Source organism: Ovis aries, chromosome 1 (genome assembly GCF_016772045.2).
Source record: "Ovis aries strain OAR_USU_Benz2616 breed Rambouillet chromosome 1, ARS-UI_Ramb_v3.0, whole genome shotgun sequence".
NCBI classification, from domain to species: domain Eukaryota; kingdom Metazoa; phylum Chordata; class Mammalia; order Artiodactyla; family Bovidae; genus Ovis; species Ovis aries.
In genome coordinates this window covers 208,539,779-208,610,540 of record NC_056054.1, presented here as the reverse complement: position 1 = coordinate 208,610,540, position 70,762 = coordinate 208,539,779, and the positions used below count along the sequence as shown (strand labels likewise).

The window sequence follows — 70,762 nt, the reverse complement described above, 5'->3', positions numbered from 1 at the left end:
GCCACAGCTACTGCAGCCCGCATGCCTGGAGCCCGTGCTCTGCAACAAGAGGAGCCGCGCCAATGAGAAGCCCGTTCACCACAACTAGAGAGTGGCCCCTACTCACTGCAACTAGAGAAAAGCCTGCACAGCAACAAAGACCCAGCACAGTTGAAAATAAATAAATAAAAAAGGAAAAGAAATCATTTGCAGCCATTTGCTTAATTCCTGTCTTCCTTACTGGCCTGTAAGCCCCAAGCATGGGACAATATGTATTGTTCCCTTCTTTCCCTGCAGCTGTCACAAGATGGTGCACAGCACTTGAGAAAAACAGGTACCAACTGAACAGTGTTAATGCTGTCCTTCAAAATCAGTGTTCCTCAAATTAATCAGGAAACCCTTTTACCATGCAAGAACAATTATCATCACACAGAACAAGTATTCCCTCAAATATGTTTTGAAAAATGCTGGTCTACAGGTTAAAACTCAAGTGCCTTATGGGATCGAGAGGTGGCTCTGGTCTGGTCTCATGCCACTTCCGGTCCATGCTTTCCTGTCTTTTGTTCTTGCTGTTCCTCCCTGTTCCCCATCCTTTATCTGACCTGTTTGTATTCATCCTCCAAGACTTCACGCTACCAAGGCCCTCACCAAAACAGACTGAAAGCATCTTCCCTCGTGTCTTGCATCACCCTTTTGACTATCAGCTCCTCAAAGACAAGGCCACATCATACTCATCCTTTTCCTCAAGTCCTAGCACAATGCCTGCAATGTACTACGCAACTTATAAATTGTTGGTGAATAAAGAACTGATTTTCTTTCACAATGAAAACTTTTATCTTGGGATGACATACATAAAATTACAAAATGAATTTGGTTTTGAGTTTAAATCTGTGATAACATAGTGGGCCAAGGGATGTACAAAATAAACTCATCAATGAGTTGAAAGTGGAAAGAAGGAGCCTGAGCTAACCCTCATGCTGTACATCATGGGTAGGATGACATAGGCGCCCTCTCCAGTACAGATGCTTTTTTGATTAACGCTGCTGGACTCACAAGAGCTACTGACTATAACTCAGGTTAGATGAAAATAGAGTTGGTCAAGAACTGAGAATGTCACAACCAGGACACAACTCTGAATTTCTATCCTAGGCTAATGAATAGGAGCATGTGATTGGAGGATGGTCCAAAAAGACTTAATTTGACACAGTAATGATGAAACGAGCTCTTTTGCACATGACTGGCCAAAGTTTCAAAGGCTTCTTCAGTGACATGGTTTTGGGATAAACGGCCCTGTATTAGTTGATTTCATTATTGCATCACTAATCCTGACTTATCTCTTGCTTATCAGATTTGTACACCCAGTTTATTAACACACTCACCAACTTGTATAATCCCACACAGAATTCTTGCTGTCCAAGAGCTCACAGTCTAATTGGGAAGTAAGACAGGTCAGCGAACAAGTATATGACGCTGTGCAACCAGTGCATTATTAAAGGTCGGGAAGAGGTGTTCCAAGAGCAAGGGAGAAGGGGTACAGCTCTGGGGGTCAGGGCAAGGTAAGGTAATTGAGAGGGCGATTCCAAGCTGAATCTAGGGGTCTGCTTGACAGATCAGGTGGACAGTTCCAGCAAAGGGAGTTGGATGGCTCCAAATGGACAGCCTCCAATTCAGCCTGCACACAAATCCATTGCATCTTCTCCCCCTGGCATAGACCAGGCATAATGGGGGCTCAGCAATCAAGAATCATTCATAAGTAGCTCAGTGAGCTCCTGCTGTGTTGAAGGACCTGTCCCATGCCTTCCAATAAAACAGTGAGCTTAAGAGCGGAGGTCCCTGCCTTCCAGGAGCTTTCATTCTAATAAGGAAACAGATAAGGAGCAATGACCCAACTAAAAGAATTCCAAATCTATAGTGTGACAAGGAACAAGAAATGGTGTGAGAATCTAGAAAGACACGGGAAGAGGTCAGGCAACACTGAACAGAAATGTGACATTTAAGCTCAATCTGAATGGCAAGGAAATGCTGACTGGGCGGGCAAAGGCTCAGGTGGGAAGAGTCTGATCAGCAAAGAAAACAAGAATCAACCCAATAACTATGGCAGGAACACGAATGTGGGGAAGCGCCAGCTAAGACTCTAGGAAGAGGTAAGCCCCCCAGGCAAGTAGATATTCAGGCAGAGGAATGCCCTGGACATTCAGGCTGTGGCTGATATTCAGGAGCCAGCTGACAGAGCATCACTGAGGGCTCTTTGTCCATGTGAGGTATGGCCTTAATCAACACACCAGCAAGTCAGACAGAAAGAGAAGGCCTAGCCACTGGGAAGGTCCTCAAGCAGTCTAGAGTGTTAAGGCTAAGGAGGGGAAACTGAGGCAGCTTATTATGTGCTAGAACTCAGGCCAAGCATGCATCAGGATTCACTCTCAGGATCCCTAAGGCTTTGGTCCAAATTGGCAGCAAAGGAGCCTGAGTCCTGGAGAACTCTGAGAAGGCATAAAGGCCAGACCCCTAGACCACCGTAAAAGGTAGATCCAGCCAGACCACTGGATCCAAGGCCAATGGGAGCCCCACCAGACAGGGGAGGGCACAGGGGAAAGAGAGTGGTCATTACTTGGGTGTTATCAGGAATGGCTCAAGGACTGAAGTGGGAAGGTTGGGGGTACCAGAGGAGCTGGGAATCACCGTGGCCTATGAGCTCTACAGAGATTACTGGCACAGCATGGACCCCACCTGTCACTGGAGCTGGATGCTGAGTCACTGCCTCTCCTCACCTCCACCCAACCTCAGTGAGCCACTGCAATCTGTTCCTGACAATTCATCAGAACTCGCTCTTGAATCTGTGCCCTGCTCCTATTCACACTGGAATTCTTCCACTCAGCCATCTTTCTCTACAAGGCAGAGTGAAAAATGCAAGGGCTGTAGGGTCAGCCCTGGTTACTAACAGTGTTGTGTGGGGCTACGGGATTCCAGTTGAGCTGTTTCAAATCCTAATAAGATTATGCTGTGGAAGTGCTGTACTCAATATGCTAGCAAATTGGGAAAACTCAGCAGTGGCCACAAGACTGGAAAAGGTCAGTTTTCATTCCAATCCCAAAGAAAGGCAATGCCAAAGAATGCTCAAACTACTGCACAATTGCTCTCATCTCACATGCTAGCAAAGTAATACTCAAAATTCTCCAAGCCCGGCTTCAGCAATGAACAGTGAACTTCAAGTTCAACAGTGAACTTCCAGACGTTCAAGCTGGATTTAGAAAAGGCAGAGGAACCAGAGATCAAATTGCCAACACTCACTGGATGCAAAAAGCAAGATAACTCCAGAAAAACATCTATTTCTGCTTTATTAACTATGCCAAAGCCGTTCACTATGTGGATCACAACAAACTGTGGAAAATTCTGAAAGAGATGGAAATACCAGACCACCTGACCTGCTTCTTGAGAAACTTGTATGCAGGTCAGGAAGCAACAGTTAGAACTAGACATGGAACAATAGACTGGTTCCAAATAGGAAAAGGAGTATGTCAAGGCTGTATATTGTCACCCTGCTTATTTAACTTATATGCAGAGAACATCATGAGAAACCCTGGACTGGAAGAAGCACAAGCTGGAATCAAGAGTGCCAGGAGAAATATCAATACCTCAGATATGCAGATGACATCACCCTTATGGCAGAAAGTGAAGAAGAACTAAAGAGCCTCTTGAAGAAAGTGAAAGAGGAGAGTGAAAAAGTTGGCTTAAAGCTCAACATTCAGAAAACGAAGATCATGGCATCCGACCCATCACTTCATGACAAATAGATATGAAAACAGTGGCTGACTTTATTTGGGGGGGGCTCCAAAATCACTGCAGATGGTGACTGCAGCCATGAAATTAAAAGATGCTTGCTCCTTGGAAGAAAAGTAATGACCAATCTAGACAGCATATTAAAAAGCAGAGATATTACTTTGCCAACAAAGGTCTGTCTAGTCAAGGCTATGGTTTTTCCAGTGGTCATGTATGGATGTGAGAGTTGGACTATAAAGAAAGCTGAGTGCTGAAAAATTGATGCTTTTGAACTGTGGTGTTGGAGAAGACTCTTCAGAGTCCCTTGGACTGCAAGGAGATCCAACCAGTCCACCCTAAAGGAGATCAGTCCTGGGTGTTCATTGAAAGGACAGATGTTGAGGCTGAAACTCCAGTACTTTGGCCACCTGATGCGAAGAGCTGACTCATTTGAAAAGAACCTGATGCTGGGAAAGATTGAGGGCAGGAGGAGAAGGGGACGAACAGAGGATGAGATGGTTGGATGGCATCACTGACTCAATGGATGTGAGTTTGGGTAGGCTCCGGGAGTTGGTGATGAACAGGGAGGCCTGGCGTGCTGCAGTTCATGGGGTCGCAAAGAGTCAGACATGACTGAGCGACTGAATTGAACTGGACTGAACTGTGTGGGGCTAGTTAACTTCTCTGTGCCTTAGATTTCTCACCCATAGAATGGAATAGTTACATACTCCCTGGGGTTGTTGTCATATACTGATGTGAGAGCTGGACCACAAGAAAGGCTGAGCACCAAAAAATTGATGCTTTCAAACTGTGGTGCTGGAGAATACTCTTGAGAATCCCTTGGACAGCAAGGAAATCAAACCAGTCAACCCTAAAGGAAATCAACCCTGAATATTCATTGGAAGGACTGATGATGAAGCTGAAACTCCAATACTTTGGCCACCTGATGCAAAGAACTGACTGATTGGAAAAGACTCCAATGCTGCGAGACTGAAGGCAAGAGGAGAAGGGGATGACAGAGGATGAGATGGTTGGATGGCATCACCGACCCAATAGACATGAGCAAACTCTGGGAGATAGTGAAAAACAGGAAAGCTTGGTGTGCTGCAGTCCATAAGGTTGCAAAGTCGGACACAACTGAGTGACTGAACAACAAATGGGGCTTTATAAGGACTGGAGGAAGAACCCTGTAAAAGCAAACATATTCTATAAATCAAAGGATTTATAAACATGTTTCCTTAGGTTTCAATATCAGTTCAGTTCAGTTCAGTCACTCAGTCGTGTCCGACTCTTTGAGACCCCATGAACTGCAACATGCCAGGCATCCCTGTACATCACCAACTCCCGGAGTCCACCCAAACCCATGTCCATTGAGTCAGTGATGTCATCCAACCGTATCATCCTCTGTCGTCCCCTTCTCCTCCTGCCCTCAATCTTTCCCAGCATCAGGGTCTTTTCAAATGAGTCAGTTCTTTGCATCAGGTGGTCAAAGTATTGGAGTTTCAGCTTCAGCATCAGTCCTTCCAATGAACACTCAGGACTGACCTCCTGGGTCAGTGCATAGGATGGACTGGTTGGATCTCCTTGAAGTCCAAGGGACCCTCAAGAGTCTTCTTCAACACCACAGTTCAAAAGCATCAATTATTCAGCGCTCAGCTTTCTTCACAGTCCAACTCTCACATCCATACATGACCACTGGAAAAACCATAGCCTTGACTAGACGGACCTTTGTTGACAAAGTAATGTCTCTGCTTTTTAATATGCTATCTAGGCTGGTCATAACTTTCCTTCCAAGAAGTAAGCATCTTTTAATTTCATGGCTGCAATCACTATCTGCAGTGATTTTTGAGCCCAGAAAAGTAAAGTCAGCCACTGTTTCCACTGTTTCCCCATCTATTTGCCATGAAGTGATGGGACCGGATGCCCTAATATTAGTTTTCTGAATGTTGAGCCATAAGCCAACTTTTTGACTCTCGTTTTTCATTTTCATCAAGAGGCTCTTTAGTTCTTCTTCACTTTCTGCCATAAAGGTGGTGTTATCTGCATATCTGAGGTTATTGATATTTCTCCCGGCAATCTTGATTCCAGCTTGTGCTTAAAGGGTAATAATGTCTGATCTTTGAGGAATGAATTGCAATGAAATTAATGTAGCTTAAAAGCATAACAGAATGAGATTTTATTATCAATATATAAATTTTGTTTCTTCATTCTAGAATTCAAAAGTTATTGCTCCCTCCCCTAGCATCAGTATAGCGTTACATAAAAAACATCCAACATTCAACAGTTAAACAGTAAGTACAAGCTTTTATTGACGTGTCATCACAGTTTTTAGTTAACTAGCCCACTCCTGCTCTCCCTCTCCAGTGCCCCGATTACCTTAGGGCACAGCCTCTCTTTGCTCTCAGTTCTTATCCTAACTGTCTCCAGAGGTGACCCAGGTGACTCAGGCCTGGCCAGTCAGAGCAGTCCATCTCCTTGGTCAGCTGTGTGACTCAGGCCTGGCCAAGCGACTGAACATCAGCCAATCAGACGTGAAGCAACTTTTTCTGGAGTTAGTACCTGTCATTTCCACCACAAGGAAGCTTAGGTCCATGGTCCAGTTCACATGTACCATTTCCTTCGGTCACAAGGACTAGTTTAAAGATGAACTCATGGTCCAGGCAGAGCAAATGAGCACCTTCTCTGAGGACAATGTCAGAGCAATGGAAGAGAAAGCCTCTATTTTCACTCAGGGTTGCCAAGCTGGAGAGTATGTACCTAGAGCTACTGTCACCTGTCTTACATATCAGACAAAGGGAACCTGCCTACAGAGCAGAAAAGAACAGGCAAAGAGATGGAGAGAGAAAAGTGCCCTGGATGATAATGTTTGAACCCCCCAGATCCAGCTGTGCCTGAAACTAATCCACTCCTGGCTGCACTTCCCTGTTATATCAGTCAATAAATTCACTTTTTTGCTCAAGGTGGATGGAGTTGAGTGTCTGTCATTTGTCTCTGAAAACAGAGTCAATTTCTAAGCGATTCAGTAAAAGGAAACAGTTTCACCAACATATTAAAGTATTCCTATTTTCTGATTTCCTGGACAGAAAACCTGACCCAAACATGGAAAGATAATGAAGAGAGCAGTATACATCAATTCACCCATTTTAAATGCCTAAGGATCTATGAAGAGACAAATAGACTAGAAAATCAAATTTTCTCTTTGTGTCAATTATTAATCATAAATTGAAGCCAATAACAATCTACTACACTGGCAGAGTGAAATGATAAGACATCTGTCATTTTGGCAGCAAGGAAACCGGCCTCTCATTTAAAAGGATGTGTTACACCAAAGCACATTATTTACTAGGCACTTGGCTTTGCAGCCACATGGGCAAAAGCGATGAGCAGCTCCATGGATCACCCCATCTGGTTCCTCCAAGCTGAAATTTCTAGGCCACATTTCCCTGCCAACTTAACAAGAGAAAAGAAAGGAAGGAAAGAAGAAACCTGAAAAGGAAACCACACATCACAATCCTGGACTGACTCCTGAGCACCAAAAGCAAAGATATGCCTCCCCTTTTCCAAACTAGGTTTTGTAGCATGGCCTGTCAAGTCTTACAAGGCCTTTATTAATAAGCTCAATCTATTTCCATTTGCTCCTCAGGAAGAGAATTATAGACACTTGATTTCACAAACCTTGTATGCGCCCTGCAAGGCTTCCACTGTCAGGGAGGTAACTAAGAGGGTAGAGGGAGGGGTCAAGTGTGAGACGGCAGCACAGACTCCCTGGGAAGTGGGAGAGAAAACCATATCCTCATGTCCCAACACTTGATACCACATCTCTTTCCCCAGGAAATATTTTCTGTCCTCTGGGAAGCTGAGGATTTGTGGATCCTCTTGCCTCAATACAAATGCTGTTTTATGGGAAACATTTTTAAAATATATTAATGGATTTTCCTCTTTTGCATCTCCGTGTGAGTGACCTTCTCACTAGTCGGACAGACATACAACTCTCTGAGGTCCCTGGGCCTCAGAAGGGGATAGGATTTTCCTAGTAGGAATGTCAATAGAGGAGCCTCCATAGTCAGTCTCTGACACCCAAATATGTGATTTTGGGTTCTGCAACAAGAGCACAATAGATTTTGAAAGGCAGTCTTTGTCAGAAAAAAAGGATTTTCCACATGCCTTTATGTTCCTTTCTAACAACTGAGAAGCAGATCAGGTGAACTCAGGTCTGGGCAGCTCAGTTTCTCCAAAGCAATAAGGACAACATGTTTTTTTCTCCCCAGGACATGAGGCTGGCAGTGCACAAAGAAAGGACCCAGAGGAAGTGACCGTCCTGGCCACCCCAGGTCTGACACACAATGAGTGCCCATAACTGTTTATCCACTGAACTTGAGAGGCTTTCCCTGTCTGATACCATTAGCATTCTGGGCTAAATTTCTCCTCACTGAAGTATGAATTCAAGCAGTCAGAAAATCCAAGACAGATAATCTACCCACAATCTCCCTCCCCAGATCCATATTCCAAATTAGAAAAATGGACTGAATTCATCCACACTTTGCTTACATATTGTGTGTCTGTTTCGGGTTGATTTTGTTGCAGCTGTGACCCAAACTCAATGCTATTACATTCTGCAAATACAAACTCGGTTTCTTTTCCAGAGCCACATCTGTGACACTGAAAATGAAGCCAGAAGGTCACTCAGTTGTTCCTCAGCCTTCAAAGTATGTGCAGCATGGACCAAATGGACCTGCAGGCCCGGTTACCCCCACAGGTGAGACCCCAGAGGCATTGAGCAGCCTGGACATGCCCAGCTCCTCCTCCTGTGAGCGCACCTCATTAGAAGCTTTGCTGGATGCACAAGAAACATCAATAACATCAATCTTTTAAAACCGAAGGACTTTCCTGGATGAAGGGAGCAGGGATCTCATACTAATAGGAAAATGGTCTAGATGGAAAGATCCACATATCAGGAAAAAGGGTCAAATCAACTTAAAATAAATGGTAAGGCCAGTCTCATTCATTCAAAAAATGCTTGTTGAGCACCTAACCATGCACCAGATGCCAGGAGAAAAAAAAAAAAAATACACAGGGGCAGTGTATTAACCACCCACTCCACCCCATCCCCAAGCGGAGCTGCTACAGAGGGGTTACTCAGGCTGGGCAGGGTACACCTCCAGGCGGTGCCATTCACGCCAGCTACCACGTGGGCTTCCCAGGTGGCGCAAGCAGTAAAGAACCTGCCAGCCAAGGCAGGCAACATAAGCGACCGGAGGTTCAATCCCTGGGTGAGGAAGATCTCGAGAAGGAAATGGCAACCCGCTCCAGTATTCTTGCCTGGAGAATCCCATGGACAGAGGAGCCTGGAGGGCTACAGTCCATGGGGTCACACAGAGTTGGACATGACTGAAGTGACTTAGCACACACAGACACACACACACACCATGTAAATGGGGCCCCTGCGAGCTTAGCACTCTGCCAGAGGCCTTCATATCCCCAGTGGTGACAGAGCTACCAAGGAATGACGTGTGATGGGTGTAGGAATAAAGGTAAGGGTGAGGAGTCATGGGAACTTGGTCAAGAAATGAGGTGGCTCCATCCATCCTGCTTGATACCCCCAGCTTCCCCCAGGTTAAGGGAGCAGCAGGTCCAGGGTGTGACTGCCTCTGGCATTCCTGCATCCCGCATTCCTATGTATCTGGAAGCACTTTGGGAAAACAATTAATGTGAGATCAAAGGAAGACTTTTTAGCTTCCAGGTCTCCTCCCAAAGCACAGATCCTGGACTGTCAAGGTGTGGGGCAGACCTGAGATGCCCCACAGCCCGTGGTACAGGGGACTCAAGCATCCCCAGGGCCTGATTATCCCTTTTGCCTTTTCTTCCCAGGAAAATGCAGCTGATTGGCTGGTGGAAAAAATAAAGCCGACAGGTAGTTACATTTTTTAAAATCCCTTTGGTGATTTCTCTCCATTTTCTAGAGAGGAAACAGTGCCAGGTTCATCAGAGCCTTTTAAGATATCTACTTCTGTGACTTCCCAGGTGGTCCAATGGTTAAGACTCCACACTTCCATTGCAGGAGGCACAGGTTCGATCCCTGGTGAAGAAACTAAGACCCCACATGCCAGTTAGGTAAAAACAAAACAAAACACTACTTTTGCCGAGGGGACTGAGGACAACAAATGAATTCTGCTACCTTGGTTGACTCTTGCAGACACACAGAAGAAACCCACTTGTACCACCCATGGGGACAATGTAACTGAAATTTCTACCCTCTGAGCTAAGACCATATTGAGAATTACAAGTCACAGATGAGAACAATTTCTTCCCTGACTTATAATTCTTCGCTTTAAGCATCAAAGTAAACCAAATACACACATAACCCTAACAGAAATAAGGTAAGAGATGAAGAGCTGCTACACAAAAGATCAGTCGTCTGTGTTTATACAATAGTTCAGTTCATTCAGTCCCTCAGTCATATCCAACCTTTTGCAACCCCATGGAGCATGCCAGGCTTCTGTGTCCATCATCAGCTCCAGGAGCTTGCTCAAACTCATATCCATCGAGTCGGTGATGCCGTCCAATCATCTCATCCTCTGTAGTCAACTTCTCCTACCGTCAATCTTTCCCAGCATCAGGGTCTTTTCCAGTGAGTCAGTTCTTTGTATCAGGTAGCCAAAGTATTGGAGTTTCAGCTTCAACATCAGTCCTTCCAATGAACATCCAGGACTGATCTCCTTTAGGATGGACTGGTTGGATCTCCTTGCAGTCCAAGGGACTCTCAAGAGTCTTCTCCAACACCACAGTTCAAAAGCATCAGTTCTTCGGCACTCAGCTTTCTTTATAGTCCAACTCTCACATCCATACGTGACTACAGAAAAAACCATAGCTTTGACTAGATGGACCTTTGTTGGCAAAATAATGTCTCTGCTTTTTAATATGCTGTCTAGGTTGGTCATAGCTTTTCTTCCAAGGATTAACCATCTTTTAATTTCATGGCTGCAGTCACCACCTGCAGTGATTTTGGAGCCCAAGAAAGTAAAGTTTGTCATTGTTTCCATTGTTTCCCCATCTATTTCCCATGAAGTGATGGGACCTGATGCCATGATCTCAGTTTTTTGAATGTTGAGTTTTAAGCCAGTTTTCTCCTTTCATCAAGAGGCTCTTTAGTTTCTCACTTTCTGCCATAAGGGTGGTATCATCTGCATATCTGCGGTTATTGATATTTCTCCCGGCAATCTTGATTCCAGCTTGTGCTTCATCCAGTCCACGATTTCACATGAAGTATTCTGCATATAAGTTAAATAAGCAGGGTGACAATACTTGACCTACTCCTTTCCCAATTAGGAACCAGTCTGTTGTTCCATGTCTGGTTCTAACTGTTGCTTCTTGACCTGCACAGATTTCTCAGGAGGCAGGTAAAGCGGTCTGATATTCCCATCTATTGAAGAATTTTCCATAATTTGTTGTGATCCACACAGTCAAAGGGTTTGGTGTAATAAATAAAGCAGATGTAGATGCTTTTCTTGAATTCTCTTGCTTTTTCAATGATCTAACAGATGTTGACAATTTGATATCTGGCTTGTCTGCCTTTTCTAAATTCAGCTTGAACATCTGGAAGTTCACGGTTAACATACTGTTGAAGCCTAGCCTGAAGAATTTTGAGCATTATTTTGCTTGCGTGTGAGATGAGTACGATTGTGCAGCAGTTTGAGCATTCTTTGGCATTGCCTTTCTTTGGGATTGGAATGAAAACTGACCTTTTCCAGTCCTGTGGCCACTGCTGAGTTTTCCAAATTTGCTGGCATACCGAGTGCAGCACTTTCACAGCATCATCTTTTAGGATTTGAAATAGCTCCACTGGAATTCCATCACCTCCACTAGCTTTGTTTGTAGTGATGCTTCCTCGGGCCCACTTGACTTCACACTCCAGGATGTCTGGCTCTAGGTGAGTAATCACACCATCGTAGTTATCTGGGTCATGAAGATCTTTTTTGTACAGTTTTTCTGTGTATTCTTGCCATCTCTTCTTAATATCTTCTGATTCTGTTAGACTCATACAATTTCTGCCCTTTATGGTGCAGATCTTTGCATGAAGTGTTCCCTTGGTATCTCTAATTTTCTTGAAGAGATCTCTAGTCTTTCCCATTCTATTGTTTTCCTCTATTTCTTTGCATTGATCACTGAGGAAGGCTTTCTTAATCTCCTTGCTATTTTTTGGAACTCTGCATTCAAATGGGCATATCTTTCCTTTTCTTCTTTGCCATTAGCTTATATAATAGTAATAATTGTTAAATAATAATAATTGAGGGACTTCCCCACTGGTCCAGTGTCTAAGACTCCATGCTCCCAATGCAGGGGGCCTGGATTTGATCCCTGGCCAAGGAACTAGATTCCACATGCTAATACTAAACAGTCTGCATGCCGCATCCAAAGATCTCACATGCCACAGTGCATATCGAAGATGCCAAGCACCACAACTAAGACTGGGAGCAGCCAAATAAATACATTAATTTTAAAAAGAGAGAAAGAAAGCTAGAAGTATGAACCCTGTAATGAAGGGTATATTTCTGTTAATATTACTTTATGTGTAGAAAAATGAGATCCTAAGAAGTTGGACAGTTTACCTATGATTACATAAGGATTCTGAAGCAGACTTCAGGTTGGAACACTTTCTGTTCCTGCTCTGGGTATATCTCTCTAAGTCATAGCACTTCTCTTAAATTACTTGCATTTTCCAAACAAGGGATGAAGTCTGAATTTAAGCCCAGTAATTGAGATTTTTATCATCCAAACAAAAATCAAGGTAAAACTAATCAATGTAATCCAAGATACCACACATGTTGACAATAAGATAATATGCAAATAATACCAAGGACAACAGACACAGTGCTGTCTATAGGGACTAATTTTTCACGCTGATTTGTGAGGAGTCCTTAGCAATATGACACTCATCAGGAACAATGCTGGAAAGGTCTAGGTAGTCCTGAGATTGATTTATGTTTTATCACAGGTCTTAGATCTTATTTTTTAACTGATTACAGCCATGGACTCCTAAGCCTTGAATTATGCACATAATGACCCAGAGAGAATCATCTTCCCCCAGAAAGTAGATATGCTCAGAGAAAGATGGAGTTTTCCTGCTGAATCAGGGAACTCAGTGAACCTTGGAGAAAACAAGGGAATAAATAACAGGGGGGAAGAGGTGCCCCATAAAAGTGCCCTGAAAAAAATAAAACTAGAAAAAGAATGCAACTTTTTCCTCTTCCAGGTTTTGGTTTTGTGATTGAGTTGTTTTTCTGCAGATATGTGACAAATTAAAATCCACCTATTGCAAGCATCCAATATACATTCACTCATGTATTCATTTGGCTCTCCTGCTACAGGTTAGGCCTTCCAATATTCAAAGATAGCAATCTCGAACTTCCCTGGTGGTCTGGTGGTTAAAACACGGTGTCCCACACAGATCTGGGGCAGAGTTTCCTAGAAAAAGTGGTACAGATAAACCTATTTGCAGGGCAGGAATAGAGACACAGACGTAGGGAACGGACGTACGGACGTGGTGGAGGGTGGGATGAACAGAGAGACTGGTATTAACATATGTGCACCACCATGCGTAAATCAGATAGCTAGTGGGAACCTACTGGATAGCGCAGGGAGCTCAGCTCAGTTCTCTGTGGCGACATAGATGAATGGGATGGGGTTTGGAAGGGATGGTGGAGAGGAAGGGGATATACATATACATATAGCTATTCACTTAATTGTGCTAACAATGAAGAAACTTTGTTAGTTAGCAAACACTGTAAAACAATTATACCCCAATTAAAAAAAAAAAAAACCCTCTGTGCTCCCAATGCAGGGGGCATGGGTTTGATCCCTGTTTGGAGAACTTAAGGTCCTGCATGCTGTGGGGTGTAGCCAAAAACAAACAACAACAACAACAAAAACAAAAACAAAGATAGCAGTCTTGTCAACTCTCCAAAGACTTCTCCAACTTAGTCATCCTTAGTGTCCTCAACTCTTCATTACAGGGTTGATTCATGCAACACGACCAAGTCCTATCCCAGGTGACATGCACTGAGAGCACCAAGACAAGCGGGCTGCTGTTCCACCTACGCACCTCCTGCCTCAGAGCTTATTTTCAACAGGCAAAAATGCTGCAATGAATGTGTCTCTTTGCAATGAATTAAATTTTAATTCCAGGTAAACTGCTGAAACAATATTTATCCTTGCATACTTATTTGACAAGCTTCTGCATACAGAGCCTAGGCATTTCTAAGTCAGAGAATCCTTAAGAATAGTATTATAGGTATAAAACACAAGCAATCAACTTTAAAGTAAGGTCTTAGTTTCTGAGGGCAAAATCTGTTTTTCTCCTTCTTATTTCTGAGGGATTCTCTGACTAAGAAGTACCTGATACAGACAAGCTCTGGAACCCTCTTTCAAATATTGTCTGAATACAAAATGACTTCAGAAAAAATGGAAAACCATGTAGGAAAAAAGACACAAAATCTCACTGTCAAAATGTATTATTCATGTACATCAGAGACTCCAATACACCATCACTCATTCATTCAACAAACATTTATTGAGCCTCTGCTCCTATTGGGCACTCTGGGGACTGAGTAAGACAAGGCAGCTATCCTGAAAGGGCTTAGGACTGAGCACAGAACATCTGCATACACTTCCCTACTTAGCTCTCAACCACTGAAACTTAACCAAGTGCCAAACAAGCACACATTCTAGCCTATAGGGTGTTTTCCCTGTGGTTAATTTATTAATCTTTCTAACTCTGTTTCCACATCTGCAATATTCCCGAAACGATTGGTATAAGGATAAAAGGAGATAGTAAATATTTCTCTCTCCCCAGATGTGTTCTTGTTGGGCCAACCTGACCTTGATGGTCATATTCTAAAAGCACACTATCCAACATACAAACACCCCACAAACAGCTTAAGCAAAACAGAAAATACAAGTGTTCTCTCAACTCTTCCCTCTGCCAAAAGTAATTTTGCCTATATTACTCACATATTTTGTAGTAATTAAGAACAGAGGGTAAAAGCAACCAAATGGAGGCAGCCTGGAAAATAAAAAGGTAGAGGCAAGGTTTTCCCCATATATTCTATCATAATTGAGTGCTTAGAAGATTGAGCAAAAATATGGGAATTGAGAGGGATCTCCAGTACTCTTTCCTGGAGAGCCCCAGGGATGGGGGAGCCTGGTGGGCTGCCGTCTATGGGGTCGCACAGAGTCGGACACGACTGAAGCAACTTAGCAGCAGCAGCAGCAGAGATGGAGGAGGAGGTGTCTCACTTGGACTTTCAAAGGTTAGACTGGCAAGCAAAGGGAGCAGACAGAAAATTACAAGGAGAAACGAAATGTAAGGCCTGTTTGAAGAAACCGTGAGAAATCCAGTTTCACTGTGACCTACCACAGAGGTGGAAAATAAAAGGAAATAAAACTTAAGTTTGAACAGAGTAGAAGCCCCAGTGGTAGACAGTGAAAACCAGCCGAGGGCACTCAAAATAACTCAGAAGCTCATGTTTTAAAAGCTTACAATCCTGTGACTTTCAGTACATGTACAAAGTTGGGCATTTAGCACTGCAATTAATTGTAGAATATTTTCATTACCCTAAAAAGAAACCCACACCCCTAAGCATAACCTCCTCAATACCCCTTCCCCTTCCAGCCCTCAGTTCAGTTCAGTTCAGTCGCTCAGTAGTGTCCATCTCTTTGTGACCCCATGAATCGTAGCACGCCAGGCCTCCCTGTCCATCACCAACTCCTGGAGTTCACTCAGAGTCACCTCCATTGAGTCAGTGATGCCATCCAGCCATCTCATCCTCTGTCATCCCCTTCTTCTCCTGCCCCCAATTTCTCCCAGCATCAGGGTCTTTTCCAATAAATCAACTCGTCGCATGAGGTGGTCAAAGTATTAGAGTTTCAGTCTCAGCATCAGTCCTTCCAATGAACAGCCAGGACTGGTCTCCTTTAGGATAGACTGGTTGGATCTCCTTGCAGTCCAAGGGACTCTCAAGAGTCTTCTCCAGCACGACAGTTCAAAAGCATCAATTCTTCAGCACTCAGCTTTCTTCACAGTCCAGCTCTCACATCCATACGTGACCACTGAAAAACCAAAGCCTTGACTAGATGGATCTCTGTTGGCAAAGTAATATCTCTGCTTTTTAATATGCTATCTAGGTTGGTCATAACTTTCCTTCCATGGAGTAAGTGTCTTTTAATTTCATGGCTGCAATCACCATCTGCAGTGATTTTGGAGTCCAAAAAAATAAAGCCTGACACTGTTTCCATTGTTTCCATATCTATTTCCCATGAAATGATGGGACCAAATGCCACGATCTTCGTTTTCTGAATGTTGAGCTTTAAGCCAACTTTTTCGCTCTCCTTTTCACTTTCATCAAGAGGCTTTTTAGTTCCTCTTCACTTTCTGCCATAAGGGTGGTGTCATCTGCATACCTGAGGTTATTGATATTTCTCCCGGCAATCTTGATTCCAGCTTGTGCTTCTTCCAGCCCAGCGTTTCTCATGATGTACTCTGCATAGAAGTTAAATAAGCAGGGTGACAATATTCAGCCTTGACGTACTCCTTTTCCTACTTGGAACCAGTCTGTTGTTCCATGTCCAGTTCTAACTGTTGCTTCCTGACCTGCATATGGGTTTCTCAAGAGGCAGGTCAGGTGGTCTGTATTCCCATCTCTTTCAGAATTTTCCACAGTTTATTGTGACCCACACAGTCAAAGGCTTTGGCATAATCAATAAAGCAGAAATAGATGTTTTTCTGGAATGCTCTTGCTTTTTGCATGATCCAACAGATGTTGGCAATTTGATCTCTGGTTCCTCTGCCTTTTCTAAAACAAGCTTGAACATCTGGAAGTTCACAGTTCACGTATTGCTGGAGCCTGGCTTGGAGAATTTTGAGCATTACTTTACTAGCATGTGAGATGAGTGCAATTATGCGGTAGTTTGAGCCTTCTTTGGCATTGCCTTTCTTAGGGATTGGAATGAAAACTGACCTTTTCCAGTTCTGTAGCCACTGCTGAGTTTTCCAAATTTGCTAGCATACTGAGTGCAGCACTTTCACAGCATCATCTTTCAGGATTTGAAACAGCTCAAGTGGAATTCCATCACCTCCACTAGCTTTGTTCGTAGTGATGCTTTCTAAGGCCCACTTGACTTCACATTCCAGGATGTCTGGCTCTAGGTGAGTGATCACATCATCGTGATTATCTGGGTCATGAAGATCTTTTTTGTACAGTTCTTCTGTGTATTCTTGCCACCTCTTCTTAATATCTTCTGATTCTGTTAGGTCCATATCATTTCTGTCCTTTATCGAGCCCATCTTTGCATGAAATGTTCCCTTGGTATCTTCCAGCCCTAGACAACCACTAATCTACTCTCTAACTATAGATTTGCCTATTTTGGACATTTCATATACTGTAAATGGAATCATACAGTATATGGTCATTTGGAACTGGTTTCTTTCAAATAGCATGTTTTCGAAATTCATTCATATGGCAGCATGTACCAGTACACTCTCTTAATATTTATTTATTGAACCGGCTGTGCCAAATCTTTGTTACAGCATGCAGATCTTTGGTTGTGGCATGTGAACTCTTAGTTGCAGCATATGGGATCTAGTTCCCTGACGAAGGATCAAACCCAGGTCCGCTGAATTGGGATCGCAGAGTCTTAGCCACTGGACCAAAAGGGAAGTCCCTATCCTTTCTTTTCATTGATGAATAACACTTCCTTACGCAGATATACTGCGTTTCATTTATCCATTCATCAGTTGATGGACACTTGGACTGTTTCCATATTTTTGGCTATTATGAATAATGCTGCTATGAACACTGGTATGCAAGTGTTTGTGTGGGCACAGGTTTCCAACTCTCTCCCATCTAGAAGTGGAATTGCTGGGTCATATGACTCCTGTTTCTTTTTGAGAAACTGCCAAAACATTTTCCAAAGATATCTCACTATTTTACATTCCCACCACAATGTATGAGGGTTCCAACTTCTCCATATCCTCATCAACACTTGACATTATCTTTTTTATTATTATTATAACCATCCTACTAAGTATAAACTGATATTTCATCAGTTTTGATTTGCATTTTCCTGACGACTAATGACATTGAGGATCTTCTCGTGTGCTCACCGAGTAGGGTGTATGTCCTTGGAGAAATATCTCTTCCTTTGCCTGTTTTAAACTGAGCTATTTGTCCTTTTATTATTAAGTTGTTCAGTTCAGTTCAGTTGCTCAGTCGTGTCCGACTCTTTGCGAACCCATGAATCGCAGCACGCCAGGCCTCCCTGTCCATCACCATCTCCCGGACTTCACTCAGACTCACGTCCATCGAGTCTGTGAGGCCATCCAGCCATCTCATCCTCTGTCGTCCCCTTCTCCTCCTGCCCCCAATCCCTCCCAGCATCAAAGTCTTTTCCAATGAGTCAGCTCTTCGCATGAGGTGGCCAAAGTACTGGAGTTTCAGCTTTAGCATCATTCCTTCCAAAGAACACCCAGGGCTGATTTTAGGATGGACTGGTTGGATCTCCTTGCAGTCCAAGGGACTCTCAAGAGTCTTCTCCAACACCACAGTTCAAAAGCATCAATTTTTCGGCACTCAGCTTTCTTCACAGTCCAACTCTCACATCTATACATGACCACAGGAAAAACCATAGCCTTGACTAGACGGACCTTAGTCAGCAAAGTAATGTCTCTAACTCTTCTTCTATTTTAGATACAAGTCCCTTATCAGGAGTATATTTGCAAAAATTTTCTTCCAGTCTGTGGTAAACAGGATGTTTTTGAGGCACACAAGTTTTTAACTTTAATGATGCCCAATTTATTTATTTTTGCTTTTATTTCTTGTACTTTTATCTAAGAAACCACTATCTAATCCAAAGTCACAAAGTTTACATCAATGTTTTCTTCTAAGGACTTTACAGCTTTAGCCTTTTTGAGTTAATTTTTATATTAACACATGGTGTGAGGAGGCAGGTCATTTTTTAACTCTTTAATCTTCTAAATTCATCAAGATGGGTTTTAGACAGAGTAACCTGTCAGGAATAAGTAGACTGGATTAGTTTGGTAGGAGACTAAATGTGTAGAGGTCTAAATACATGGTAATAAAAGCAGTATAAATTAAAGTCCAGGAAGTAGGGGCCTAAGCATCAATTTTATTTTTTTAAAGCTCACAGATTATTCTAATGTGCAGTCGGCTCTTAGAAGAAGAGATAGGAAATATATTGGAGAATAATGAATGATAGACAGATGCAAGAGGGTCCTTCTAAGTGGCTGTGTCTAAGCAAGGTTAGTGCTGGGGTCACTCTGGTCTGGACTGACTACACCCCACGGAAAGAAGAGGTGAAAGCAGAGACACCTAGGGGAAGACTGGAAATACCCATCAGTGAGTGAGCACATGCTTCTGAAATTTGACAAAAAGTACCTTCAAATTTAGTAAGTTTGTGTCCCTGCTTCAAATCACCTGTAAAGTGGGAATTCCCTGGCAGTTCAGTAGTTAGAACTCCACACTTTTTACTGCTGAGGCCCTGGGTTCAATCCCTGGTTGAGGAACTAAAATCCCACAAGCCATGCAGCTCAACCAAAAAAAAAAAAATTACATGTAAGGCACAATTTTGCCTTTTGTAGTAGGTGAGACGTGCTCATGCTTTGGACATTATCCTTATTTCATTAACGTGCAGGTGACTATCTCCACACATTTCCATCAGTTATATCTCTCACTACACTATCTGGTTTTCAACCTGGAGGAACCAGTCATGGAAATTCACCTAATGAAATGATGAAGTCTAATTTGGAAGTTCAGCCACAAAGGAAAGAATTGTCTTTTGGGAAATGCTTTCTCCGTTCAGAAGCAGGAGACTAATTATAAGAAAACACCTCAGCAGACTGAACTGAGGCATTAACATACTGGGTTACCGAGCATTTCCACCCTGAGGAAACTCAAAGAAGTTTCAACTGACCTTTGTGAACTTGGTTAACCAAACTCTGCATTGACTTTAATCCTTCAAAGTCTAATTTAAAGGTTGCTTAGAATATGCTGTAGACTGAGTGATACTCAACCCTGGTCTCTCATTTAAAACAACTTGAGTCGTACATATTTACTTTATTTTAAATGCTCATTCCCTAGCCTTTATCTGAGAGTGCTTTGATGAAACATATTTGAGGTAGGTCACCAGTGTTTGTATTTTTAGAAAATGGGACAAGTGATTCCTACGCCAACCAGGATTCAGAATCAGATTTGGAATGAAGAAATCTGCTTCTAACCAGGTTTGCCATAACTAGCTATTATACTTTGCATGTATGCGAGCTCAGTCATGTCTGACTCTTTGCGAACCCATGAACTGTAACCCGCCAGGCTCCTCTGTCCATGGGATTTCCCAGCCAAGAATACTGGAGTGGGCTGTCATTTCCTTCTCCAGGGGATCTTCCCGACCCAGGGACAGAACTCACGTCTCCTGCAACGGCAGGCAGAGTCTTCACCACTGAGCCGCCAGGGAAGCCCAACCTACCACTTTAATCTTGAGCAATCCCCTGAACTCTATCTGAGCCTCGGTTCCTTGGTAGGAAAAGAGGGATAGTAATAATCATAAATACCTCCCAAGACCTTCGTGTGAGAAAAAACTGACATTCCATATTTCACAAAAGTGCTCCAAAATATGTCCTGTTATTATCAAATCCAATGGTCACCTGTTTTCCTCAACAGCTTTCCAGCATAAGACTTATTTGGCCTCCGCCTTTCTGAAACACGGCCTACTCTGCTTCTCTAATGTGGCAGTCCCCTGGCCTCTTACCCCAGGGACTGCTCCTCTTCCATGTAGCTTCCTTGTCCCCCTGCACTGTTGGGGCTCTAAAGGTTGGACCACCCAGGCCTCAGTCATGGTTCCCCTTATCTTCTCTACATACACTTTCTCCCTTGGCAATCCCATCCAGTTTCGGGAGATCTGTGATTTAACATAAGCATCCCAAAATTTATATCTCCAGCCCTCACGTTTACTAGCTACCTAAATGCCTACTTGACCTCTCCTACTTAGACCTCACTTGGAGGTCTAAACTATCTCACACTGAACACATCGGAGAGAAAATTCCTGATTTTCCCTCCCCAAACTGCTGCTCCCACTAATCCTTTCCCTTTCAGGGTGTGGTATGTGTGTGTGATTTACTACAAGGAATTAGCTTATTTGACTATGAAGGCTGTCTAGGCAAATCTGAAATCTGTTGGACAAGCAGACAGGAAGGGAAGGTTGGGCGGGCTCACAGTGTGAACTTCACAGCCCTAACTGTTCTCTCTCTCTTTTTCAAACCATCTGACAACAGGCCAACAATCAAGTCAGTCCATGAATATCCCATGCTCCCTACCATCCCTCACACAACCTCCTCAAATAATCTACTCAAAGAGATTTCTGAGTCTGTCTCCCTCACTTTCTTTTGGGCCACAGACTTTAGTTAGGTAGCTTGCTCAATGAATGCAGCTGTCCCCAGAAAGAGATTTCCTTTTTCACATATGATTTGAGTTGCATGGATATAGAGGACCACACTAAACCAAAATTTTTCCTACTTCAGTTAATTTGCCTTTCTGAATCATTCACATGATAACTAAGTTCACTTGGTCCCTAATTACATAAAATATTGTTTTAAAGATTAAACCTTTTTTTATTTATAATCCATGAGTTGTGGGATTTTTTACTTTGTAAGATTCTTATCTTAAAATACTTTCTTGGGTTTAAAAAAGAAACATCAAATACATTTTTCTCTCTTGAATCACAAGATACAGAATGCTTAACAATATCTCTAGGGAAAAGACTTCTTATTGAGATGTAAGTGACATATAATACTATATTAGTTTCAGGAGTACAACATAATAGGACTTCCCTGGTGGCTCAGTGGTAAAGAATCCGCCTTGCAGTGCAGATGATGCAGGTTCAATTCCTAGTCCAGGAAGATGACATCCAGCTGCATCTAGGACTCAATACAGCCAAATAAATGAATAGAAATTTTTTAAAAGATAGGTTAAAGATGAAAATGTAAGACATAAAACTCCTAGAAGAAAACATAGGCAAAACATTCTTTGACATAAATCTTAGTAATCTCTTCTTAGATGAGCCTCCCAAGGCAAAAGAAATAGAAGTAAAAACAAACAAATTAAATCTAATCAAACTTAAAAGTTTTCACACAGTAAAAGAAACCATCAACAAAACAAAAAAATAACTTATTTATGGAATGGGAGAAAATATTTGCAAATGTGACTGCTGCTGCTACTAAGTCGCTTCAGTACGAGGGCTTAATTAAACAAAATACATCAAAAGCTCATACAACTCAATAACAAAAACACCACCCAGTCAAAAAATGGGCAAAAGACCTAAACAGACATTTCACCAAAGATGACATACAGATAGCCAAGAGGCACATAAAAAGATGCTCATCACCACTAATTATTAGAAAAATACAAATCAAAACCACAATGAAGTATCTATCACCTCACACTGATCAGAATGGCCATCATCAAAAAGTTTATGAATAATAAATGCTAGAAAGTGTGTGGCAAAACGGAACCCTTGTACATTGTTGGTGAAGTGAGGTGAAGTGAAGTGAAGTCACTCAGTCGTGTCCGACTCTTTGCGACCCCGTGGACTGTAGCCGACCAGGCTCCTTGGTCCATGGGATTCTCTAGGCAAGAATACTGGAGCGGGCTGCCTTTTCCTTCTCCAGAGACATTGTTGGTAGAAATGTAAATTGGTACAGTCACTATGGAAAGGAGTAGGGAATTCCCTCAAAAAAAGAACAAAATAGAACTACCACACAATACAGCAATTCCATTTTTGGTTATATATCCAAAGAAAATGAAAACATGAATTCCAAAACATACCCACACCCCAATAGTTCACAACAGCATTATTTAAAATTGCCAAGATATGGACCTAAGTGTCCACCAACAGATAAAATGAAGACGTGGTATATGAATACACATACACACACACACACACACACACACACACACACACACAATAGAATACTATTCAGCCAGAAACAAAGAATGAAATTTTGCCATTCGCAACAACATGGATGGACCTAGAGGGTATTATGCTTAATGAAATAAGTCAGACAGAGAAAGACAAATACTATATGACATCACACATATGGAATCTAGAAAATAAAACAAATGAATGAATATAACAAAATAGACTTCTAGAGAACAAACTAGTGGTTATCAATGGAAAAAGAGGGAAAGGGGGACGTAATATTGGGGTAGGGGATTAAGAGGTACAAACTACCATGTACAAGACAAGTAAACTACAAGCATATACTATAATAAATTTAAATGTAGTACAGTATAATCTTAAAAAGTAAAATAAAATTTCACAAGGGAAAAATATTGCATAGAACTATACACAGACACAAACATGCACAAAAGAATGGAAATAAAACTGGTGAAACCTGAATAAGTCTGTGGATTGCAACTTTTGATATTATACTATAATTATCTAAGATGGCACCATGGGGGAAAACTGGGTGAAAGATACACAGGGCTTCTCTGTACTATTTTTGCAATACCTTGTGAATTTATATTTATTTCAAAATAAGAGGGAAAACTCTTTTGCACCCAACAACTTGGATCTTAAGGGCATTAGGCAGAATGAGGAAAACAATCTCAAAAGGCTAAATATTGTATGATCCCATGTATATAAAATTTTCAAAATTAAATCAACACAGATGGATCATAGATTGCTCACTTTCAGAGGTTAAATGTTAAGTGGGCGGAAAGGGGTGCATGTGATTTTGAGGAGGTGGCATAAGGGGGCATCTTTATGGCTATGGTATAGTTCTGTATTCTGATTGCAGTTATGGTGACAGGAATGTCCATAGCTGACAAAACACCATAGGGCTATACAAACACACTGTATCAATTTCCTGCTTGGGGCACTGTACTAAATTTAACAAAAACTTTAACCACTTGGAGAAACTGAATGATGGGTACACAGGACTTCTCTATATTGTGTGTGCAACCTCCTGTGAATAGTTTTCAAAAAATAAGACTTTCAGGTGACTTACAGACATCATAGTTTTTAGAAATACCCCTTTTTTTGTTAACTCTGTTCAGTTCAGTTCAGTTCAGTCGCTCAGTCATGTCCGACTCTTTGCAACCCCATGAATCGCAGCACGCCAGGCCTCCCTGTCCATCACCAACTCTCAGAGTTCACTCAAATTCACATCCATCGAGTCGGTGATGCCATCCAGCCATCTCGTCCTCTGTCATTCCCTTTTCCTCCTGCCCCCAATCCCTCCCAGCATCAGAGTCTTTTCCAATGAGTCAACTCTTCGCATGAGGTGGCCAAAGTACTGGAGTTTCAGCTTTAGCATCATTCCTTCCAAAGAAATCCCAGGGCTGATCTCCTTCAGAATGGACTGGTTGGATCTCCTTGCAGTCCAAGGGACTCTCCAGAGTCTTCTCCAACACCACAGTTCAAACGCATCAATTCTTTGGCACTCAGCTTTCTTCACAGTCCAACTCTAACATCCATACATGACCACTGGAAAAACCATAGCCTTGACTAGACAGACCTTTGTTGGCAAAGTAATGTCTCTGCTTTTGAATATGCTCTCTAGGTTGGTCATAACTTTCCTTCCAAGGAGTAAGCATCTTTTAATTTCATGGCTGCAATCACCATCTGCAGTGATTTTGGAGTCCAAAAAAATAAAGCTTGACATGGTTTCCATTGTTTTCCCATCTATTTCCCATGAAGTGATGGGACCAGATGCCATGATCTTCATTTTCTGAATGTTGAGCTTTAAGTCAGCTTTTTCACTTTCCTCTTTCACTTTCATCAAGAGGCTTTTAGTTCCTCTTCACTTTCTGCCATAAGGGTGGTGTCATCTGCATATCTGAGGTTATTGATATGTCTCCCAGCAATCTTGATTCCAGCTTGTGCTTCTTCCAGCCCAGCGTTTCTCATGATGTACTCTGCATAGAAGTTAAAGAAGCAGGGTGACAATATACAGCCTTGACTTACTCCTTTTCCTATTTGGAACCAGTCTGTTGTTCCATGTCCAGTTCTAACTGTTGCTTCCTGACCTGCATATAGGTTTCTCAAGAGGAAGGTCAGGTGGTCTGGTATTCCCATCTCTTTCAGAATTTTCCACAGTTAACTCTATTAGAAATATTAAATAGAGACCTCCCTGGTGGTCCAGTGGGTAAGACTCTGCACTTCCATTGCAGGAGTCACGCGTTCAATCCTTCATTGAGGAAGTTCCACATGCCACACGGTTTAGCCAAAAGGTAAAAAAAAAGAAAGAAATATTAAAGGGAGAGGAACAGAATTATGATCTGCTCAGATTGTTCGTTCATGGGGTTCTCAAAGCAAGAATGCTGAAATGGTTTGCCATTCCCTTCTCCAGTAGAACACGTTTTGTCAGAACTCTCCACTATGACCCATCCATCTTGGGTGGCCCTACACAGCACAGCTCATAATTTCATTAAGTTGAACCAATGGACTGGTTCAAAATTGGGAGAGGAGTATGTCAGGACTGTATATTGTCACTCTGCTTATTTAACTTATATGCATTTAACGTTATGTGAAATGCCAGGCTGGATGAAGCTCAAGCTGGAATCAAGATGGCAGAGAGAAATATCAATAACCTCAGATATGCAGATGACACCACCCTTATGGTAGAAAGCAAGAGGAACTAAAGAGCCTCTTGATGAAAGTGAAAGAGGAGAGAGAAAAAGCGGGCTTAAAACTCAACATTCAAAAAACAAAGGTCATGGCATCCAGTCCCATCACTTCATGGCATATAGATGGGGAAAAATGGTAAAGAGTGACAGACTTCATTTCCTTGGGCTCCAAAATCACTGCGGATGGTGACTGCAGCCATGAAGTTAAAAGACGCTTGCTCCTTGGAAGAAAAGCTATGACAAATCTAAACAGCATATTAATAAGCAGAGAAATCACTTTGCCAACAAAGGTCCACATAGTCAAAGCTATGGTTTTTCCAGTAGTCCTGTACAGATGTGAAAGTTGGACCGTAGAGAAGGCTGAGTGCCAAAGAGTTGATGCTTTCCAACTGTGGTGCTGGGGAAGACTCTTGAGAGTCCCTTGGACAACAAGGAGATCAAACCCTAAAAGAATCAACCCTGAGTATTCATTGGAAGGACTGACGCTAAAGCTGAAGCCCCAATACTTTTAGGGCACCTGATGTGAACAGCCAACTCACTGGAAAAGACCCTGATGCTGGGAAAGATTGAGGGCAGGAGGAGACGGGGGTGACAGAGGATGAGATGGTTGGATGGCATCATCAACTCAATGGACATGAGTTTGAGCAAACTCTGGGAGATAGTGAAAGACAGGGAAGCCTGGAGTGCTGCAGTCCACGGGGTCACAAACAGTCAGACATGACTTAGCAACTGAGCGACAAGATGCTAGGTGAGTAAGCAAAGACCAATTCCTGCCCACAAGGGATCACCACTACACTGAAATGTAGTATCACATAAGTGAGATGCTTTTGTTAATATGTATCAGAAAACTAATCATTAATCTACTTGTTTTCTTTTATCTCCTTACCAAAACAGTAGTAGCAACTGCTATCACTGGAAAGCATTATGAGGTTCCAAGTTGTTCTGAAAAATGAAATATATTTGCAAATACAAGCAAATAAAATCTGTATTTTTTTTTTACAAATTTTCCATATTCATCAGGTGTACCTGCACTGGGAGGAAAGGTCCGAAAGACACTGAACTAAATGTCACAGACACAGAGGAGAGTAATGGAGAAAAAAATATAGGTCATCCTTATACTAGAGTTGGGAGGAAGAATCCTTTGCTCTAAATTAGCCGTGCTAGAGAATAATGAGAACTGCTAGGAGCCATCTCTAGCTAAGATGTGTCTGCTAGTAGCCACACCTCTCCCTAACTCCTCCATCCCCCTGCCTCTCACTCCACACTCATAACTGATTCACAGTGCGGGAAACAATGCAGTTGCATAGAGAGGAAACAGGAGAGAGAGAGCACCTAACCACCTTCCTTTCTCAGTTATTATGATTTTCAAAATAATGTTTTACTTATATCAAAGTAATACATGTGCACATTTTTAAGTTAAATTGTTTTATTAGGCGTCTAATATAACTAGTCGCCTGCTTCAGCCCTCCCCATACCCAGTTTCTGGCCCCAAAGCAATCCAACTTTTTTGGACCTGATGCTTTCCTATGTATTTTTTTTTAATAGCTTCTTTTTTTTCTCTCTGTATTTCTAAACAGCACAATTATAGGGGAACTTCATTTTTCAGATTCAGTTATTTTTTATTGGCATTCTACTCTTAATCACAAGTGTTTAGATCTCTTGCTTCTCCATCTATTTCCAGGGAATGACTTCCCACACACACACACACACACACACACACACACACACACACTCCCTAATACAGATTTTTGGCTAAATATTTATCATTTATAACAACATTGTAAATAACTGTGACTCTCATCTGAGCCATTTCCTTTCTCATGAGCTTATAATTTTCCTTGGAGTTAAATGCTTCATTAGGCATAACCTTCTAATTCCTTTCAAGTTCTGTGTCACAACTCCTTTAAAAGATAGCTGGTAGTCTACTGGGTAGAGTACTACTTACTTATTAATTTTTAAATGTAGACATGTCTGGAACCCTCCACCTTCCTGCTCTATCTGGGTTATTTTTACCCTAAGCCTGCCTGCTACATTACAGTACTCTGGGATTTTTCCCCATCATCCTGGGAACTCACACCTTTCTCTTATGTTGTGTCCTTATGTATTTACTGAGGTCCTTATATTCCTTTCGGATTTACTTACTTTAATGGAGTGCGTTCTCTAGAGCTTTTGAAGAAGAGCACATTGCCATAAGGATTCTGAAGTCTTTATCTTCTACCCTCACATTTGATTGGTAATATGGTGTAGAATTCTAGATTAGATTCCATTTTTCCTTGGAATTTTGAAGGCCTTGCTTTACTGTGGGCCAGCTTTCCTCTCCTCTGTATGTGATCTGTTCCCCTCCCAAACTCAGAGTTTTAGACTCTTCTCTTTAATCACAGTATTCTAAAACCTCACGATGCTTTTGTTTGGTTTGTTTCATTCATTTTGCTAGGCATTCAGCAAACCCTTTCAATCTGAAGATTCATGCACTTCTCTTCTGAGAAATCGCCTTTATTTTTTCCCCTTGATTAACTTCTCTCTTTTCTATTCTTTTTGGAACTCTGTTATTTGGATATTGGACCTGCTCAAATGATTTTATTTGCTTATATTTTCTGTCTTCAGTTCTCTTTTTTCCTACTTTGAAGATGTCTTCAACTTTATCTCCCAAAGCTTCTATTCACTTAATAGAATTTTTTTTTCTACAGCATAAGGAATTATAGCCATTATTTTATAATAACTTTAAGTGGAGTATAATTTATTAAAATATCAAATCATTATGTTATACTCCTGAAACTAATACTACAAATTAACTATAATTCAATACAGAAATGTTTTTTTAGTTTAACTAATACCTTTTTATCTTCCAAAAGCTCTTCCTTAACTGATGAATATTCCTTTTAAGAATATTTTTTCCCTCCCTTCATAGATTCAATGTCATGTTTTGCTCCTTGGATTATCTCTTTTCTTCTAAATTTTTTAAATGTTTCCTTTATTTTCTCTTTCATGTTAAATACTTTTCCCAAATCTCTCACGGTCCTTGGGTGCCATCCATATGTAAGAGTAAAGCATGAAAAAGCTAGTTGGAAGCTAAGTGTGGGCTTCACTATAAAGTAATCAGGCTGGAAAGCAGCTATTTCCCTGGATGCTCATGTTCTCTACTGCCAACATCTGTTTGTTTTCCTTTTTCCCAAGAGAAGAACCATCCCATTTCTAAGCCTGAAAATCAATCTCCTGACAGCTGTGTGAGGGAAAGAGGCTGGAGTCTAACCATTAACTCTGCAAACTTTCCCTCAGTGCCCACTCTCAGTAGGACCTCCCTTCCTTTGCTGTTTCCCATGTTTCCAAATCCAGTCTCTGAGTCAACCTTTCTGAGGAGTAAATTTTTTCAGTCTTCTATTGGGCCAGTGAATTGGAGCCTGGCTATGTAAAGAAGCTGAAGCTCTAATACCTTGGCCACCTGATGCAAAGAGCCGACTCATTAGGAAAGACCCTGATGCTGGATAAGATTGAGGGTAAGAGGAGAAGGGGGGTGACAGAGGATGAGATGGTTGGATGGCATCATCAACTCAATGGACATGAGTCTGAGCAGACTCCAGGAGACCTTGAAAGACAGGGAAGCCGGTATGCTGCAGTCCATGTGGTCACAAAGAGTCAGACATGACTGAGCAACTGAACGACAAAAACAACATGCAAAGAACAGAAAAAGTTCTAGAGGTTTGTCTTAGTCCAGTCAGGCTACTATAACAAAGGTACTGCAGACTGAATGCTTTAAACAACCAACATTTGTCTCTCACATTTCTGGAGGCTGGGAAGTCTAGATCAAGATGCTAGCAGAGCCCCACAAGGACACACCCCAGGATGGCACAGAGTATGGATCCACTGCCAAAGATCTTGAAGGTAGCTGAACTTGTAGGCATTTTTGTAGCATATTTTTTGTTTAAGAGATGAACACAAGCGAAGATGTCAGGCAAATAAACAGCAAGAAATTCCTCTTCATCTCGGAAGTTTATTACAAATTTCTACGGAACACCCTGGAATGTACAGAATCTGAGAGCAAGGTTAAGAAATGGCTGAACAACAAAAATTAGGAATTTGACCATCCATCAAGGTTTGCCCCCATTTCATAGTATCAGGCAAGATTAAAATTCCAAAGTTGACATGAATGGATTTTAGAAGATTTAAGATTAAATGTAAATTCTAGTTAAGTCAGAGGCTTTGTTCTTTGGACTAACTGTGAAGAAACTGAGGGAAGGTTTGTTTATCATCTTATAAATAGAGTTTTGTTTACTATTCAAAATAAAGTGGTGGTTCTCCTTTAAAAAAAAAAAAATGCCAGCAGATTTGGTATCTGGTGAGAGCCTGCTTCCTGCTTCATAGATAAACTGTTTTCTCACACTGTGTGGAAGGATGGACAAGAGAGCCCTCTTTGACACTAACCCCAAAGATGAAGATTCCACTCTCATGACTGAATCACTTCCAAAAGGCCCTACCTACTAACAATATCATATTGTGGGTTAGGACTTACTAATAACATATGATTTTAGAAGTGAAGCAGTTGCTCAGTTGTGTCTGACTCTTTGCGACCCCATGGACTGTAGCCCACCAGGCTCCTCCGTCCATGGGATTTTCCAGGCAAGAGTACTGGAGTGGGTTGCCATTTCCTTCTCCAGAGGATCTTCCCAACCCAAGGGATCGAGCCCAGGTCTCCCGCATTGCAGGCTTGACCATCTGAGCCACCAGGGAAGTCCTAAGCGGGGAACACAAGTTTTCAGTCCATAACAAGGTCTTCACTGGCTTCTTATGTAAACATTCATGTTCATATAGACATTCTCATATTTTCAGTCCCACTCATACCTGTGCCTGTTGTGCTTAATTTGAGCTTTCCCAGGATGCTGCTGTGAAAACTGGCTTGCTCCTTGAAATTACCCTCTTAGAGGCAGTTAGATCTGAGAAAGTGAAAAACAGTCCTGTTGGCAATCAGACTGTGATATCACTCCAGAACATAAACAATGTTTCCAAGGGACGTGAACAAGGTTATCTAAACAGCATTTCTATATAAGGCCATGCCACAGAACAACTAACCATCTTTTCTTCTAAGTGCTTTCCTACCAATGATATTCCCGGTCTGCTTTTTTCTTTCAGTTTTTGGAAGAAAGATTTCTGAGATATCCAATTACTGAAATGTCCCCATTTCTCAACAATATCTCATCCAGAAATGGCAGTTCACATCCCTCCTCAGAATCATGCAGCAAAAACCCAACTCTATAAGAATTCTTTCCTGGTGGGAATGCAAACTGAAACCACCACTATGGAGAACAGTATGGAGATTCCTTAAAAAACTAGGAATAAAACTACCATGTGACCCAGCAATCCTATAACTGGGCATATACCCTGAGGAAACCAGAATTGAAAAAGACAAATGTACCCCAATATTCACTGCAGCACTACCTACAATAGCTAGGACATGGAAGCAACCTGGACATACATCAACAGATGAATGGATAAAGAAGTTGTGGTACATATGCACAATGGAATATTACTCAGCTATGAAAAGGAATGCATTTCAGTCAGTTCTGATGAGGTGTGTGATCCTAGAGCCTGTTATACAGAGTGAAGTAAGTCAGAAAGAGAAAGACAAATATTGTATATTAACACCTATATATGGAATCTATAAAGATGGTATGGGCAATCCTCTGTGCAGGGCACCAAAGGAGACACAAACATAAAGAACAGACTTTTGGGCTCAGTGGGAGGAGAGGTTGGGACAATTTGAGAGAAAAGAATTGAAACATACATATTGTCATACGTAAAATAGATAACCAGTGAGAGCTTGATGTATGACACAGGGCACAAAGCTGGTGCTCTGTGACAACTTGGAGGGATGGGGTAGGGAGGGAGGTGGGAGAGGAATTCAAGAAGGAAGGGTCACACGTATGCCTATGGCCGATTCCTGTTTGTGTATGGCAAAAACCATCACAAGATTGTAAAGTAATTATCCACCAATTAAAAAAAAAGTCTTTCCCAATTATCCCTTACTGAGATGCTTCCAAGACTCCTCTGGGGTGTGCTCTCCCTTGCCACAGCGAACCAAACAACTTTGTTTAACTCCAGGTGTGACCCTGATGATCTCTGTTCCATGAACATTGACAGAAATCAGCTTTCTGTGGTTTGTTAAGCCCTGTGTATCTATTTTCCAGGTTCTAAAATACTGTTGGCCTCTCTCTCTGGGGTGGCCATAAGTTGGATCCTCCTCTTCCACTTGCTGTGAGCCAATATTCTAGTGCCTAAAATTAAAATTAAATTCAGATTTCCATCACTTGCAACAAGTTTCTGAGTGTGTTAATGGCAAAAAATCCAGGAATGAATAAATCTGAGATAGCACCTCTCATGGTACATGGATAAGCCATAACTTTGAATGCTGAGCATATGTGTATCTCCAGACCAAGTCCTCGGACGTGGGGTAGCTCGTCTCGGCTGCTGCCCCTGACCTCAGACGTGGGGAGCTTCTCTTGGCCGCTTTTGTGCCGATGCAGCCTGGCACTCTCAGTCACCACCCCTGACCTTGGTAGAGGGGTAGCTCCTCTTGGCCACGCTTCTGTGAGGTCCGTTGCAGGTCAGGGATGGCAGCCGAGACGAGCTACTGCACGCCCGAGATCAGGGGAGGCAGCCGAGAGGAGCAACCCCACATCCAAGGAGTGGCGGCTGCACATGGGGAGGGCCAAGAGGAGCTACTCCACATTCAAGGTCAGGAGGGGCAGCCGTGAGGAGATACCCCTCATCCAAGGTAAGGAGCAGCAGCTATGCTTTGCTGGAACAGCCGTGAAGAGATACCCCATGTCCAAGGTAAGAGAAACCCAGGTAAGACAGTAGGTGTTGAGAGAGGGCATCAGAGGGCAGACACACTGAAACCATAATCACAGAAAACTAGTCAATCTAATCACATGGACCACAGCCTTGTCCAACTCAATGAAACTAAGCCATGCCCTGTGGGGCCACCCAAGATGGGCGGGTCATTGTGGAAAGGTCTGACTGAATGTGGTCCACTGGAGAAGGGAATGGCAAACCACTTCAATAGTCTTGCCTTGATAACCCCATGAACAGTATGGAAAGGCAAAATGATAGGATACTGAAAGAGGAACTCACCAGGTCGGTAGGTGCCCAATATGCTACTGGAGATCAGTGGAGAAATAACTCCAGAAAGAATGAAGGGATGGTGGATGTGACTGGTGATAAAGGCAAGGTCCGATGCTGTAAAGAGCAATATTGCATAGGAATCTGGAATGTCAGGTCCATGAATCAAGGCAAATTGGAAGTAGTCAAACAGGAGATGGCAAGAGTGAACATCGACATTCTAGGGATCAGTGAACTAAGATGGACTGGAATGGGTGAATTTAACTCAGATGACCATTGTATCTACTTCTGTGGGCAGGAATCTCTTCGAAGAAATGGAGTAGCCCTCATAGTCAACAAAAGAGAGCAAAATGCAGTACTTGGATGCAATCTCAAAAATGACAGAATGATCTCTGTTTGTTTCTAAGGCAAACCATTCAATATCACAGTAATCTAAGCCTATGCCCCAACCAGTAACACTGAAGAAGCTGAAGTTGACCGGTTCTATGAAAACCTACAAGACGTTTTAGAACTAACACCCAAAAAAGATGTCCTTTTCATTATAGGGGACTGCAATGCAAAAGTAGGAAGTCAAGAAACACCTGGAATAACAGGCAAATTTGCCTTGGAATATGGAATGAAGCAGGGCAAAGACTAATAGAGTTTTGCCAAGAGAACGCACTGATCATAGCAAACGCCCTCTTCCAACAACACAAGAGAAGACATTACACATGGACATAATAAGATGGTCAACATCAAAATCAGATTGATTATGTTCTTTGCAGCCAAAGATGGAGAAGCTCTATACAGTCAGCAAAAACAAGACCGGGAGCTGATTGTGGCTCAGATCATGAACTCCTTATGGCCAAATTCAGACTGAAATTGAAGAAAGTGGGGAAAACCACTAGAATATTCAGGTATGACCTAAATCAAATCCCTCATGATTATACAGTGGAAGTGAGAAATAGATTTAAGGGACTAGATCTGATAGAGTGCCTGATGAACCATGGACGGAGGTTCGTGACATTGTACAGGAGACAGGGATCAAGACCATCTCCATGGAAAAGAAATGCAAAAAAGAAAAATGGCTGTCTGGGGAGGCCTTACAAATAGCTGTGAAAAGAAGAGAAGCAAAAAGGAAAGGGGAAAAGGAAAGACATAGGCATCTGAATGCAGAGTTCCAAAGAATAGCAAGGAGAGATAATAAGCCTCCCTCAGCGATCAATGCAAAGAAATAGAGGAAAACAACAGAATGGGAAAGACTAGAGATCTCTTCAAGAACATTAGAGATTCCAAGGGAACATTTCATGCAAAGATAGGCTCAATAAAGGGCAGAAATGGTATGCACCTGACAAAAGCAGAAGATATTAAGAAGAGGTGGCAAGAATACACAGAAGAACTGTACAAAAAAGATCTTCATGACCCAGATAATCATGATGGTGTGATCACTGACCTAGAGCCAGACATCCTAGAACGTGAGGTCAAGTGGGCCTTAGAAAGCATCACTACGAACAAAGCTAGTGGAGGCGATGGAATTCCAGTTGAGCTATTTCAAATCCTGAAAGATGATGCTGTGAAAGTGCTGCACTCAATATGCCAGCAAATCTGGAAAACTCAGCAGTGGCCACAAGACTGGAAAAGGTCAGTTTTCATTCCAATCCCTAAGAAAGGCAATGCCAGAGAATGCTCAAACTACCGCACAATTGTACTCATCTCACATGCTAGTAAAGTAATGCTCAAAATTCTCCAACCCAGGTTTCAGCAGTAGGTGAATCATGAACTTCCAGTTGTTCAAGCTGGTTTTAGAAAAGGCAGAGGAACCAGAGATCAAATTACCAACATCTGCTGGATCATGGAAAAAGCAAGAGAGTTCCAGGAAAACATCTATTTCTGCTTTATTGACTATGTCAAAGCCTTTGACTGTGTGGATCACAATAAACTGTGGAAAATTCTGAAAGAGATGGGAATACCAGACCACCTGACCTGCCTCTTGAGAAATCTGTATGCAGGTCAGGAAGCAATAGCTAGAACTGGACATGGAACAACAGATTGGTTCCAAATAGGAAAAGGAGCACGTCAAGGCTGTATATTGTCACCCTACTTCTTTAACTTCTATGCAGAGTACATCATGAGAAACGCTGGGCTGGAGGAAGCACAAGCTGGCATCAAGATTGCTGGGAGAAATATCAATAACCTCAGATATGCATATGACATATGACCAGCCTTCCCTATCCTTTACTATTTTCCGGAATTTGCTCAAACTCATGTCCATTGAATTGATGATGCCATCCAACCATCTCGTCCTCTGTTGTGCCCTTCTCCTCCTGCCCTCAATTTAGACCAGCATCAGTTTTCCAATGAGTAGGCTCTTCACATCACGTGGCCAAAGTATTGGAGCTTCAGCTTCAGCATCAGTCCTTCCAATAATCAGGGTTGATTTCCTCTAGGTTTTAGCAATATCAAAACCCAATTCATTCTCTGTTGCCAGCACACTTGCTCCCCTTTCTGCATTCTCTGTGCCAGTTAATCTACCATTTAATCAGCCACACAAGGCAGACACTGGAAACTCATTCTATATTATTTCCACTTTTTCATCTCCAAACATCCTATCACCATGTTCTGACAAATTTACCTCTTAAATACTCCTTGAATTTGTCCACTTCCTCTGTCCTTAACACTGTCCTTTGTTTCAAAGTCTTTATCATCTACCACCTAGAATAATACAGCTTCTAACTGTTTTCTCTACCTCCTGGGAAGCAAGCCTTATTTCATACTGTTGTTGCTAGAAGCTACCATTAAAATGCAAATCTGATGTTTATGCTACTGCTTATCAATGGCTTCCTCCTGGCTACAGGATAATGTCTAAGCTCCTTATCAAGACAAACAAAACCCTCCTGGACCTGGTCCCTGTCCATTTATCCAGTCTAAAAACACATTCAACTTCAAATTTTATACTTTATCCCAGAAAAACCAAATCTGTTGTTTCTCTTCTCCTTTGTATATGTATTTCTTCTGGCCAACAAACATCCCCATCTTTGTAACATGGCTGATTCCTACTAATCTTCCAAGAAGCCCTGTCTGCCCTGCACTCCCCAGCTCAGATTTGTCTAACCCAGACAGTTTCTCATGACTGGGGGCTTTCTTTTATTCTACTTTGTACTTCCCAATGAGTAGCACACACACAGGCACATAATATGCATTCTGTAAATAATAATTCTCACTTAAAAATAAAATGTTATAACTATATGATATTTTTTGTAAGCCTTACAGTAACCACAAAGGAAAAACCTGTAGTAGATACACAGACAATCATAATAAAGGAGTCAAAGCCTACTGTCATAGTTATCAAATCACAATAGAAGACAGCAAGAGAGCACTCAAGGAACAAAGGATCTACAGAAATTCAGAAAACAATTAACAAAATGGAAATAGGAAGTCCCCACCTATCAAGAACTACTGTCAACAGAATGGATTAAATGCTCCAATCAAAAGACATGGAATGGGAGTCCCCTGGTGACCTAATGGTTAGGATTCCAGGCTTTCACTGCTATGGTTTGAGTTTGATCCCTGTTCAGGAAACTGAGATTCTAAGAGCCACAGTCCCACCGCTCCCCCCAAAAAAAGACATGGAAGGTATGAATGGATAAAAGAAACCCAGTGATGTGCTACACAAAGAGTTTCAGTTTAGCCTTCAGTCAGTTAGTCAGTTCAGTCGCTCAGTCGTGTCCGACTCCTTGCGACCCCATGAATCGCAGCAAGCCAGGCCTTCCTGTCCATCACCATCTCCCGGAGTTCACTCAGACTCACGTGCATTGAGTCCGTGATGCCATCCAGCCATCTCATCCTCTGTCGTCCCCTTCTCCTCCTGCCCCCAATCCCTCCCAGCATCAGGGTCTTTTCCAATGAGTCAACTCTTCTCATGAGGTGGCCAAAGTACTGGAGTTTCAGCTTTAGCATCATTCCTTCCAAAGAAATCCCAGGGCTGATCTCCTTCAGAATGGACTGGTTGGATCTCCTTGCAGTCCAAGGGACTCTCAAGAGTCTTCTCCAATACCACAGTTCAAAAGCATCAATTCTTCAGCGCTCAGCCTTCTTCACAGTCCAACTCTCACATCCATACATGACTACTGGAAAAACCATAGCCTTAACTAGACAGACCTTAGTCAGCAAAGTAATGTCTCTGCTTTTGAATATACTATCTAGGTTGGTCATAACTTTTCTTCCAAGGAGTAAGCGTCTTTTAATTTCATGGCTGCAGTCACCATCTGCAGTGATTTTGGAGCCCCCAAAAATAAAGTCTGACACTGTTTCCACTGTTTCCTCATCTATTTCCCATGAAGTGATGGGACCAGATGCCATGATCTTCATTTTCTGAATGTTGAGCTTTAAGCCAGCTTTTTCACTCTCCTCTTTCACTTTCATCAAGAAGCTCTTTAGTTCCTCTTCACTTTCTGCCATAAGGGTGGTGTCATCTGCATATCTGAAGTTATTGATATTTCTCCCGGCAATCTTGATTCCAGCTTGTGTTTCTTCCAGTCCAGCGTTTCTCATGATGTACTCTGCATATAAGTTAAAGAAGCAGGGTGACAATATACAGCCTGATGTACTCGTTTGCCTATTTGGAACCAGTCTGTTGTTCCATGTCCAGTTCTAGCTGTTGCTTCCTGACCTGCATACAGATTTCTCAAGAGGCAGGTCAGGTGGTCTGGTATTCCCATCTCTTTCAGAATTTTCCACAGTTTATTGTGATCCACACAGTCAAAGGCTTTGGCATAGTCAATAAAGCAGAAATAGATGTTTTTCTGGAACTCTCTTGCTTTTTCCATGATCCAGCGGATGTTGGCAATTTGATCTCTGGTTCCTCTGCCTTTTCTAAAACCAGTCAGTTTAGCCTTAAGGACACACAAAGACTGAAAGTGAGAGATGGAAAAAGATATTCTAAACAAACAGCAATCAAAAAAAAAAAAAAAAGCAGAGACAAATTCTAGAAAAAATAGATTCTAAGCTGCTGCTGCTGCTGCTAAGTCGCTTCAGTCATGTCTGACTCTGTGCGACCCCATAGACGGCAGCCCACCAGGCTCCGCCGTCCCTGGGATTCTCTAGGCAAGAACACTGGAGTGGGTTGCCATTTCCTTCTCCAATGCATGAAAGTGAAAAGTGAAAGTGAAGTCACTGAGTTGTGTCCAACTCTCAGCGACCCCATGGACTGCAGCCCACCAGGCTCCTCTGTCCATGGGATTTTCCAGGCAAGAGTACTGGAGTGGGGTGCCATTGCCTTCTCCAAGATTCTAAGCTAAAAACAGTCAAAAGAGACAAAACAGTTATTATATAAAGACAAAAGGGTCAATTCATCAGGAGGACACAGCAATATTAAATATTTATGTACCAAATATCAGAGCACCTAAATATATAAAGCAAGCACTAACTGAACTAAAAAAAGAAACAAACAGCAATACAGCAATAGCTGGGGAATTTCTCTTCAAAGAATTCAGCAAAAAATTTTTATTGATGTATAGGTGATTTATAATATTAGTTTCAGGGTATGGAAAAATGATTCAATTATATTGTTGTAGATTATTTTCCATTATAGGTTATAAGATATTGAATATGGTTCCCTGTGCATTATAGGTTATAAGATATTGAATACCATTCCCTGAAAATCCTTATTGCCTGTCTATTTTAAGCATAGTAGTTTATATCTGTTAATCCCATTCTAATTTACCCCTCCCCCTGTCCCTTTGCCCTTTAGTAACCGTAAGTTTGTTTTCTATGTCTGTGAATCTGTTTCTGTTTTGTATGTTGACTCCTTTGTATTATTTTTTAGACTCCACATTTAACTGGTATCATATTTGCCTTGGACTGATTTCACTAAGTATAATAATCTCAAGGTCCATCCATGTTGCTGCAAATGGCATTGTTTCATTCTTTTTATGGCTGAGTAATATTCCATTGTGTATGTGTATGTATGTATGTATATATATATATATATATATATATATATTTGTTGCTATTCAGTTGCTCAGTTGTGTCTGACTCTCTGTGACCCCATGGATTGCAGCATGCCAGGCTTCCCTGTCCTTCACCATCTTCTGGAGCTTGCTCAAACTCTTGTCCATTGAGTCAGTGATGCCATCTAACCATCTCATCCTCTATTGTCCCCTTCTCCTGCCTTCAATCTTTCCCAGCATCAGGGTCTTTTCTAATGAGTCGGCTCTTCTGATCAGATGGCCAAAGTACTGGAGCTTCAGCTTCAGCATCAGTCCCAATGAGTATTCAGGGTTGATTTCCTTTAGGATGGACTGTTTTGATCTCCTTGCAGTCCAAGGGACTCTCAAGAGTCTTCTCCAGAACCACAGTTCAAAAGCATCGATTCTTCAGTGCTCAACCTTCCTTATGGTCCCACTCTCACATCCATACATGACTACTGGAAAAACCATAGTTTTGACTATACGGACTTCTGTCAGCAAAGTGATGTCTCTGTTGTATATCTAGATATACATATAGATAGGTATCACTTCTTCATTCACTCATCGTGGATAGACATTTAAGACATTGTTTCTATGTTTTGGCTATTGTGAATAGTACTGCTATGAACATAGGGTGCATGTATAATTTCGAGTTATAGTTTTGTCCAGGCATATTCCCAAGAGTGGGATAGCTGGATCATATGGTCATTCTATTTTTAGTTTTCTGAGGAACCATATTGTTTGGAAAGCAGTTTTTAAGTTGGACGCATTTCTGTCTCAAGTCGGGGTTTTGTTCATAAGGAAGAAGGTTAGATATATGTATACAGGGAACTGAAAATCTCAGTCTCAATGATTTTAATTTTAACCTCTAATTTTCAGAGGCCCTTACAGAAATAAAAATTAATTAGCCAAAGAAACAAGAAATGTTAATAGTGATAAGCTTAGAAAATGTGACTGAATCACTTGTTGTTGTTTAGTTGCTAAGTCATGTCCGACCCTCACAACCCCATGGTCTATAGCCCTCCAGACTCCTCTGTCCATGGGATTTCCCAGGCAAGAATACTGGAGTGGGTTGCCATTTCCTCCTCCACTGAATTACTTAGTTGTACTCAATAATGTTTCATTTTTCCTTGAAAAATGAGACCTTTCAATCAGTTTAATATTACAGAGCCAGATAAATTAACAAAAGCTCACAAGTTTCTCCCTCACACCCCATAAGCCTGGCTGTTTTGTTTTGTGAGTCTCCCTTCTTTTTGTAAGCTAGCAAAGACTAAGAGATGCAAAATTCCTTAAAGTGCAAATTTTGGGGATTATATTTATAACAAAATTTATAATATTTGAAAATTTTAAAAAATGTAAGTTCATCTTCCATAATCAACAAAAGTAAAAAAGTGGGAAGTGGGGTTTTCCAGGTTAATCGTACCTAAAAAACATGACAAGTAGGCTTGACTATAGACCTTGCTTCGATCTTGTTTTTCAACCAATTGAAAAAAAGGACATGTGTGAGACAGAAATCTGTGTCCTTGATGACATTAAGGAATAACTGTTCTTTTTGTTAGGTATGAAAATGAAATGTGTTTACATAAGAAGATGTCCATATTTTATAGAGAATTGTATAGGAGTAAAATACCTGGGATTTCCTCAAAAAGCTTGAAAAAGGAAAAAAAAAGGAGGGAGAGAAGGCAGGACAACCAAAGGAAAAAAGAAAAGACAAGTAGTGTATGGTTTGGTAATTGTTGAAAATGGGATGATGAGTATATGAAGGTACATTTATTCTTCTCTCTATTCTTATATACATTTGGAAAATCTATAAAAGTCAAGAAAAACATCCAAAAGACATCAGATTAAAAATGGAAACAATAAATTTAAGTGAGATTACTCTCCAAGTAAACTACCCTTTGAATATGCCAAACCTCATCATTTTTATGAGTAAATCAATGATACACAATCCATAAAAATTCTCAAAGGGATTTTACATCTGTGAAGCACAGAAAAATCCTGACCTTCATTCCTTTTGATGTTCCTCCTTAAATCATTTTTCTTTTCTTAATGGCTTCAAAGTACCTGAAAATCTTGTAGCTTTAAGGGTAACTGAGCTAAGCTTGTTTTGATGTTACCCTTCCCCTTAAGACTTCACATCAGTTTTCCTATTTCAAAACAGATTTAACATTTCAAAACATATTTGAGGGGGAAATTGAATATGAGAGGAATGCCTGGTAAGTAATCTTTACTATTAAACATACTTTGAACACACAAAATGGACTAAACCTTGTGCAAATATTTATACTGCAAAAGTTTTTCATGCATCCTTTCCTTTTGTGCTTCATTCCTACAGTAAATATTAGGTGATCATTCTGTCAGCACTGCGCTAGGCAAGCTTTAGAGATTAGCAGTCAATGAGACAGATATTTCTTACCTTCACTAAGCATACAGTCTACTGAGGAAGACCCCAGAGAATTCCTAACCACTTCTGCTAGGAGGCGGTGTTTTACTGTGATTAGGGACCATTATAAATAATCATATCTTTTGATTTTTTCACTCCCATTGCCAACAGGAAAAGCAATGCTAGTCAGTTTAGACTAATCGAAGTTCGAAACAGGTAAACTCTGGATATTCCTGATCATCAAAAGTGATGCCGTGTAGGGCCCTGTGGGGCTCCTGGGAACAGAGCCTTTCTGTGCCCCCGTCCCCACTTCTTTGATCATAGGAAATAGATTTCATTTAGCCTTCATGACCTTCTTTGGGTTCCAATGGGCAGATTCAAGTAGTTATTAATTAAGGAAGGGAGGAGACATAAGACCAGGAGAAACATTCAAGAGCAGCCTTGGGGCAAGGACCTGTTTCCCCAAAATGGATCCACACAACAATGTGTTTGAGTTGTTTTGCACATACTGAAACCCTCTCTAGGTGGAAGAAGTTAATGATTATGATGGTATCCTACCTACAAACATGTAGACACCAGATGAATTGGACCTGAAGGTTGACAATGCTGATTCCTACTTACCTCACTAGAACCCATCAGAAGAATGTCCATAAACTGATCATACCTCTTGGAAAATATAAACCTTCTCACTATCTTCCCCAAGGGAAGGACACATGATTTTGAGGGTGTCTCTCTTTGCCTGGCAAACCAATAAAATGATCCTTTTCTACTTCACCCAAAACTCTGTCCCAAGATTTGATTCAGCATTGGAGTACAAAGAAGCTGAGCTTTTGGCATCAGAAGCAGCTCCCATAGTCACCATTTAGAATTTGTTACCACTTGGTATAAGACATGAGAAGAGCTACATGAAAAGACTCCAAGAAAATTACAGCTCTAACAGATTTATATAGATTTTCAGTGTGGCCTGATAAGATTGCTACACACTTGGTGCACTTGGCAGCCCCACAGATCTCTCTTTTGCTTCAACAGTGTTTGGATGGAATAGACGGAGAGAGGCCTCTTGTTCCAGCCTCTGACCACCCTCGGGCCTTTTTTTCCAGTGGCAACCTCTGGAATCAGCCACTCAGCTATCCTTGGTCACCAGGGCCAGCCAACACCATTTTTTGAGCTTAATTCCTCATTACCAATCAACCATGAGCTCCCAGATTCATCAGAATTATTCTACCAAGGTGGAAGCCACCATCAACCATCTGGTCAACCTACATCTGGCCTTCTACACCCCATCTCTATCTGGGCTTCTATTGATATTTTGACTGCTAGGATGTGGCTCTGGAGGATATGGGCCACTTTTTCCATGAATTGAACAAGAGAAGCACAAGGACATCAAGTATCTCTTGAAAAGGCAAAACCAGCACGGCAGCCGCACCCTCTTCCAGAATGTGCAAAAGCCATCTCAAGAAGAGTAGGGTAAAACCCAGGACACTATGGAAGCCGCCACTCTCAAGAAGAACCTGAACCACCGTTTCAGATCTGCATGCCCTGGGCTCTGCCCCTGCAGGCTCCCACCTTTGTGACTTCCTAGAGAGCTACTTCCTGGAAAAGCAGGCGAAACTCATCAAGAAGATGGGTGACCACCTGACCAAACTTCACAGTTCTGGCTAGACCCCAGGCTGGGTTGGGCCAGTATTTCTGGAAAGGTTCACCCTCAAGTACAACTGGGCTTCCCAGATGGGGCTAGTGGTAAAGAACCTGACTGCCGATGCAGGAGATATGAGACTCGGGTTCAATCCCTGGGTTGGGAAGGTCCCCTGAAAGGAGGGCATGGCAACCCACTCCAGTATTCTTGCCTGGAGAATTCCATGGACAGAGGAGCCTGGCGGGCTACAGTCTATGGGGTCACAGAGAGTCGGACACAACTGAAATGACTTAGCACGCAAGCACAGCTAGGAGCCTCCAAGCCCAGAAGCCTTTGAGGAGCCCCTCTGGTGTTAGGACTTCTGCCTGAAGTCCCCCTCTGCAGCCACTAGGCAGCTTTGTAACCACCTGGATCCCTCTCCCAAGCCTTGGACCTAATGGAATGGGTGTATAAATTTAGCACTTGTCTTAGTCAGTGATGAAAAATGATTCTTCTATAAGAAATTATCCCCAAAACTTATCAACTTAACACAACAAAGGTGTGTTTCTTGCTCTCGTTACATCTGCTTTGTGTCCTGATAGCTCTCCAGACAGAGGAAGAGAGGGCTAGAGAAGCAAGCACCAGAAATGAACTGCCTCCGTGTAGGACTAACACAGCAAGTCTACTGACATTTCAATGACCAAAGCAAGTTATACGGCTCTACCCAAATTCAGTGGTATGAGGGGTGAAATATATGCCTTGGTGTAGAGAGCACCAGAAACTGGGAGATTGTTGACGTTAGTAATGCCCACCATAGACCTAAACAATCATTGAGTTTTCTTCCCAGGGATATCAAATATACTTTCTTACTGGGGAAATGCTTTTTTCATCCTTTATTAATCTCAATTTCCCTTGACATGGCTTAGCCTCTTCACAGGAGAGTCATCACATTCCAGTGCTGTTTAATTACCTATCTCCTCTAATGCAAAGACTAGCAAGGTAATGACCATGTCCATCTTGCTCATACTGTATCCCCAGTACCTAGCACAGAGCTGGACATAAGGTAGATAAAGAGTGAATAATTTTATTGAGGCTTTATGCAAGACACTGTGCTAAGCAGGGAAATGGAACAGACCGGAATATAACAAAACCAGAATTCAAAGCCTGTGGAGAGATGATATGATAAACAGGGGTGAAGTCAAATTTTGTCAGGACAGAAGCTTATGCAAACTGGGGGGACTAATTTAAGAAAAAGAACAAAATTATAAATGCGAAATTAAGTACCTTATCCTAGAAGAAGTTCATGCAGTAGCAGAGACTTGAAGCTTAAAGCTGCATCATTTTCACAATAAATACATCTTTGATGGTAAGAGGACTAAGGCACCAAATATCATAAAATCTCAGCAGAGTGATCAGAAATCTCTGCTAGGAAAAATCAAAGATTTCACAGAAAAGAGATAAAGTGTGAGCTTGATCTTATGGACAAACAAAAGAAAGGAATTGCAGGTGGAAGAAACATAGAAGAAACATAAAAGAGAAAAGAGTTAGACCTATCTAGTTCAGTCACTCGGTCATGTCCGACTCTTTGTGACCCCATGGACACAGGCTCCCCTGTCCAGCACCAACTCCCAGAGCTTGCTCAAACTTGCTCAAACCCATCATCCAATCGGTGATGCCATCCAACCATCTAATCCTCTATGGTCCCCTTCTCCTCCTGCCTTCAATCTTTCCCAGCATCTGGGTCTTTTCAAATAAATCAGTTCTTCGCATCATGTGGCCCAAGTATTGGAGCTTCAGCATCAGTATCTGTCTATGGAATAGTGAAAAGTACTGTACTGTTTAACTAATGAGAGGTTGGGTGGGGAAATCCTTAAAGGCTAGTGGTTCTGAGTCTGATCCTGCACCAGCAGCAGCAACATCACCTGAGAACTTGCTAGAAACTCAATTGATGCTTTTGAAATGTGGTGTTGGAGAAGATTCTTGAGAGTCCCTTGGACTGCAAGGAGATCAAATCAGTCAATCCTAAAGGAAAACAACCCTGAATATTCATTAGAAGGACTGATGCTGAAGTTGAAGCTCCAATACTTCAGCCACCTGATGCAAAGAGCCGACTCATTAGAAAAGACCCTGATGCTGGGAAAGATTCAAGGGAGGAGGAGGAGGGGACAACAGAGGATGAGATGGTTGGATGGCATCACTGACTCAATGGATATGACTTTGAGCAAGCTCTGGGAGATGGTGAAGGACAGGGAAGCCTGGCGTCCATGGGGTCACAAAGAGTCAGACACAACTGAGCAACTGAACAACAGGCTCCATCTCAGACTTACCCAGTTAGACACTCCTGGGCTAGAGCACAGGCCTCTATACTTTAACAGTAACCTCCTAGTGATGCTAATGCAGTTGAAATTAGAATGCCTTAGGAAGTTACTTGAACATCAGATGAAGTTATTCTCAGAAATTTTATTTCAGGCTGTTATACAAAATGGAGAGAAATAAGAAAAAAGAAATGACAGAGAAAAAGTTTTCCTCATCTCACATCACATCTCACAAAATAAATTACAGATCAATTAAAAAGTTAAAGTAAAAAATGCAACCAGATCTTGTGTAGGAGAAAAGGTTATTTCAGTGTAAGGCAACAACAGAACTTGGAAAAGATTAATAGACTTGATTTCACAATTTTAAATGTTTGTGCCATTAAAGAAATTAAAAAGTAAAAACAAACCAGGAAGAGACACATGTAACATATATCTCAGATAAAACATTTAAAACCTTAATTTTTTTTTAAGACAAACTTAGAAAAATGGGCAAAGGACATAACTGATCATTCACAAAAGAAATACAAATGGCCAAGAATCATATGAGAAAATATTCAAGTTTACAAAAAATAAAGTGCTCAGGTTTTTGGCAAACTATGCTCAGAGCGTGAGACTCCTTGTCAGTAATTTATTTAACAGGGGCTCGCTGTAGGAATCGTCATTATTCACAAGGCAATAGAAAACAGAAACATACTCCAAATCAAAGATAGATTCATTACACTACTGTCCCAGGCAGGGAAGAGGTGAAAGAAATAAAGTCCAAATTTAGTTGTGGTGTACCTTTTCTATGAGCTTGTTCTCAGAAGAGTCGGTTTAGCCAACAGTGAGCTGATGTCCAACTGCTGCCAGCGCGAAAGGCTCTCGAGGCCAGAGCACGACGCTAGTGGAACCAAGACGCTGGCAGGCAAAACCACCTCCTCTTTCCCAGGACCGCCGCCTGGTTTTCATCACTGCAGGCAAAGAGGAGCGTTAAAGGTGGTTCCATACCACCCCCTTGTGGCCTCCACCGTATATGGTCAAGAAACAACCCTCCGGGAGAGAGCGGAATGAAACACCCTGTTCTTTACAAATTCCAGAAACCTGTGTCAATTCCCTATTCCGTGCCGTAACTAACTATACTAGGATTAAAAGGTGCCTCTAAACCTCTTCGTACTTTATTCAGGCCATGTCAGCATTCGTAAATATTCATTTGGGCTGAGCACACACATAACGTTATGAGATTGTAAAAATTGAGACTCACACACTAGCGTCTCTTTCAAATATGATTTTATCTCCTGGGAGTTAGCTGATGGGGTCAGAGTAAGGTCTATGATTATTATTATCTGGTGATTGATTGGTTAGTATGTGATAACCAAGAAAAGCACACACACGATGAAAGGAAAAAAACACGCACTGCAGTCCTACTAGTGACCTTGGGCACATGATAATCCAGAAGGGCCGCATCATCCACTTAACAATCATTAATGAATAAAACCTAGTCTCTACACCCTCACAAGCTCACTTTACTAATTTGTAAATTTGGACTAACAACCTTAACTCTTTGTCAAAAAGATTAAACGTGATCACACCCCGTTCCCAAGTTTATTTATGCTCACTTAATTTAATCTTCTCTACATCTGCTCCTAGAAACTCAAGGTCAGAACAAGTGAAATCATCTAATCCAATCCGCCATAATTTCACATTCATTCCACCAACATTTTTTGAGGCAGGGAATTCAGATAAAGACTGACCCGCGATCCTTTATATTTCCCCTTCTGCACTGCGGACGGCTGCCCTTTTCGTCCCCAACAGGCGGCATTCCACTCTGTGGGGTTTGAAATGCCACATGCCTTGCCTAACCCGACCAAGACCATTCTCGCCCGTCCCCATGGAGGAACTTGGTGGGAAAAGGGTGTCTGGCGCGCGCTGCTGCTCCCACTTCCTCTGGGCGGGAGGGAGAGCGGGGCGGCGGTGGTGGAGGGAGTTCCCTCGGCAGCCTCGCCAGGAGCAATTCTAGAGGGTGGAATCACCCGCTCTTTCCGGGACGCGCGGTACCCTTCCCGGAAGGCACCCGCGAAGGCGCGGAGGTGCCTGCAGGGGGCGCGGGCCGCCGAGCCGCCCCGGGGGCTGGAGGCCGGTGGTCCCTCCTAGCCCGGGAGCGAGGCGAGGCCAAGCCGCTCGCTCCCCAGCCCCCACTCTCACCTCGTCACCTCCCCGCCCTCTCGGCGGGCCTGAGGCGTGCGGCGCAGGCGCGAAGCGCGGCGGTGAGTGTGGCCGCGGAGCCTGGGCCCGGGGCCTCGCAGGCTGGGCGTAGGGCGCGCGGGGAGGGAGTGGGGCCGGCCCGGCGGAGCGCCGGGGAGCTCGAGGGCCAGAAGCGGCGCCGCCCGCCGCCGTGCGCCTGCGGGCAGGGCTGCGCTACCCCTCCGCCCGCGCTCGGGCGTCTCGGCCGCCGCCTCGCAGCTGCGCCTGGGCTGGCCGGGCGGGCCCCGGGGACTGGTGAGTGTGAGGGCGGAGCGGCCCGGGCGCCGGACTGCTGCAGGGGCCGCGGGCGTGCGGGCGCAGCTTCCTGCGGGAGAGGGCAGGGAAGACCGGATGGCGCCTTTAAAACTGAAACCCTGCCTTCGTTTTCTGGCGGGATGGCGCGCCCCTCCCCCATCCCGAAGGCAGTTCCAACCCTGCGGAGGGCACCTCGGCCCCGGCTGGCCTCGGTCCCCCGCTGCTTTTTTTCCGAGTGGTGCCTTTGGGGTCGGGACTTGGGACTCCTGGCTAGTCGCCGGGCCCGAATGGGGCCAGTACGTGGCGCGCGGGTGGAGAAGCCGGGTCCCGATGGCTCCTGCGCGGCCTCTCTGGGCCGCGGGCCCCCATCCGTGCCACGCTGGCCCTCAGGCCTTGCCGGCTGGCGTGGTGACCCTCCGGCGGCGCATCCTTTGCCCGCGCCGGGAGTCACAACCTTCAGGCTCTTAAGCCCCCAGCCAGTATAGTCTAAGGCACTTATTAGGGTACTTCGAACCCATTTTGGTTTTGTTTTTTAGTACAATCTAGGGACAAGAGTGCTTTGAGGCAGTTTATCTGTAAGCAAAGAGATAAAGCAAACACTGACACTAAATGGGACGTGTGGTGGGTTCTAAAGTTTCCTGCAGCATTTTTGTTTTCTCCTGTCTTTCAAAATCTGGAAAAGATACACTTGTTTCAAAATGAGGCTGGGGAACAACATGCTTCTAAAACTCTTTAGTAGAGAACCGCTTTTTATTGTAAATGCTTGTCTTATATATATTTACATTGCATGAAAGGTCTTAAAAAGATTGAACTCTTTGATACAAGTGCTGACTGCCGGTAGGAGTCTGCCGATCTGTATTGTGGTTTGTACTTAGACGTTCTTATTGTTGAAGAAGTGACAGCTGGAAAGATGATTACAAGTGTCTTCTAAGTTGTTTTTTTTTTTTTTAATGAGTGTTTTAGATGGCATGGTTAGCTTTTTGTAAATTTAAAGTATGTGTGAATCCCTTAGCATGAGCAAATGTCTACATGTCTATACTTTGGAATGTTTAGTCGCTAAGCCTTGTAGCTAAAGACTGTAGCCCACCAGGCTCTTCTGTCCATGGAATTTCCCAGGCAAGAATACCGGAGTGGGTTGCCATTTCCTTCTCCAGGGGATCTTCCCAAGCCAGGGATCCAACCGATTTCTCTTGTGTCTCCTTCATTATAGGCAGATTCCTTACCACCGAGCTACCAGGGAAGACCATGTTAACAGTGTTTTTCTGGATGAATAGATTCTAAGTGATTTAATTATTTTATTTTTCTGATTTTACTACAGTGGCATATTAATTTTATCTGTAGCTTTTTAAGTGAGGAAGAGGACTTGAGTGAAAAATTGCATGTTCAGAATCTTCCCATTAAAAGAGGAGGACTAGTGAGCAAATGTGTGTATGACATCCTTAGGTAAAAAGCCAGAGTTCATCAGAGCAGTTATACACACAAAAGGCACGTAAAAACATTTGCTGAAATGAAGGGTGGTTAGCATTTTTGGTCTTGAGTGGGCATTTTACCATCTTGCTTAAAGGAGGTCTGGTAAACTTTTGGATATTGTTCAGCCCTAGGTAGGAGTCAAACATTTCCTGATCAAGGTAATCCTGTTGTTTTCACCTGACAGTCTGAATCCTAGCCAACTTGCAACATTAATTCTAATGCCATGCTTGGTTTTCTTGCTTTTTTGAAAGAGTTTGAAGTGTTTAAAATGCTCGACTGACAGTTTTCAGTGTTCTGTCTGATACTTGTAAAACATTTAGAACATGAAGTATAAAGCTTTCAGCTGTGTAAATTCTGTACAAAAGAAGTATTAGAAATAAGTCTTAAGATTTTAGGTTACTACATAAATATGAAAACAGCTGTTGATTTTTTTTTAATGGACTTGATGGGGTGAGCTCAGGGAATGCTAATTTGTGTTGTTAGATGAGGCATTATACCTGTTGACACCATTTCTGCAAATATCATGGTTGTCAGTTTCTTTGATTCCTTCACCCTCCTCCCAGTTGGTGGCTGACTAAGGACTGGAAGCAAGATGTAACTTGCTGGTGACAGTGATTAGAAATGAAGATTTAATCGCACAATTGTAAACCCAGAAGTCAGAAGACACACTTTTTCATTACTGGCTCTTCTAATTAGTTGACTTCACTTTCAGTGAATTTGTTTCCTCCTCAGTAAAATTGGAGTAGATTTGATAGTAGACCTTCTATCTACCTTACAGGATTGTTGTGAAAATCAAGTAAAGAAAATTCTCAGTAAATTCAGCAGCACTTTATGTGTATGATTACATTATGTATAGTGCTGATAATTTGTTACTGCTCAGTAGGTAAGTCGTGTCCAGCTCTTGCGACCCCATGGACTGTGTATTTCCCACCATTCTCCTCTGTCCATGGTATTTCCCAGGCAGGAATTCTGGAGTGGGTAGCTGTTTCCTTCTTCAGAGGCTCTTCCTGACCCGGGATCAAACCTGATTCTCCTGCATTGGGAGGTGGTTTCTTTACCACTGAACCTCCTAGGAAGTCCAGTAATGATATACCCAGCACTTAATAAAGCAGCAAAAATAGTATGTGCATCTCAAGTTCCCTATTGCTAGAATTGAGATGAGAAATAACAATGCCAAGTTCTACCTACTGTGTACCTGTATCACCATGGTGATAAGAAAAGAAACTTATAAGTTCACAGAAAAAACTTTACAATGCATTTTTTTCTGACATTCCTTATTTTCCCACTGCTATAGTAGAAAGAACACTAATCTGAAATGGAAGAAAGAGTTCTCATTCTAACACTATTACTTCAGTTGGACTGATCACTTTATCTCCCTAAATAAAAGAGATTAAAAGCATAGAAAATCTTATGTTCAAGTTAGATCTCTGTTCAACCCTGTCACTTATTTACTATTCCCCTGACTTAAGTTTATGCCTTAATTTCCTTATCAGTTGTTGTTTAGCCATCATTTTATGTCAGACTCTGCGTTGGCTCCTTGGTCCATGGGATTTTCCAGGCAAGAATACTGAAGCATGTTGCCATTTCCTTTTCCAGGGGATCTTCCTGACCCATGGTCCCAACCTGTATCTCCTGCATCTTCTACAGTGCAGGCAGATTGTTTACCACTGAGCCACCTGGTAAGCCCTCTTTATGAGTAACAACGGATAGATAATAGTGATTTGGAGAGCGTGTTATAGATTTTTCTAATCATAGGTTTAAATAAAAAAGTATGTTCACAGCCTGGTACATAATTGGTGCCCAATAAATGATCATCATTATTATTCTACTAATAATCTATAAGGAGGATTTAAACAGTTTAAAATCTGTAATTTGGGAATTCCCTGGTGGTCCAGTGATTAGAACTCTATGCTTCGTACAGCGGGGGGCACATGTTCTATCCTTGATCAGGGAATCACGATCCCACAAGCCACCCCAGTGCAGCCAAAAAAGAGACCAAAAAAAGCCTGTACTAATTTGTCAGCTTTCATTATATTGGCTTTCACTGTGACTGAATATATTAATGGCAGGAGAAGGAAGTTCAATCCCTGGGTGGGAAAGATCCCCTGGAGTGGGAAATTGCAATCTACTCCAGTATTTTTCTCTGGAAAATCCCATGGACAGAGGAGCCTGGCAGACTACAGTCCATGGAGTTTCAAGAGGTTGGACTCAACTGAGCATGCGCAAATAAATTAATGAGATTTATATTCCTGTGTATTTATTTATGTTCCTTTTTTGGTGTTAAAATAGCTTTAGAAGGTAAATTCACTTCAAAGAAATATGACACATATTTATATATAGTGACATATTTATCAATTTATACAAGTTTTAGTACTTAATGCAGTATGTATTCAAAAACATATTGTACTAGAGTTAATTCTGTATAGCTTTCCAGTAAACTAACATCCAGTACCTTGAGTCTCAGAAATGAACTACATTTTTGCTCATAACACTTTTGTCCTGTTTTTCCTACAGGCATATTTCACCATCTGCGAAAACTTCCCTGTAATTCAGTTTTCCTCACTCCAGTATTAAGAATTACACCAAGTAAGTGGGATGTGGTAAAACTAGTTAGTCAATTTTATAACAGTCTATGGACATTTATTCAGTAGCTGCCACATCTGTTTTGTTCTCAATGGAATGTTGAGTGTGACCTCATGAGTAAGAAAAGGATATTTTCTTGAAAATTATATTCTGAGCCTCTGAATGATGAGGGTGATTTTTTTTACCCCCTCTGAAGCCAGAGGATTAATACAAATTTGTGACTATTTTTTTTGAAGAAGATGTGTGGCTTCAGTATTCTTGCCTTGAGAACCCCATGAGCAGTATGAAAAGGCAAAAAGATAGGACACTGAAAGATGAACTCCCCAGGTTGGTAGGTGCCCAATATGCTACTGGTGATCAGTGGAGAAATAACTCCAGAAAGAATGAAGGGATGGAGTCAAAGCAAAAACAACACCCAGCTGTGGATGGGACTGGTGATAGAAGCAAGGCTCAATGCTGTAAAGAGCAGTATTGCATAGAAACCTGGAATGTTAGGTCATGAATCAAGGCAAATTGGAAGTGGTCAAACAGGAGATGGCAAGAGTGAACATCAACATTCTAGGAATCAGTGAACTAAGATGGACTGGAATGAGTGAATTTAACTCAGATGACCATTATATCTACTACTGTGGGCAAGAATCCCTTAGAAGAAATGCAGTAGCCATCATGGTCAACAAAAGAGTCTGAAATGCAGTACTTGGATGCAATCTCAAAAACAACAGAATGATCTCTGTTCATTTCCAAGGCAAACCATTCAATATCACGGTAATTCAAGCCTATGCCCGACCAGTAATGCTGAAGAAGCTGAACTTGAACAGTTCTATGAAGACCTACAAGACCTAGAACTAACACCCAAAAAAGCTGTCCTTTTCATTACAGGGGACTGGAATGCAAAAGTAGGAAGTCAAGAAACACCTGGAGCAACAGGCAAATTTGGCCTTGGAGTACAGAATGAAACAGGGCAAATGCTAGTAGAGTTCTGCCAAGAGAATGCACTGGTCATAGCAAACACCCTCTTCCAACAGCACAAGAGAAGACTCTACACAGGGACATCACCAGATGGTCAACACCAAAATCAGATTGATTATATTTGCAGCCAAAGATGAAGAAGCTCTATACAGTCAGCAAAAACCAGACCGGGAGTTGACTGTGGCTCAGGTAATGAAGGCCTTATTGTCAAATTCAGACTGAAATTGAAGAAAGTGGAGAAAATCATTACACCATTCAGGTATGACCTAAATCAAATCCCTTATGACTATACAATGGAAGTGAAAAATAGATTTAAGGGACTAGATCTGACAGACAGAGTGCCTGATGAACTATGGAAGGAGGTTCATGGCATTGTACAGGATACAGGAATCAAGACCATCCCCAAGAAAAAGAAATGCAAAAAAGCAAAATGGCTCTCTGAGGAGGCCTTACAAATAGCTCTCTATAGAAGGGAAGCGAAAAGCAAAGGAGAAAAGGAAAGATAAAGGCATCTGAATGCAGAGTTCCAAAGAATAGCAAGGAGAGATAAGAAAGCCTTCCTCAGTGATCACTGCAAACAAACAGAGGAAAACAATAGAATGGGAAAGACTAGAGATCTCTTCAAGAAAATTAGAGATACCAAGGGAACATTTCACGCAAAGATGGGCTCAGTAAAGGGCAGAAATGGTATGCACCTGACAAAAGCAGAAGATATTAAGAAGAGGTGGCAAGAATACACAGAAGAACTGTACAAAAAAGATCGTCACAACCCAGATAATCACGATGGTGTGATCACTCACCTAGAGCCAGACATCCTGGAATGTGAAGTCAAATGGGCCTTAGGAAGCATCTCTGAACAAAGCTAGTGGAGGTGATGGAATTCCAGTTGAGCTATTTCAAATCCTGAAAGATGATGCTGTGAAAGTGCTGCACTCAATATGCCAGCAAATGTGGAAAACTCAGCAGTGGCCACAGGATTGGAAAAGGTGAGTTTTCATTTCAATCCCTAAGAAAGGCAATGCCAAAGAATGCTCAAACTACCGCACAATTGCACCATCTCACATGCTAGTAAAGTAATACTAAAAATCCTCCAAGCCAGACTTCAGCAATACGTGAACCGTGAACTTCCAGATGTTCATGCTGGTTTTAGAAAAGGCATAGAAACCAGAATTAAAGTGCCAGCATCTGTTGGATCATCGAAAAAGCAAGAGAGTTCCAGGAAAACATCTATTTCTGGTTTATTGACTATGCCAAAGCCTTTGACTGTGTGGATCACAATAAATTATGGAAAATTCTGAAAGAGATGGGAATACCAGACCACCTGACCTGCTTCTTGAGAAACCTGTATGCAGGTCAGGAAGCAACGGTTAGAACAGGACATGGGACAGACTGGTTCCAGATAGAAAAAGGAGTAGGTCAAGGCTGTGTATTGTCACCCTGCTTACTTAACTTCTATGCAGAGTACATCATGAGAAACGCTGGGCTGGAAGAAGCACAAGCTGGAATCAATATTGCCAGGAGAAATATAAGCAACCTCAGATATGCAGATGACACCACTCTTATGGCAGAAAGTGAAGAGGAACTAAAGAGCCTCTTGATGAAAGTGAAAGAGGAGAGTGAAAAAGTTGGCTTAAAGCTCAATATTCAGAAATCTAAGATTATGGCATCCGGTCCCATCATTTCATGGCAAATAGTTGGGGAAACAGTGTCAGACTTTATTTTTCTGGGCTCCAAAATCACTGCAGATGGTGATTACAGCCATGAAATTAAAAGACACTTACTCCTTGGAAGGAAAGTTATGACCAACCTAGACAGCATATTGAAAAGCAGAGACATTACTGTGTCAACAAAGGTCCTTCTAGTCAAGGCGATGGTTTTTTCCAGTAGTCATGTATGGATGTGAGAGTTGGACTGTGAAGAAAGCTGAGCGCTGAAGAATTGATGCTTTTGAACTGTGGTGTTGGAGAAGACTCTTGAGAGTCCCTTGGACTGCAAGGAGATCCAACCAGTCCATCCTAAATGAGATCAGTCCTGGGTGTTCATTGGTAGTTATGATGTTGAAGCTGAAACTCCAAAACTTTGACCACCTGATGCAAAGAGCTGACTCATTTGAAAATACCCTGATGCTGGGAAAGATTGAGGGCAGGAGGAGAAGGGGATGACAGAGGATGAGATGGTTGGATGGCATCACCGACTCAATGGACATGGTTTGGGCGGACTCTGGGAGTTGGTGATGGACAGGGAGGCCTGGCGTGCTGCAGTTCATGGCCTTGCAAAGAGTCGGACATAACTGAACTGAACTGTGGCTTCAAAACTGTCCAAATATTCCCAACTGTAAGAAACATACCTATAAAACTCTTTTTTTGGTATCATAGGTACAATTTTTCTTTTATAGAAAATAAGCATTCAGTTCAGTTCAGTTGCTCAGTCGTGTCTGACTCTTTGCAACCCCATGAATCGCAGCATGCCAGGCCTCCCTGTCCATCACCAACCCCTGGAGTTCACTCAAACTCACATCCATCGAGTCGGTATTGCCATCCAGCCATCTCATCCTCTATCGTCCCTTTTTCCTCCTGCCCTCAATCGCTCCCAGCATCAGGGTCTTTTCCAATGAGTCAAATCTTCACATGAGGTGACCAGAGTACTGGAGTTTCAGCTTTAGCGTCATTCCTTCCAAAGAACACCCAAAACTGTTCTCCTTTAGAATGGACTGGTTGGATCTCCTTGCGGCTTATGTAATTATTCAGTTTTCACAATTACATCAACATTTGAAACGTTCTCAACCTCAGGAAGAAAGAAAACAGAACACAGCCTTTAAACTTGATCAGAAAAGTAATTTTAAAATATAAGCCAGATTGTTTAACATTTCTCTCTTGAAGTCGATTTTTATGACACATTTCCTATCGCCAGCCAATTTTTTTATTAGAAGAAATTTGCATAACAATATTAACACTTGTTATTTGTGATGTATTTGTTAAATTTTTCCATTTTTTAGATTAAAAAGATATGAATGAATATCCTAAAAAAAGAAAAAGGAAGACTTTACATCCTTCTCGTTATTCAGGTCAGTGTACGATTAAATTATTTAAAAGTTAGGCCGTGTTCAATTCTCATGCAGTTGTGTTTCCATCCATTTTCTCATAAATGATCTGATTAGAGTTAAATATCTGGGTGAACTTTTAGCTAAGAGGAAACTGTAAGTAAATTCTCTCAAAATATATTTCTCAATATCTGCTGTATGCTAGGCATACATCAGAATTTCACAGACATTTATTTTAATTCTCACAACTTCATAGTTTATAGATATTTAAGATTAGATATCCAAGTTACATACTTACATAGCATAATTGAGATTTGCCTGTGTTTCCCAAGCTTGTGCTTAAGTCTTAATAATAACCTTGATGGAAGTAATTTTCCATCATTGGAAAAAAACTTTATCCTGTACATTATTTTCAGAAATGTTTTAAGTTTCATTTTGATTATATGACTTTAGATCTTTTCTTTGAGTATGGCTCTACTATCTTGGCAAATAAGAGGTCTTGACCTCTTATGCTATGCACATGTATACTTGGGGCTGTCTCAGGTATACCTGGTAACCAACCCAGCCTACTTGTTTTTCATATCTGAGGAAATTAAACCTGGTCTACCTAACTGGCCCTTCCGAGGCAAGAGTTGAAATGACTGTCTTCAGAAGCCCTAACTGGTCCTCAGACCTTCCTCTGTGTATTATGCTTTCTCTGCAGTACATGGCAGATCTGCTTGGTAGTTAATTCAGTGTTTTTTGCAATTAACACATTTATTACATATTCATATTTTGTGGGACTCTTGACCATGAAAATTATATCTTAGTGTGTTTCTAAGTATTATATTTTAAATTGTATAATTTATGGTTATTTCAAGGCTCAAAGTCAATATCTGAATTATGAAAGCCTTCAGAATTCAAGAAAATATTAATACCTTATTACAATACTATGAAAATGTATTTATGTTGGATAAAGAGATGGCTGTCATTAGATGTTTATGTGTACGGTGTGCTTGAAAATTTTTTAATTTTGTTTTATGTTCAGATTCCTCTGGAATAAGCAGAATTGCAGATGGATTCAATGGAATTTTTTCTGATCATTGTTACAGTGTTTGTTCTATGAGACAACCGGACTTAAAATATTTTGACAACAAAGGTATATTTAAATTTTCCAAAATATTTTCATTCAAATTGCTTTTATAATTTTTCATTTCCTATTTGAAAATGTGGGTGAAAGTGATGATTTCAAAATGAGCAAGTATCTAAACTTGTTTTAAGAAAACAAGAGACTTTTGGGTAAGTGAATTTTAATTTTTAACATCATTTCAAACATATACATCAAAAACACATCCTCCTCTATCAGTTTTAGTCAGCTAGGAATTCGTGGCGAAGCAGGAGTGACCCAGAGTTTTGAGTATTTATGATGAAAAGTTAAGAATAGTGGTATTTCCGGGAGTTCCCTGATGGTCCAGTGGTTAAGACGCTGTACTTCCACTGCAGGGGGGTGCAGGTTTAATCCCTGGTTAGAGGGCTAAGATCCTAAGTGCCGTGTAGAGTGGAAAAAAAAAAAACCCCACACAGAAAGAACAGTGTTACACACAGTTGTTCTGCTCAGCTGCGTTTCTGTTTGGAGGGCTAATGGAAGGAAAGAACACAAGGTGAAGGATGTGGTCGTTTAAAGAACATTCAGTCAGAGACATCAGTATGAGCTCATATTTGGCTTAATATAGACACAGTTACATACAGAAACATTTATGGGATGTCAGTATATTTGTAGTAGTGCACATGCACGTATTTTCTGCTCTGTTAACTGAGAGTCTAACAGAAATAACATCCCAGTAGCAATGAGCACATCTCGTGCCCTGGTCCTGGTTTCTAATACCATTTTCCAATAGAAAGAATGAGGGCTTCTTGGAGAAATGGCTGATTCTAGTTCTGGAGCAGGAAACCTAAAAGATGAGCCTGGAGCATTTTGTTGTGCCAGAAAATAAGAAAGTACTCAACATATAGAGTCATTCAATACAAGTATGCCAAAGGAGCATAAGGAGCCAACTAAAAGAGCTCCTAGTAGCCAAAGCTGAAATAGTTGGAGAGGGGGAGAAATTGAACTATAACCCAAAGTATAAAATAAATATCCATGAGTCCATAGTGATATAAATAAATGATAGAATAAATAAATAAGGGACAAGAAACAAATCTGTACAGAGGAACTCCAGATTACTTACATAGGTAATGCTCCCTCAGGGAGGTGAAGCATAACTTTCCACTCCTTAAGTACAGACTGCACTCAGTAACTTAGTTCCAAACTGTAGAGTGTGGAAAGTAAAAGCGTGACTTTACAGTGGAGAAACCTGGTAAAGCCCCAGGTTATCAAGTTCAATGTCAGCAGTCATAATAATGTTAATAGTTTATACTCTTCTATATGATGTGATTTTTAAAACAAAGCAGTTTGCCTCTATGTTTACCTTCAAATAATCCATAAGGGAAAGGGAAGTCACTCAGTCGTGTCCAACTCTTTGCGACCCCATGGAATTTAGCCCACCAGGCTCCTCCATTCATGGAATTTTCTAGGCAAGAGTACTGGAGTGGGTTGCCATTTCCTTCTCCAGGGGATCTTCCCAACCCAGGGATCAAACCCGGGTCTCCCGCATTTCGGGCAGACGCTTCACCGTCTGAGCCATCCCAGTGTAATCTTGAGAAAGCAGAGTTAATTGGCGAGGCATCCTGCAAAATACCTGACCAGTCTCCGTAGGATTGTCATGGCCATCAAAAGCAAGGGAACTCTGAGAAACTGCCACAGCTAGCAGTAGCCTAGAGACATGACAAATAAATGTTATGTGTCCTGGATGGGACCATGGAACAGAAAAAGGATACTAGATAAAGACTAAGGAAATCGGGATGAAGTATGGACTTTAGTTAATGATAGCTTACCAGCATTTGGTCATTGTTATAACAAACAATGTAAGATGTTAATAATGGAGAGACTGAATGCGCGGTATGTGGGAATTCTCTGTATTAACCTTCTTATTTATTTACTTTGTAAATTTGAAACTTCTGAAAAATAGTCTTTTTTAAAAAGACATGATGTTGAAGCCCAGTTTTCTCTAGTGACTGACATTTCACTTTATCCACGTAATGTTTAATGTTTTGATTGATATAAATAGTAGGTATTTTTCCAAATTCTTTTTTACAGATGATGATTCTGATACAGAGACATCAAATGAATTGCCAAAATTTACAGATGGAATCAAAGCCAGAAATAGAAATCAAAACTACTTGGTTCCCAGTCCTGTACTTAGAATTCTAGACCACACTGTCTTTCCTACAGGTAAGAGAAACTAATAGCATCTGCACATTTTGTATAGTTCAGTGAAAAAAAGAATAAGTAAAATAAATTTTTTTTTGCCAATTACTATTTAATAGGTTTTATTTAGTAATAATAATAATAGTCTTGCTTTGTTTTTCAGAAAAATCTGCTGATATTGAAATTTGTGATGAAGACTGTGACTCCCCTGAATCAGTCCACCAGCAAACCCAAGAGGAGAGCCCCATAGAAGTTCACAATGCTGAAGATGTTCCAATTGCCGCAGAAGTGCATGCAATTTCTGAAGACTATGATATAGAGACAGAAAACAATTCCTCTGAGAGTCTCCAAGACCAAACTGATGAAGAGCCACCAGCTAAACTTTGCAAAATTGTTGACAAGAGCCAAGCTTTGAATGTGACTGCCCAGCAGAAATGGCCTTTACTGAGAGCTAACAGCAGTGGCCTCTATAAATGTGAACTTTGTGAGTTCAACAGCAAATATTTTTCTGATTTAAAGCAGCATATGATCTTGAAGCACAAGCGTACTGATTCAAACGTGTGTCGAGTATGCAAAGAGAGTTTCTCTACCAACATGCTTCTGATTGAACATGCCAAACTCCATGAAGAGGACCCCTACATATGTAAATACTGTGATTATAAGACCGTAATTTTTGAGAACCTCAGCCAGCACATTGCAGACACCCATTTTAGTGATCACCTTTATTGGTGTGAGCAATGTGACGTACAGTTCTCCTCAAGCAGTGAACTCTACCTACATTTCCAGGAGCACAGCTGTGATGAACAGTACTTGTGTCAGTTCTGTGAACATGAAACGAATGATCCAGAAGACTTGCATAGCCATGTGGTAAATGAGCATGCATGTAAATTAATAGAGTTAAGTGATAAGTATAACAATGGGGAACATGGACAGTATAGCCTCTTAAGCAAAATCACATTTGACAAATGTAAAAACTTCTTTGTTTGTCAAGTATGTGGGTTTCGGAGTAGACTTCATACAAATGTTAACAGACATGTTGCCATTGAACATACTAAAATTTTTCCTCATGTTTGTGATGACTGTGGGAAAGGCTTCTCAAGTATGCTAGAATATTGCAAACATTTAAATTCACATTTATCTGAAGGGATTTATTTATGTCAATACTGTGAATATTCAACAGGACAGATTGAAGATCTTAAAATTCATCTAGATTTCAAGCATTCGGCTGATTTACCTCATAAATGTAGTGACTGCTTGATGAGGTTTGGAAATGAAAGGGAATTAATAAGTCACCTTCCAGTCCATGAAACAACTTGATTGTTCTCCTTTAACTTCCATAATGTTGATGTGAAATAATAAATTCAACTATTTTGAAAATGTTAAAATGAATGATTTTAAATACAACTTGTGAGAATTGTCTTTAACAAGATCTTTTTAATTGCCAGTTTTCTTGGCATTGCTGCCTTTTCAGTATATAGTTGTATCCTAAACGTGATATTTTCAATGCATTTGTGATTTTAACCACTTTTGGTAACTGTCATTGTGTTTCTTGCATGTGCTCTGATCTTATGAGTTGATAGGAAATATACACTAAAGAAACTGTAGTTTTCCTTCCATAAATACAGGTGTTACAAACTTTTTCTTCTTTAAACTCAAAACAAGATCAGTCTTTCATGGATGAAGTCATTAAAGTACTGCACTTGCAGAGCTAAAGTGCAACATAGTGCACAATTAAGGCCACTGATACTCCCGTTAAGAAGATCCAGCCCGTGCTTTTGCATTCCCCAGGAGTTCCTATCCCCAGGACAGTCAGTGCTCTCCATCTGTGTGAGCCTTTCAGTGGCACTAGGAGCCCCATGTTACGGTAAGAGGGAAAGATCTGATTTTCTATGCAATCCTTTTTTTTTTGGTAATCCTTATTTTAGCCCCTATCCATGTGCTAAATAATCTTAGATGGGGAGGAACTGATAAAGGGGTTAAACGATAAAGGAACATTTCATAACTCATTTATAAATGAAACAGGTCATTTGTAATCTGTTCATTTTCAGTTATGCAACTGCAAAGTCATGCCTGAACTTCTGATACCAAATCATTTGTTTTCTGAGAAAACCCACTGAAGTATTAAAATAGAAATAGGAAGGTATGAGAGGTTGGGGTTGCTGTTATGAGAAGGTATAAATTACTTTTGATAATGGTAAATCAGTCTTAGCGTCTGTATTTTCTGTGGCTGCCATAACAAATTATCACAAACTGAGTGGCGTAAAAAGTAGAAGTTTATTGTCTCACAGTTGCAGAGGCTAGAAATTCAAAATTGAAATGTTAGCATAGTTGGTTCCTTCCGAGAGCTGTAAAGGAAGAATCTGTTCTCGGCTACTCTCCTTGACTTATATGTGGTCATCTTCATGTTCACATGGTCTCCGTGTGTCCAAGTCTGTCTCCCTTTTACAGGGAATCAAGCAGTCATTGGATTAAGGCCTACCTTGCCAAGCTCATTTTAACCTAATAAAGACACTATCCCTAAATAAGGTCATATTCCATTACTTCAACATATGAACTGGGGAGACTGAGGGAGACACAACCACCACAATTCAGTAACAGCTTCTTAAATAGTATCAAGAAGATGGTATTTTGCGCATCGTTGGCCTCAAATAAAATAAACACTGCTGCTAGCAAACTACTGTCACTCAGGAATATTAATATAGTTGAAAAGACTGGTTTATAACCTATGGTTTTCCCACCTTGAGACCCATGGGAGTTTAGTCTGTTTTGTAAACAGTGACAGCAATAAGTTTTTCAAAACCATTTTTAAGTAAGTAAATAAAGTCACTCAGTCGTGTCCAACTCTTTGTGACCCCATGGACTGCAGCCCACCAGGCTCCTCCATCCATGGGATTCTCCAGGCAAGAATACTGGAGTGGGTTGCCATTTCCTTCTCCAGGGGATCTTCCCGACCCAGGGATTGAACCCAAGTCTCCCTCATTAGAGGCAGACCCTTTAACCTCTGAGCCACCAGGGAAGCTTCCACCCTTTTGTTGTATATGCATACTTGTATTCCTAGAAATCACCATTCCATCTGATTATACCATTCCAGGTAGGGCTGTCTGATAAAAACTTTTCTTAGAAGACTTAAAATTGTAATTAAATTGGAAGAAAACCTTAGAAGCCATCTGATCTACATCCTCTTGTTTTCTATGTTTCTTATAGAAACAGGTTATCATTAGGCCGAGGTCACAAAACCAGTTAGAGCAGACAGGAGTGGAATCCAAGTTATTTGGCTTCCAGTCTAGTGATGTTTCCATTACACCATGTTATAAAAATCTGAGCTTTGTCCTTGGGATATTTTTCATGACTATATCCTAGCCAAGAATTGCCTTCTTGGTAATTCAGTTTTTATACTTTTTCAATATCCATTCAGCTTCAGGAATTTGATTTTCAGAAAACAAACCTTAAGTAATGACTTGGTTTGTTTTTATTTTCTAATTGTGTATCTTATAGCATTACATTTTTGGTCAGGCATTAGTAATCAAATCAGAGATTGTAATGGAACAACTCAAGAGGCATTAAATCCAAGTTTTAGAACTGTATAATTTGGTGTTTTTTTGATGAATCTGCAGCTTGAGGCCACATTTTACTGCCAGTTTGTCCAATAAAATCTTTTTGCTTTGACTCAGCTTTCAAATAAGCCTATGAGTGACCATTAAATTGCTGCGGTAGCAAGTCTATATTTTTAGTTTAATGAACTTCTTTGGAAAAACAAACTTACCTGAAAAAATTTTCTAACTGCTTCTGTATTTTTTCTACTCAAATTCTACTGTACTCTTGTGACTCGAGAATACATAACAAAATACACAATAGAATTATTGTCAGCAGTGAACAACAGTGATGGGTCTCTTGTTTTTTTCCTTTCATCTTCACCTTGAAATGAGTGTTATTTGAAAATGGTTGTGTGATATTCAAAAGCCTCTCTTCCTGCTTGTAAATCTGCCAGTTTTCGCATTTTAAATCGCCTTTCTTGGGTTCCTCTGAATATGTGTCATCACATACTAACCAGTTTCTTCTTTTCACAGGGTCCACAGCTTGTTAGGTGATTGCTGAATTATTCACAGGTGTAGCACATACAGGTTTCTGGGGGGTTTTCTCCCTAGTAAACTAACAATATTCCTAATTTTTAAATCTGATTTTCTGAATTAATTCCTGGCACTTTACAGTTTGTCTTAGCTTGTTTTCTCAGTCTTACTACCTTTTACAAGCAGGTTAATATATCCCCCGAACTACTGTGATTAATTTTTAATGGAATTCTGATGACTTAAAAGCACTAAAGTGACATAATTTGAAAAAGCTAATAAAAATCAACCAGCCACAATCCTCCTGGGAAGCAGGTTGACTTAAAATAATCAATACTACTTACTTAACTGAAAGTAAATAGTTAACGATTAACTGTAAATCCCAACAGAGAAGCAAATTTGGTTAGTCAGTTTTACACTACAATTAACAGTCTCATCCCTGTAAATTAAAAATGAACTTTTGAAGATAGTCTTTTGTAACTTTCAGTTCTAATGACTGAAGATACAGAATATCTATTAGAATTTCTATTCATGGCATTGTGTTTATGAATTTTAAATATACCTTGTATTGGTTTAGCTTTCCATAAATTAATATCTTAAGATAACATTCAAATCTAAGAGAAAGAAATGTGTACATTTATGGTGTAAAATATAAGTACACAAAGCTTAAAGTTGTCACATGTAATTTACATCTTTATATGAAAAAATTTTATTGGTGTTTGCTCTATACTAATTATTTGAAAATAATTTTCTTTTTTTTTTTTTTGAAAATAATTTTCTATACAAAGATTTTCCATATTAAAGCATCACCACGACTTCCTTACTAAGTTCATCCTCTTTAATAACCTTGATATTAAACTAGTAACTCCCTGAACCTAAAATAAATCACATTTGTGAAAAGTAATTTCTTTATTGTAAAAAGAAACATTGCTAAATAGGAATATTGTATTGTCTACTGGTTTTATTCACATTTTTTTAAAAATGACTTTAAATTCTTTTTTTAAAGGAATTTTTTTTGCCATAACTGTTAAGTTTATTGTTATTTTGAGTTTTAAATAGGCAAACAGATATGACCTGGAAAATCTTTTTTTTGCTGCTAAAAATATTGAACTGAATGAATAATACATTGAAAATTTTAATGAAAAGTATATTTTGAATAAAAACAATGTTTTCTGGGTTTTAATATCTAGATAGTGTCTGCTACTGAAAAACATTACAGATGAACTAGTTGGTACTTTTGCACTTACTCTTCAGAGTAAGCTGAGATTAGGAATTGGAATCAAATGAAAATAACACAGAAGCATCATTTCTGGTGGGTGATGGGGTTGTTTTTTGTTTTGTTTGGGGGAGGGGTGTTAGTTTTTGGTTTTGATCATCTGCCTAAAGACCATTTACCATGATTTTGGTTGGCTGAAATATGAAAGTACTGAATTCTTTTTTCTTGCCGACCTTGCACATTTTATTTAGGGTTATCACTTCTCTGCTATAACCTTATGTTTCTGAAATATATTGCTCAAGCTATATTCTATGACTGATTACCCTTCTTTTTGCAACCCTTTCTCACCTCATTTAGATTTTCAGACAGTCTCAAGAGAGTAAAATTTTCCCAGTTAGCAAGGAGACAGTGGATGTCTTAATTCTTCTTTCTCTCTATTCTGCAATCTGTTAACTTACTCCTTTCATACCATATACCTCATCACTCACTTCTACACCCTATAAATATTTTATAATTTCCTGTCTAACAGAAGTAGTGAATTGGTAAGTTTTAATGTGTCTATTTTAGATTTTTAAGAAGCAGAATATCATGGCACTTTTCTTTCTGGCTGTGCTGCACTTGTGGAATCTTAATTCCCCAACCAGAGACTGAACCCAGGCCACAGTAGTGAAAGCGCTTAGTCCTAACCACTGGACCGCCAGGGAGTTCCCTCATAACACTTCTTTATGGTTATAAGATTATAGTTAATTGCATTCTTTATTGAACAACTAAATTGCCGAAGTAGAAAAACTAACACAGAATGACAGAATGTTAATTTGGAAGGAACCTCAGAAATCATCTAATCTAGACCCATAAAGCACATTACATAAAAATAATTGTATATAGTACATAATTTTATTTTATGGTTTTAAATTATATGTTGTAAAATGTAACATCAAATCTCATTCATGAATACTTTTACTTAGGACAGAACTGATTTTGTTTTTTTTAAGCAAACGTTTAAAGGAAGACATGAAGTAAATAATGATTCATTGACATGGAAAAAAATAGGCAGGTAAAACATGGATGACAAATTTGAGAATACAAAATCCTTATCTAAACTTCTTATTTATAGCTCAAAACATGGTTCTGTAACATCGTTAGTCGAATGCTTTTTAAGCTATAATAAATAAGACATAATTCTCTACCACTCTTCAAAGAATTTTAGAAAAAGTGAAAATGTATCCTGTTTTTTCAGTGAAATGTCATACCAGACAACTGAAGAGAGAAAATAATGTAATGGAGGGTACTAATGTCATTGGCATTAGACCTTATTTTCCTGTTAGCTAACCATAAATTGTGTGAGTAACCAAGGACAATGGATGTAATGTTACCAAGTTTTTCTTTCAACTCCTTAAAAACCTGTTTCACTACTAGTCTGTTTAACAACTATGGAATGTCTCTTCTCGAGCTATATGCATTTACCATACAGGGCAGGAAACTCTTCTCTGTCATTCTTCAGAACTCCAGTTAAATATGAAGCTGGAGTGCCTTTTGTGTTTCTAACTGTTCACTTTCTATATAATGCTACCATAAACATTCCTGTATGTGTTAAGGTGTTTGGGATTTTTTTTTTTTTTATCCCTTGGAGGGATGTGGGCTTTCTGTAAATATGTTTTGTATGCTTGTGATTAAATACATCCAAAATATTATCCAGACTGGCTCAAGTTTATACACCCATCAGATGATCATGTTTCCCTGCATCCTTATAGACAATAAAGTGAATTGATTTTGGTAAATCTGAAGGGCATAAAGCAGTATGTTACTATTGTTTGAATTTGCATTGTTTGATTACTAACAAGATTGGAAATGTCTTCATATGTTCATGAGACACTTTGGTTTCTCATTTCGTGAAGTGCTTCTGCATATGCTTTGTTTTTTTGTTTGTTTGTTTTTGCAGTGAAAGCCCAATGACCTAACCACTGGACCACCAGGGAATTGCCCTTTGTCTGCTTTTCTATTGGGTTTTCTGGTTACTTTTGAGAAGCTCTTTAAAATTTTTAATTATTGGTCCTTTGTTGATGATACACACTGCAAAGAATAGATTCCCAGATTGCCATCCATTGCTGATGTCTTGTTGAACACAAATCTTTACATTTCATGTGGATAGATCCATCACGTTTTACCTTACAGGTTGTGCTTTCTACCACCTTGTTAGAAAGCACAACCTTGTGCTTTCTACAGTCTTGTTAACAAACTCCTCTGTAAACCCAAAGTCACAGAACTGTTTTCCTACATTTTCTCCTAGTAATGTTCTGGTTGTAACTTTTGTGTTTAGGTCTGAATTTCTCTGTATGTAAGAATGATTCAAGTTTTTTGTTCATTCAAGTGAGCCAATTTCATCGGTACTATTTGTTAAATAATGCATTCTTCTCCCAGTGATTCATGATAACAATTTGACCGTATATCACTCCCCATGGGCATAATTGGCATACAAATTTGTGTCTGTACTCATTATATTCCTAGCTGTTCCTGCAATTGTATCACGTTTTAACAGTTACTTCAAACATTATAGCTTTCCAGTATGTCTTTCTTTTAATTGGAGTATGATTGCTTTACAGTGTTATGTTTTTGTTGTATAATAAAATGAATCAGCTCTATGTGTACATATATCCCCTCCCTTTTGGATCTCACTCCCCAATCCCCATCCCATGTGTAAAATAAATAGCTAGTGGAAACTGCTATAAAGCACAGAAAGCTCAGTTCAGTACAGTATGTGTTAATATCAAGTAGTGTGCAGCTCAGTACAGTATGCCTTAATATCAGGTAGCGTGAATTTATTCTCTTTGCTCTTCTTTTGAGAATTGTTTTAGCAATTGGTGGACTTTTCCTTCTTCCATGTAAATTTAGAATCAGTTCCAAATTCTATCTAAAGTCTTGTTGGAATTGCATTACAATTATGATCATTTTAGAGGGAATTGACATCATTATAGTGTTAAATCTTTGCTTTCATAAACATTGTATTTTTCTCCATTTACTTAGGTCTCTTTTAATGTTCTTTAAAATTTTTTCCATAAAGGTTGTATGCAGTTTTTTTTTAAGTCAATAGCTAGATTCTTTAGTTTTGGTTGCTTTGACATGCTTTCTTGTTTTCCAATTGGTTACTGCATGTTTACAGGAAAGCTTCTGAATTTTGAAATATTGATTTTGCATATAGAAATGTTTGGGTTTTAATCTTTTTAGTTTTAATAGCTGTCTTTCCTTAATTTTTAATGTAAATCATCATATAATTGTCATAAATTATATACTTATTTTTTTACTCCTAGTCTGCGAGTCCCGAATGGCTCTTTTTTTCTTATCACAGAATTTGTCAGTTCCTCCACTCCCATAAACAGCAGGAATAGCATTAGCAGGCATTCCTTTTTTTGTTCCTAGCCTTAAGTGTAAGACTGCTCTAATCTCCCTGTCAAGTATATTTTCTAGTCAATAACTAGATTCTTTAGTTGCCTTTAGCAGTTTTCTTAGTTTTGAAGACTTTTTATTGTAAGTAGGATTAAACTTTAGCAGTGATTTTTTTTCTATAGCTATTGAGATAAACATGGGCTTTCTCCTATAAGTCTGCTAATATGAATTTCATTGGTTGATTTTCTAATATTGAATTATCTTTGTATTTCTAGGAAAACTGTACCTGTAGAAAAAAAATTTTAATACAGTGTTGGATTCAGTTAGCTAATATTTCACACAGGATATTTGCCTCTATAGTCATACATGTGATTTTCCTTACTTACACCTCCTATAAGTGGTATTAAGTTTATTCTAGTCTTATAAGTGAGTTGGGCTGTTTTTTTCTCTTGTTCTATGCTTTACAAAAACCTGTATGAGATAAGATTAATCTTTTCTTGAAAGATTTAGTAAAGGGTTATCTCTAAAGTCATTTAGGCTGGCTTGTTTTTGTTATATATGGGAAATTGCCATTTCAATTTTTTGAATACTTACTAGTTTTTCATAAGTTTTTAAATAATTGAATTTTAGTTTTTGTTCATCTCTATTTGTTTTATTTAGCCTTTATATTTAATTCTTTTCTCCTTTCTTCTTTATGTTTATTCATGTGGTTTTTGCCTATGAGTATTCCATAATAAGAAAAATGATGGATTAAGTTACTTATATGAAAACACTTATTTTTATAATCTATAACATGTAATGTCACTTTTATTTGAAATACAGTAATTATATTAAACATGTAGTTGTTATTTGTAAAGTGATACTATTATGATTTTAAAAATTCAAATAATATAAATAAAGCAAAAGTTACCTTTGAGATTCCCTGTGTTCAAAACTGATTTTGAGTGGTTTAGGATTTCACACCGGAGAAGGCAATGGCAACCCACTCCAGTACTCTTGCCTGGAAAATCCCATGGATGGAGGAGCCTGGTAGGCTGCAGTCCATGGGGTCGCGAAGAGTTGGATATGACTGAGCAACTTCACTTTCACTTTTCACTTTCATGCATTGGAGAAGGAAATGGCAACCCACTCCAGTGTTCTTGCCTGGAGAATCCCAGGGATGGGGGAGCCTGGTGGGCTGCCGTCTATGGGGTCACACAGAGTCGGACACGACTGAAGTGACTTAGCAGCAGCAGCATGATTTCAAATAGCTACTAACTGGCATAGTATAGATACGAACTAAGGTCTGCTCAAAGGTTAAAGCGTCTGCCTGCAATGTGGGAGACCTGGGTTCGATCCCTGGGTTGGGAAGATCCCCTGGAAAAGGAAATGGCAACCCACTCCTGTATTCTTGCCTGGAGAATCCCATGGACGCAGGAGCCGGGTGGGCTACAGTCCATGGGGTCACAAAGAGTCAGACACGACTGAGTGACTTCACTTTCAAGGTCTTCAGATTAAGTTACATGCTCGCTCTTTAAAAGATTTCTTCTTCAATATATATTTGTTGAATAAACATGAAAATCTCAGGATGATAACAGCTTTCACCTTTCGCATGCTGGTTGATGCTTGAAATTCATCCTTAAAATTTCCTTCCTTTTTGCTTAATGCCTTAACATGATTTTAAATTATAGTACTTATTGGTCAGGGAAGTACAACAGAAGTCTTTTGATTTCAGAGTGTTTTGTGCTTTTTAATTCTTCATCTCTTTCCCTAACCTCCCTCTCTACACTATAAACAAAATGTTTACATAACAGTATGCTAATTATTTCTGCTAGGAATCCTTAGAATTGTACTTCTATCAAAATTTGCTTTACAACAAAGACCAAGCATAGTCTCTTACTTCCATGTCAGCTGGGTTACAGTGTGTGTCAGTTAGGGTTCAGAGGATAAGAAATTTATTGCAAGGAATTGAGGGTTGCTGGCTAGGCAAATCCATAATATATAGGGGTAAATATATATCTATATATAGATATAAATATCTATAGACATAAATATATAGATATAGACATAAATAGACATATATTTATATATAGATATAAATATATAGATATATATCCAAAATATATAGGGATATACATATATATTATATAAACATACATATACTGGAATATTACTCAGCCATAAAAAGAATGAAATACTGTAATGCCATTTGTAGCAACTTAGGTGCACCTAGAGATTATACTAAGTGGAATAAGTCAGAGAAAGACAAATATCATATTACTTACATGTGAAAGCTTTAAAAAAATGATACAAATAAACTTATTTATAAAACAGAAAAAGAATCACAGACATAGAAAAAAAACTTATGATTCCCAAAGGGGAAAAGAGCAGGGAAGAAGGGATAAATTAGAAGTTTGGGATAAGCAGATACAAACTATTAAAGAGATAAACAGAAATGTCCTATTGTATAGCACAGGGAGCTATATTCAATAATTCAGTATCTTGTAATAAACTGTAATAGAAAAAACCTGAAAAAGGAATTGTATATGTATGTGTGTGCTGCTGCTGCTGCTAAGTCACTTCAGTCGTGTCCGACTCTGTGTGACCCCATAGACAGCAGCCTACCAAGCTCCCTCGTCCCTGGGATTCTCCAGGCAAGAACATTGGAGTGGGTTGCCATTTCCTTCTCCAATTCGTGAAAGTGAAGTCGCTCAGTCATGTCTGACTCTTCGCGACCCCATGGACTGCAGCCCATCAGGCTCCTCCATCCATGGGATTTTCCAGGCAAGAGTACTGGAGTGGGGTGCCATCGCCTTCTCCGGATGTGTGTATATATATGTATATACAACTGAATCACTTTGCTATACACCAGAAACTAACAAAACATCATACATCAAGTAAACTTCAATTTGTTGACAAAAAAATAAGCTAAGAAGAAAAGAGAATTTAATCCATCCAAATTGAGGATTATAACCCAGGAAACAAATTCTCAGAAGCTCCAAGAATTGCTCCATTGTTCAGGAGTTAGAGATGCAGTTTTATAGATTTTTGAGGCAAATTATATAACACATTGACAGGTTAGCATTGTATCGATAAGTAGTTCAATCAACCAAGTATTTTTTCTTTTTCAATTACACATATGCAGACAAGGCTTTGGTCAGTGCCACCCCTTGTACCCTTGTCTGAGATGAAAAAAATACATTAAATATAGAATTACAATGTAATTCTGTCTTGTGAAGAAAGGGGCCAACCTTTTCTCACAGGGTGATTTCAACCTCCTGCTTTGAGAAGGTCTGTTTGTAGATGCACAATGCACATTGTGAAAGGTCTGACATGAAGGGAGCATGACATTTGTCTTCCCTTATTTTAGTCTGATTGTTCTTCCACAGAATAGTTAAGATTTTCCTTTTCAACATTTTCTAAAGGGTGAAAAAGCAAACCATGGTCTAAAGAAAATACAAGTGTAATAATAGGTTGGACAGTATCTCCCCAAAATATGTG

At 40.6% G+C, this 70,762-nt stretch overlaps 1 protein-coding gene and 1 long non-coding RNA gene across 5 annotated transcripts; one reads left to right on the top strand and one right to left on the bottom strand.

Moving 5' to 3' along the window:
* Positions 1-27,241: 27,241 nt before the first annotated feature.
* On the bottom strand, positions 27,242-47,281 carry LOC132657186 (uncharacterized). The gene is made up of 3 exons (XR_009594980.1): positions 46,980-47,281; positions 45,579-45,748; positions 27,242-30,355 (listed from the first exon to the last, which is right to left on the bottom strand). It is a non-coding gene; the product is annotated as an uncharacterized LOC132657186 (long non-coding RNA).
* Positions 47,011-68,198, top strand: ZNF639 (zinc finger protein 639). Of its 4 annotated transcripts, none has more exons than XM_042234208.2 (7): positions 47,011-47,041; positions 50,340-50,422; positions 51,258-51,329; positions 55,291-55,359; positions 56,363-56,473; positions 58,511-58,645; positions 58,785-68,198. In XM_042234208.2, the coding sequence occupies exons 4-7, from the start codon at positions 55,302-55,304 to the stop codon at positions 59,936-59,938; spliced, it is 1,458 nt and encodes a 485-aa protein (XP_042090142.1). In that variant the 5' UTR covers positions 47,011-47,041; positions 50,340-50,422; positions 51,258-51,329; positions 55,291-55,301; the 3' UTR covers positions 59,939-68,198. The 4 variants fall into 4 exon arrangements, with proteins under 4 accessions (XP_042090142.1, XP_060249436.1, XP_027813987.1 ...); XM_060393453.1 differs by having other exon boundaries at positions 47,011-47,273; XM_027958186.3 differs by lacking the exon at positions 50,340-50,422.
* The last annotated feature ends 2,564 nt before the right edge of the window (positions 68,199-70,762 follow it).

What these genes read in the sequence shown, in the direction of transcription:
- ZNF639 (XM_027958186.3), top strand. Translation starts at nt 55,302, where the DNA reads ATGAATGAATATCCTAAAAAAAGAAAAAGGAAGACTTTACATCCTTCT. An exon ending in AAAATATTTTGACAACAAAG is followed by an intron (nt 56,474 to 58,510) that starts GTATATTTAAAT and finishes TCTTTTTTACAG; the next exon opens with ATGATGATTCTGATACAGAG. An exon ending in CCACACTGTCTTTCCTACAG is followed by an intron (nt 58,646 to 58,784) that starts GTAAGAGAAACT and finishes TTTGTTTTTCAG; the next exon opens with AAAAATCTGCTGATATTGAA.